This window comes from Saccoglossus kowalevskii, chromosome 8, assembly GCF_978046115.1.
Source record: "Saccoglossus kowalevskii chromosome 8, keSacKowa6.1, whole genome shotgun sequence".
In the NCBI taxonomy this organism is placed as follows: Eukaryota; Metazoa; Hemichordata; class Enteropneusta; family Harrimaniidae; genus Saccoglossus; species Saccoglossus kowalevskii.
Genome location: NC_140648.1, coordinates 15,539,488 through 15,609,011, shown reverse-complemented (window position 1 = coordinate 15,609,011; position 69,524 = coordinate 15,539,488). Strand labels below are relative to the sequence as shown.

At 37.1% G+C, this 69,524-nt stretch overlaps 3 protein-coding genes across 3 annotated transcripts; 1 reads left to right on the top strand and 2 right to left on the bottom strand.

The window, feature by feature from the left end:
- Positions 1–3,689: 3,689 nt before the first annotated feature.
- Positions 3,690–7,483, top strand: LOC146739348 (uncharacterized). The gene is made up of 4 exons (XM_085502924.1): positions 3,690–3,789; positions 5,828–6,015; positions 6,464–6,557; positions 7,336–7,483. The coding sequence occupies exons 1-3, from the start codon at positions 3,717–3,719 to the stop codon at positions 6,518–6,520; spliced, it is 318 nt and encodes a 105-aa protein (XP_085359050.1). The 5' UTR covers positions 3,690–3,716; the 3' UTR covers positions 6,521–6,557; positions 7,336–7,483.
- Positions 7,484–13,920: 6,437 nt separating this feature from the next.
- On the bottom strand, positions 13,921–16,984 carry LOC146739347 (uncharacterized). The gene is made up of 4 exons (XM_085502254.1): positions 16,818–16,984; positions 16,314–16,624; positions 15,856–15,967; positions 13,921–14,136 (listed from the first exon to the last, which is right to left on the bottom strand). The coding sequence occupies exons 1-3, from the start codon at positions 16,894–16,896 to the stop codon at positions 15,887–15,889; spliced, it is 471 nt and encodes a 156-aa protein (XP_085358380.1). The 5' UTR covers positions 16,897–16,984; the 3' UTR covers positions 13,921–14,136; positions 15,856–15,886.
- A 3,322-nt stretch (positions 16,985–20,306) lies between these two features.
- LOC102805155 (atrial natriuretic peptide receptor 3-like) lies at positions 20,307–47,193 on the bottom strand. The gene is made up of 7 exons (XM_085502253.1): positions 46,024–47,193; positions 30,864–31,195; positions 30,526–30,661; positions 29,590–29,684; positions 22,181–22,313; positions 21,124–21,308; positions 20,307–20,964 (listed from the first exon to the last, which is right to left on the bottom strand). Exons 1-7 carry the CDS (start codon positions 46,787–46,789, stop codon positions 20,905–20,907), a joined length of 1,707 nt encoding a protein of 568 aa, XP_085358379.1. The 5' UTR covers positions 46,790–47,193; the 3' UTR covers positions 20,307–20,904.
- Between the last annotated feature and the right edge of the window lie 22,331 nt (positions 47,194–69,524).

Here is a 69,524-nt window from a genome sequence, read left to right as displayed (position 1 = left end):
TAAACTTCTGGTGTATTAAACAATTTAGTTTTTAATTGATTTTAGGCAACTTTGTCTATTTATTATTATTATAGAGCACTGAAAGGCCAATGGCATAGTGACCGAGGGTTAATTAGAATGAAGAGACTATTGTTTTGAAATCTGATAGGTCTTTTGCAATATACATAGTGAACTGCATTGTCACTGTGTAAGGCCTGCTTATCGCAATTGAGAGGGCCACCCACAGAACTCATACTGGATGAGGGGTTCTTTCACTGCTAGAATGGGGTAGACAAGACAATAGTACTGGAAATGAAATACACATACACCAAAATATCGAGTTAAAGCTCCTGGCTTTAATACCTCTCAAAATAATTACAAGAAATGAAGCACAGGAAATACAATGAATAAAGTCACTAAAATGGGGGATTGCTTAGGGAAGTGTGCATTGGTGATAACTCGCAGTTCCAGGATGTAAAAATGGACGACAGTCAATGGCTTCTGCAACACAACAACGGAGAAACACAGGATTCTTGCTTGCAGAGGAACGCTGTTACTCTGGAGGGCACCGCTGGAAGCAGGAGATCGCAGACAGTTCATGCAAGTCTCACAGAATAATGGTTGAAGCCTGTATCACTTGATTCACAATATCGTAGCAACACACACAGGATACTAAGTTGAAATGAAGGATCCCAACTGTCCTCAGTCTGTCTAATTTATAGACATGATTCAGTGACACCACCAGAGTTTCTACATGAGCCAATCAGAATGTGATCTTGCTAGCAGGTGTGTCACGTAAGCAACTCAGTAGATCATAAACATTCTTTGTTATTCAATTAACAGCACACCTGGTAGATTCCAATTCTTCTTCCAAAGTTGTAAACACCCTTTGTTATGTAAATCACAAGCACACATGGTAGATTCCAACTGTCCTTCCAGAGTTGAAAACAAGTATGACCTGTCAAATTACCTTCATGACAGTTATCATACGACAATGTACAGCGTTTCTTCCCATGATTCCATGCACACTTCTATTTGCAGGGTTTGAGGTAATATGACAAAAACATAGAATAAAGGATGCTGACAACCATTAACCACTGTCGAAATAACCAGGCATGCCTGAAATGAATTCAAGCGTGCAACTAATTAGTATGCAGCTAAACTATTTAGAAATTTAAAGATGTTTTAGCAAGGTTTCAAGTTGACAATTTCGAAGTTGGCTACTAGGCATTTTCATATCCTACTAAGGTCTAGTTGGCTGCTGCGTTATTGAGGTTTCATAAATATGTCCCCAAATCTACAGTGAGCCGCATTTGTCGTCGTTCCCGTGTTGTGTGTTTACATGTTCGTAATACGTCTGTAATGTATATTTATACGCCATTTATATGTATATGTATATGTATCAAGGTATAAGTGTTTTTAAAATATATATCAATAAATTCAAAATACATGTATCAGAGGGGGGGTATTAAGGGCCCATTCACTATGTTTATAATGCTTTCATGGTGGTATCATATATAAAATCGGGAGGGAGAACATTCATAAATACATCCACAATATGGCGAAACACATATTGTTTAAGAACATAAAATTGTACCAAGTTGTTTATGACTTGGAATCGACAACAAAATAAACTGGTAACTATTCGGTCATGATGTCTTGGCATCGAAGCGTGGTTCGATCAGTTTCAACAAACAATCGATCTTAATCATTAGTGACTTGAGCAGCTATCACGTAAATATCTTTGATAATATACATTATCATATATATTTTCTATCATCTTACACCAAGTTCTTAAACATTTCTGACGCATAATTTGTATGAAAAACAACTTTCAGATATTGTTTTTGGATGAAAATAAATATAATTAACATCTCCAAAATAACGAATAAATTCATGAAGATTAATATTCAAAGTTTATAATAATTTTTCTTTCAGATTAGGGGTTATACTGGTATATTTGTTAGTGTTTAAGCGTTCCATATCAAGTCATGGTTAGGGAACTATGCCACAAATATATGCCTCATTGATGAAACAAACTGCTACTGATATCAGGCATTTTAGATGTACAGATTTCCTTAGAAGATTAAACTCGACGCAAATTACACACAGAGCTTACACTGGTCAGACTTTTTACTTTTAACATAACGTATACTTGTATAAAGATGTGTTTTCTCCATCATGTAGGAGTCAGCCATGTAATCATTATAGCTTGGCTGGTCAGACACCACACACACTTCTCATATTGCTTGACTTTGTTAACTTACTCAGCAATTGACTCACAGTTCACTAGAACTCCCAATATATATATATATATGCATCTCATATGCATATATCATCTCAGCAATTGAACATTGTTTGAATCATTACATCATGCAGTATCCGCTTTGTTTCATGTCGCATTTTAGTTTCTCTCAAACGATTGTCTCCGACCGAGGATGAAACTATGCAAGTCAAACATGATAAAGAAAATATGTTAGTTTACCGACATCAAACAGTCACACAGCATAACCTATCATTCCCAGTAAAGTGGAATGTGGAAGCTACACCCTGGTGAACATGCATGGCATATTTTCTGTACACCACTTTACAAAATATGTCCCCAGACGGACACTCATATGTGGCCATGGGGTGGGGGTCTTTGTGTGATAGGGTGGCATGTCAATAATAACTGGACTGGACTGGAGTGCAATTTACAGGGAAATTAAAAATTGGAACAGAGGCATGGTTACCTTACCCTAAGGAGATTTTAATTGTTTTAATTTCAATGAAATTGATTTTTTAATTACATTCAAGTTATGTTTATCAGTCAGCTGAGTATGGATTACATGCAATGTGTGAATTAGGGAATTTAATTTAACATTTCATTATATATGATAACCAAAGAACATTTCACTAAATTGGTGAATGTTATTAAAGGCTAAGCCGCATATTATAAATTACGTTTGACAATCTTCGACCGTGAAACAAAATCAAATCAAGAAAACAGACTGCAAAATATCCGACCTTGAAACTAAATTTCATTTTCTTTCCAAAAAATAACTCTGGCAATTACCAACGGCTATGTCACTATGTACATCACTTCATATGTCAATGCCATAGACATTCGAGATGCCAAAATGTGTCAAGTTATTTCTATGAATGAGCTTAATTTGCATATAATACACATATTATGATGATGGTTTAAATTATATTTGTACAAACCATATGTTTTGTTACTATCACTAAATGATTGGAATCCAGTGGTTCTATATTTAATCAAAGAAAGTGAATGTGTCAGCATTTATATTCTTCATGGACTAACTCATGCAGATTCTAACAAGTAAAACTTCACAAAAAATGAAAAATATGAGATATGAATGTGACCTTATGTTAAACATACATTAAACTAATCTAAAACATATCTATGTTGGTTGGCGTATAGTTTAATAATTATATTTTTACAATATAGATAAAATGTTCGATTAAGAGGCCTGACTGCTATCGTAGTTATAATTTTTATTAAGGGGTTCAATTAAAATTGATCAATAAATCATCATTAAAGTGAATGTGAAAATAATAATAATTGATACGGTAATTAAAATAACAATTAAAAATACATCAAATTGTTTAATATACCGGAATATGACTATGATAGTTTAATATACCTCAATTAAATTTTGCATTTCGTATGCTATTAATATGTCACCATAATCCCATTTCTCTTCATTATCGTCTCTGTATTGACACAATCAACAATGCAAACATTGTACCTGTCAACGTTGGTTTTGCTGGTGCTGATGCAACGTGTATCAGCTGGGAGTTTTCCCGGTAAGTGTGATTTATGTTCCTCGTGTTACGCCCTTTCATGTGCCACCAACATTATTTACGTCGCCGAGTTGTAAGTTTACGTACGCATTCGTCAAATTAACAGGAAGGGCAAGTCAATAGCCGTTTAGTAATTTATTGTTGAAACTATTTATAAGCTATTTGCCTTTTGATTTGAATGGTAGTATTTCGGCTCACCCCACGGCCATTCATAACACAAATCAGCTCGCATTTTTAATACACGTTTTTCACATATGCAATGACCATGTTGTGAAGTAGACACATGTACAAATAAAACATAGGTTTTATTTAGGCAAAAAATGCAAAAACAAACATATAAACAACTAAAAAACAATACATTCGTGACTGAATAATGGAAGTTATATAAGTTTAAAAAAAACAAACTATATTGTATTTGGCGGGAATGAATATTTCTGAAGGACAATGTGAATAATACTCACTGTAAAATCAAAATACGAAAGTAAGTACACATAAAGTAATTAAAAAAAATACGCCGTTGTTAAACACATTTTTTAAATTTTATAACAATGACTGTAAATCAAAATGTCAACTAAATGATTTGTAACTATTATTAGTTATTATTATAGGCAAGCAAGTAGAAAGTTTCAGTTTACACCAAAAAGAAGCATATCCCAACAGACAACCTCGTATTTAGTTTTAACTTGAGATATCAATATATTCGTACAAAATTCAAGTAATGATTTGTATTTTGCACATATTGTTCTAGTATATGAATTGTGGGATTTGTACCTGTAGCTGAAAAGTTATATTATTATCTATTGTCAATCTCATTCATTCAACTAAGTTGAGCCCGAGCTCGTCACATTTCGGTGACTTCTTCAATTCTTATCTGTACTGCATTGTATAATCTACCACCCCCATAGTTCTTTGCGTTTCGCGTAATCGTTGACATTCTAAATTTTCATTCACCTTCATCTTCTCCATAATCGATTGACAGCTAATCTACTCGAGCTGAATTCGCATAATACAGAGCTACTTTTGTTTAGGACATCTCAAAACATATATAAATAACCGGGCCACACCTCTATGCACACCAGTAATACTATAATTATTCATACTACAATACAACATTTCAAATACTAGAACATACTAGAACAGAATCGCGTCTACATTATATGGGCCTTGTAATCTGTATACTGTATTTAACATCAACGCGTTCACGCAACGATTCCCATTCACACACACAAGCGCAATACAGTGTGCAGCGGTCATTTCAACATAATACGTAGACAAAAAATAGACGAACATCGAACTCTCTATCCTACATGATGTTAATTTTGCGATGATCGGGAGGACCAGTGATGTGAAGCGTAAAATTCCCGCAGCAAGTCGGCTAGCTCAACGACAGGAAGGTCTTCAAAATTGGTGGAGTAACACATACTCCCCATTTAGTCTGGTGTGAAGTATTTTTTTTTCATTTCTTGCATTTTAGAGCACATTTAACTGGGATTCGTCGACATCGATAAAACGGGCCATCATGTTTGCCTTTGGTGAACTACGTTTATTTACGCGTTGGGCGTCGGTACCGCGAAGTTGGGATTGGCCAGACGACGATTTGTGTTTGTCGTTATGGCGGTAATGACATTTTTCATGTAAACTAAAAATAAATAATTATTTTTCATATAGCTCAGTGTTATTCATTTTCAGTTTTGATTTTAATCGTTTTCACCCCGTAATTTCCCTTATTATTAAATGCCCGTCTCTTTATTTTTTTTGCGAACTCAACATTCTACTCCAATGCATGGTACGGGGCCTTGATGCTCAATAATGCAATACATTATCGCGAATAATCTGTGGCAATGACGTCATAAAACTCGCTGGTATTGACAATGCTCTAATATAATATGGAATAAACTAATACTGGAATAATAGCAATGTGAATCAGTAGATGCTATATAGAGTAATTTGAAAAGCCATCCTTTAAAAAAAACATTTACAGACTACTGATTAGCTTTGAGTGTACTAATATAATTCCCAGCAATTGACCTTATTGTTATAGAATCCGTGCCAGTAATCGAGCCATCCGATGTCACTTGTAAGTGTCATCCTCCATGCGGGAACGAAGACACCTGTACCATTTTTGGCGCATGCGTCATGAGTGGCACAGGGGGATCCCCGCGTAACATGTACCTGGGATGTATGAATGAGCATAAGGTCGAACAACTTTGCAACGAGCCTATGCTAGCGGTAGGTATTTCATTGTTATCATTTCCTTGTATCACGACCCATACTCCATGGCGCCGTTAAGCGTCAGACAAGATTATTATTTCGTCATTAGGTTTTTTTTCTCTGTGAGGTTATTTGTTTTCCCAATATCTCATGTCCAGCTCAGTAACTGGTCATTTCTATCCATTAAATATCTGTATTTCCCTCTGATTCCACGTTTCCTCATTCAAACAGTACTCGTCTCGATAGGTGTAGCACTAATGAGCACATTGTAGCAAAAGACGGTTATTTGAGAGTTTTAGTGTCACATAATATTTTGTCCGACTATTTCATCAAACCCACCATTTTGTCTAACTCATATCCTTTTTATAGGTTTCAGTGTACTGTTTTCGAGTGTATAACGCGCACCAGAAAACCATATATATTCAAATTCTCATGAAATATCATAGTGTGTAATTGATTTCTCTAGGATATCAGTTGTTGTTCTCATGACATGTGCAATGATGTATGGATTCCCGATGAGTGACCTGTCAACTCCTATTTACAGTTCCTTGGAAAACGAGGTATGCGTGAAGAGATTGTTACATTCGCGACGTTTAGAAACCATACATTCATCAATTAACTTCACATGCGTAGTTTTATCGAGCGCCACAAAATATTATTGTCAAAGCATTAACGCTAATTACATTTTGTTCTATATGAACAGAGGATTTATTTCAAATAAATACCTCATACTGATTGATTTCAAGTTTACTGACACTGGAGAATGTATAATGTTGCGATCGTCCATATTTGGCGATCAACCGACTTTACCATCTCAGGGGCAGTACTTCTTGATATCGTTCTATGTTGTTTGGAAGTGGAACGCCGGCCGAAAGGCTACTGAAAAACAGCTAAACTCGAGAACACATCACAAATTCAACTTGATGTGTATTTGTTATAACGCCACGTGCCAGATTCGGGGTTTAGAGTCGATTAAGAATGTATAGTTGCTGTTCATGTTTCATATCTCGAAGTGAAATGAGTCTTTAATTTAATCTTCGGAACAAATTATAGTAACGCATATAGGGGGCGAGTTGTTTTTGATATCATGACATCATACTATATGCTCAGTGATTGAACTTACTTGGCGCATGCATGTTTTAAATAAATCCATGTTTTCCGTGCATTACTCCATTGACAAATACACCTTGATACCAAGGAGACTATCATTAACTTGTCGCCAATTCATAAGTGCATAATTCGGCATGTGGTTTATATCCTCTTTACTCAATGGCGATCTAGTGAAAGCAGTTCAAAGACGTATGTTACGTAATCATTTGAATGTATTGTATTTTGCAGATTGCTGCCATTCTGACAACGCCGCCGACATTGATACAAATAATGTTATCGCACAACACGTGTTGCATGCCTTTTCGACTGAACATATCATTTGCATAACGGAACTGTAACGTAGTAGTAGTCTGAATAAATATTAGATTAACACGCACGTATACGTCTCCTATATCGTTGTAACGGCACACATTGGAATAACTTTTAATATAGTTGCGTTATGTTTGGATTAAAACGCGACCTATACAGGGTTGCGCTTTAATTGGAGTTTAATTAAACTCAATTACAGTGCAATTGAAAATAGAATTGCGTTTAAATTCAAGTTTTTTTTTAATTAATTAAAAGTTGAATATCCTGTGACTTAACATAGAAATGTTTGCAAAGCTTAGGGTTAGTGAAGGGGGAGGTATAAGAGTATAAATTTACCCTTCCTTCCCCATTTACTAACCCTAAGATACACAAACTTGCCTTAATTCCAGTTGCGGTGGCACCGGGGTCAGGAGGCCATCCCTCCGAAAAAAAAAATGGGGGGGGTGGTGGTCGCCCCAAAAAACAAGCTGGAACCCTTTGTGTATTTGTGTCGATGCGACACCATTGAAGCGGAATGCCTATCTTGCCCCTCAAAATGCAAGAAATAGCGGACCCCCTAGTAAGGTGATTTAACATGGTTAATAGATCCCCCAATGCTAAATTTCGTGCCGCAGTCTCTGTGATTCAATTAAATATAAATATAAATTATGAAAATATTGAAGTTTTCATTTGGTAGGTGTAAAGTTAAATGAAAGTCGTCACCACAAATGTGCATAAAATTAATGACACCACAAATGTGCATAAAATTAATACGTTAGTTGTATGTTGGGTTACTTTTGTAAGTGTACAAGATCGGTAGTGTTTCTAAACAAACACGATATAAATTCTGGAATGGCAAGGACACGATAGAGTAGCACGCAGCACACTGATAGGAGACATATGCCACGGAGGTTTGGGTATGATTGATATACATGCAATGCAAAAAGCCATTAATGTTGGGTGGGTAAAACGATACCTATCTCCCAAATTTCACCCTTAGAAATTATTTTTTACCAATTACCTGGAATATGTGGGAGGAGATTTCATTTTTAAATGTAATTTTTCTGTTGACTTACTCAATGTTAAACTCCCATTATTCTATTACACTTTACTAAAACAGTGGAGTGAAGTTGGGCCTAATAAAAACATCTCGCATGAATATGAAATCATATGGAATAACAAAAATATCCTCATTCAAAATAAAAGTATCTTTTACAGAGCGTTTTTTAATGCAGGAATAATTTATATTGCAGATATATTTGACACAAATGGTAAAATTAAAAATTGGGCTAATTTCCAGGCACTAGGGCTCAATTATGTTCAGCTACTTCAGTGGTATGGCATTATCTCTGCACTGCCATTAGACTGGAGGAATAGTCGTGCAATGTGTGTACGTCCAGAGCCTCCTATTAGTCTAGTCACCGGTGAACAAATAATTATACTTGAAAAGACCACCCAAAAGCAATTACGTAAGCTGTTCACCTCCCATATTTTTACAACACCCAAAAGTCAACTCTTTCTTAATACTTTGTGTAATCTGGATAACAAGGATTGGGAATTTCATTATTCCATGCCTTTTTTGGTAACTCTATGCAGCAAACTACGGGAGTTTCAGTGGAAATTAAACCACAATATCCTGTACACAAATGAAATGTTATTCCATATGAATTCACCATTAGTATCGTCAGATTTATGCTCATTTTGTCATGGTACCACCGAGAACCTAGTGCATCTTTTTGTTGAATGCGAGTCTATTAAAGTCCTCTGGACATCAATTTTTAATCTATGGGGAACAGAACTAGGATGCCCAAGAACATTGTCAGCAAAACAGATTATATTAGGAGACAAGGACTTCTCCCCTCCACTAAACCATATAATTATAATTATTAAAAGAAATATCTATACGTGTAAATTAAAAAAGGAACTACCATGCCTTAATCTCATAAAATCTGACATACGTTACACGCAGAAGATAGAGTTAGAAATTTCAAATAGAAGAAATACAATGTCTATTTTCCTGGACAAGTAGGGAGACTTCAATTGTTAATGGGTATTCAGTGTCTATTTTGTATGGGTTATACTAGCTGTGACATTTGTTGTATGTTGACATTGTGCTGTAAAGAATTTCTATTGTATGGAATAAAAGATAGTTAAACCAAAAAAAAAAAAAAAAAAAAATTCTGGAATGACACGCCTTTGCAGCCTCTGGCAGAAAAGGCGATAGTGTTCGGCGACAGTGCTGCTAAATGTCAAATTTAAAGTGGATTGCCACACTCTGTCACCTATATAGTAAATCGTTTTTGTTATTAAACCCAAGTGTGTCAAGCTATATATAATATATTACGTCGAGAAAACGTTCTCGTGTTTTGCTTAGCCCAAACAAACACAAGTAACATTATATAGAATATTCGAAGTTATATAATGAAGATGGTAACAGTCACGGTATAGACAATATTTTTCAATTAGAACTTCAACTTCTTGTGGATAACATAAATCAATGCAGATAGATTGTGTGGGTTCATTGAAAACAAACCAATGCAACATTCGCGGCGCAGATGGAGCTTCAACACCGGTCACCAAAACTGAGACGAAACGAAATCCCTCACGTCAAACAAATTAGTCTGTACAGCAAATTATTGAGAATGAGCTTATTGTAAAAACTATTTATATTACTGGTTTGACGCTGTAGTTTAATTTAATTGTCAATTTTGTTCGTTTTGTTCTCATAGATTTTGTTGTCTAATATTGTCAGTCGTTTGTTTCAATTACCTTACGGTTGGGTACGTCTATTTCCGATGTCCAGTAGAGATTGGTACAGAAAACAGATGAGAAGTAATATTTTATCTATCGCTTATAAACCAATTCTACTGAAATAAATGGGTTATAAATATATTTCAAAAATATCAAATGTTTAAGTCATTGTTATGCCTTAAATAATATTTCAATAACATTAGTTTGAGTGTTACATCGCCCCTATTGTAATTCATGTAGCTGCATGATGGACAGTGTTCTGTCAGCTATTATCCAAGATGGCGGCTATCTTGTATACTGTATATTACTTTTTTCACTTGGAATTTATTTTCAATATTTTTGCTGAAGGGATGTATCAGTGAAAATAAAATCCAGCGAAAATAACCTTTTCTCATATTTTACATTCAACTCATCACAAAATCTTTGAAAATGAACTGAAAAATGACGTTTAGTGTACATTCATAGTCACATGGTGACCTAATATACCCAAATGATCAGTACATTGTGGAATAATGTTGTGTTCTGTAGATTATTTTGATAATAAATATTAGTCACCCATATTACCCATCTTAGTGGTTAATGTTCGTAAAAAGGTTAAAAGCTGATTATTTACAATATTCTTATTAGGAGAGACATCTACAAAAACAGTAAACGACCGCGTAATATTTGTTCAACTGATGTTCAAAACGCTCAAAGAGGTAAAGGGTGCGTTATGTGATATTTGATCTTAATTGTTCTCGGTCACAGATTCTTGTGCCAAACGGTACATTGTCTTTTGAATAGTAGTCACTATTAATACCAGCTAGAGATATACCACTAAAAATGATCTCGGTTTAAAGCATGGTAGTTTACGTCAGAAAAATACAATGTTTCACAGAATTGAAGGGAAATAACTACACACAATAAAAGGGTTGTAATAGTGTATAACACGACGAGCCAGTCAATCACATAAATGTACAAACACAACTCTTACAAATATTGTGTTGTTTTGACTACTATTTATTTAAAGCGGGAAGTCGTCACCTGCGCATGCGTCAGATGGCCATAGCGTGTCATTGTTTACAAACAAGCGTCTACTCACGAGTCTTTGCGTTTTTAGCGTGTGTTGTTATCATCGCTTGGGACTCAATTTCTGCACGTGCGTAGGTGACGATCCTCCCGCTTTAAAACATTGCTCTGACTATGGAATTGATCGGATTGTATATGTAATTATTTAAAATACAGATGTTCCCAGTGATCCATAAACAAAGCTCACGAATGCAGACAAGCGCCCCAACATACTCGGCGTGTGCATTAGAAGAAAAAACTTAACAAATGTTTTGTTTTTCTCGAAAACAAAATTAAGAAAATGTTGCTCAAAACAAGCCAGTTGACGCAGCCATTTCTGGTCTTGGGTGATTTTTTCAGACAGTTTCAAACACTGATTTGCCTAACTAAAACACCCCCAACGTTCTTGAAAAGTAGTGTGATTCAATGTAAAAAAACAACGAATGTGCCTCTCAAAAACGGGTACAAAATCTCAGTTCTGGCGTACTCTTGCATTTGTGGGGGGAATCAACTTTGTTTGGAATTCTCTGATTGGATGGAAGTTTGAATCTTCAAGGTTACGTATCATTTGTTGTTATGTGATAAAAGATGTTTTTTTTTATTCCTGGAATTGTTTGCTTCTCGCATACCGTCAAATTCTTTGTTTTTCTCAATGTCTTAGACCCTGGTCAGAATTTTATAAAACCCTCAGATTTTAGCCATGTCTTGTAGCAGGATGCTTTCAATACAATTAGCCACTCGTGTGTTTTGGGCTACATAAGTGTTATTTAGCTATAGCGCCCTCTAGCATTTGTGGGGAATTATCTTCAGATTCAAATAAACATATACCATTAATTTGACAGGGAAGTGATACTTATAATGAAACAAGCTGTTTTAATTGCTATTGTGATAGAGTCTGAAATTATCTCTCCCAAATGCATTCATTGGGCCTTGGAAACATCAAAATATAGACTTTAGACCTATTGATGAGGGCGTTTTTTTTAAACCGGGGAAGGGATTAGCTCCTGAAGTTATGACCTGTGGTTTTTCCATAAGAGAATGGTTGCATGGTCAGGGTCAACAAAAACTCAGTCCCTTACTTAGTCTGACATGTAGGCGTAGTAGCGCGGTAGGCGTCAGGCTATTCCTTACTATGTTTCACTCAAACTGTTTCTTGACTCCTCATTCCCTTCTCGGGCGATATGTGGCAGGTGTGGCATATTTTGGATGAGTTCTACCATTCAAATCACCCCAGGGAGTGCGGCAATTGTCAATTTATTTTATTTTATTCAAATTCACTGACCTCATACATAAACCTATACATGTTGCCTAGATTTTGGTGATCTTATTGCTCCTGGGATTGGGATATTTACCCTAACACTTGTTTCATAGATCCACACTATAGGTAGGGGAGTCAAGTCTGACATTGGCGGGTGCATTTGTATATGTGGAAATGAGCACTGTGAAAGGCAAACTGATTGGTCAAACTTTCAACATAGATAAAAAGGCAATCCCCGCTCCGCTCACCCAACTATGAATTGAAGGACCACGTTTGATTGTTTTTTTTGTTTCAAATAGATAATAATCAGATCTTTCTCTGAATAATAATTCTCTTCTATTGTGGTTTTAGCCCTCTACAGTTGAGATCCGTTTCTTTATTTCTGCTTTGTTTTTGGCGCAGAGGGCGCTATTACAAAAATCATGGTCACTGATTGGCATGTTCGGTATTCCGAATGGAGTCTGTTGACAGTTTCCAGAGGTATTATGCAACATCATTGTTTTAAAAGGCCACTTGCTGTTCATACGTTGATATTTTTTGCGGGACAGCCAATATGATGTGGTTTTGGGTACTGATCTGTGCCATAGCGTGCAAACAAATGTGGTTTCATTGTTCCTCGGTTTGAATATGCGAACTGACTTCTGATCTCTGTTCATTGTTGTATGGTTAAAATGGTTTCACGCCCGTGGTAAGAACTGTTAAACTTCTGGTGTATAAAATAATTTAGTTTTGAATTGATTTTAGGCAACTTTGTCTATTTATTATTTTTTATAGAGCACCGAAAAGCCTAGGTCATACTGACCGGGGGTTAATTAGAATGAAGACTATTGTTTTGAAATCTGATAGGTCTTTTGCAATATACAGAGTGAACTGCATTGAAGAGCATTTTTCTTGTGTAGCACAAGTGATATATAGAGAAGCCAGAACCAAGCATAGGATAAAGTATGAACTAGTATTGGGATTCTTTTTGGATGGAAAGTCCGAGGCAGCAGGCTTTTGACTAAAAACCACCGCCCATAAATGCTCATAAGAGCTCTTAAAGGCGGTGAGTGGTTCCTGTAAACAATTCTGCAATCCCAAGAGCTATGGCCGAAATCGTGTTCCTGATTGCTCAGATACGAAATCAGGAGATTGAAAATGTGAAAAGTCTTACAATGAAGCACTCTGATTAGTCGAGTAGTCACCAAAAGGCATAGCACAGATCTGCATGGCTTGAAAAAGGGGCGACAAAATACGGTGAGTGGTTCCTGTAAACAATTCTGCAATCCCAAGAGCTATGACCGAAATCGTGTTCCTGATTGCTCAGATACGAAATCAGGAGATTGAAAATGTGAAAAGTCTTACAATGAAGCACTCTGATTGGTCGAGTAGTCACCAAAAGGCATAGCACAGATCTGCATGGCTTGAAAAAGGGCGACAAAATACGCATGAAATTAAACACGGAGAGTAACGTACATCACTCAAATACGTCATCGATATATGAGGTCCTTTATTTCATCATTTATTTACCTGATATGAATATTACAATTGTTTGTCGTTTCAAATAAAATTCGAACTTTATGAGATAAAAGTTCGACTGTAACTACGTTTTCAAATATTAATAAATTAATATCTCGTCCAGTCTCAGGTGTATAGCGCCGCAATCTTCAAAGTTGTAACATATTGGATATATGGATTTGAATACTCTGTGAAGAACAATACATTGAGATTTAAAATATTCGAAGAAGAAATTGTTATGCTTGTCACGGTGTTGTTGTCTGTGAGATGTGCAAGGGTATTTTTATAGAATAAAAAATAAATTCGAGGGGTTTACATAACCCTCGACAAATATTTCATATACATCGCGCCCTTTATTGACGAAACGCGTCAGTGACGATAATGACGCAGTTGCATGAAAGCATTATCGGTATTTTTGACGGACGAATGCCGATAAATACAACATTGACGCTGCTAGAGGGCGCTACTTACAAGAAAGCAATTCTATTATAATACATTGTTATGTATGGTATTATTGAGAACACACATTTTTTTTATGGACAACACACGTCTGTAGATAAGACAGTACTGCACAGCACTATCGGTATTTTTGACGGACGAATGCCGATAAATACAACATTGACGCTGCTAGAGGGCGCTACTTACAAGAAAGCAATTCTATTATAATACATTATTATGTATGGTATTATTGAGAACACACATTTTTTTTATGGACAACACACGTCTGTAGATAAGACAGTACTGCACAATAAACGAATAGTAATATAATACTATGAGGTTATTACGAGGATACTGCAAAGTATGCGCGAAGACAGTAGAGCGGGAGTATCGACCGACGCGCAGCGGAGGTCGATGCGACCGCGTACTGTCTTAGTTCATACTTTGCAGTATTCTCGTAATAAACTTATTATTATACATCTTTTCCTCCCAGGGATACATCATGAGAATGCTGAAATCCAAAAAGTTTAGAACAGATTTAGCGAACTTCTTTGTGTGGAGTCCGGTCAAACCCTGGGGGCAGCCATGTTTTTTTTATTATTATTAGAGGACGTTTACGCGAGTAATCGTTCCATATTTTGAATTCGCGTTTCCTAATATGGTAGTATGAAAATACCCAATGCAATACAGCAAAATTACGGCACGCTGTAACTTATGGCGTTACGGTGACAGATGTATAATAATATTATACCGCAAAGTCAGTACGGTAATCGTATCGACTGACGTGTAACGAATACAAGGAATAAGTTCGAAATTTGTTAGGAAATTTGATGTACATTTTCCAAATAAGAAAGACATTCCAACGTGTTTGTAATACAAACACGTTTCACGATGTCAATTGTATATTTATTTAAGGTATTTCTGCGTTACGGTTACGTGCGTGGATCGTGTCGGACATAGGAAATCTCGACTAGCTTTGAAGGCTAGAGTTACTGGCTGAATCGACCCAACAAACGCACACCAAAAGTTCCTCACACATAATTCAACATTATTACTGTCACACCCTAGAGCAACGATGTCGGGATATCGAGTGTATGACACTCACACTTCTCGACAAACATCTAGGCCCGGCGAAGTAAATGTGTTGTCCGCCAATCGTTACAGTCATTGACGGATTACGTACGTAGTTAATAAGTTTTAAAACTCATGAGAAGGCTACGCTCAGTCGACATATTATAAACTAGAATATATGTGTTTATCACATGGCAGGATATACGCCCAAACTCACGAGTCGTTGACGAACGGATACATGACTTTATATTGGATTAACTAGTTCGTCTACACGCTTCGCACGGTTTCTCTGTAAACTATAAACAATACGGTAACAAAAAGACCACAGAGTGTGTCCATGTATACTACTAGAACGTGGGCGGTAGGGAAATGATAAACATAAGATGAAATAACTCTACCTGACTATTGACCCTCATCGCCACAATTATATTAAGGAGAGTAATCGCTTTTATATGGTATTTCCGGAATCCATATATTATTACAATAATCACCAGTACAGCACGATATATCCTATAAAGTGATCAAAAATGTTAAAACCAATCAATATGTCACAGAAAAAGAAACACTCAACTAACAAATAAATAGTACGTACCAATAATTGAACGCGCATGCGCATAAGCGCAGTTTATTATTCTCGAATATCATTTTCGCGATTGACTTCAATTCGACGTGTCATAAATCAAATATCAAGTATAGAAAAATTGTGACGTGCGTGCCAATAGTTGAATTACTATTCCATAACACCAATACTATTTGATAAGCATACAACTTGAAAACACAGTTTGTATTCTGCGATTTTCCGTAATTCCAACATCCTGTATAGATAAATTGTGACGTCACTGAAAAACAGACTTACCTGAATGTATTGATTATTGCACATATTCTTGGTGGATTGCTCACCGAGGCACCCAAGTAAGTAGTTATATGACCCCCCGTAACTGATGTAACACGAGCCATAGACGGTACAGGTATCCTGGTCATAACAGGGTGGATTGCACTTGCAGATCACCTTAGACGGTTGTATGAATGGGCGGCCACCAGAACCTTCAAAGGATGATTCAAATTCATCCGAATCTTGCGTGCTGCTGCTGTACGGTAGCTCTGACGGTGGCGGTGGTTCATGCGAGGACGAAAGCACTTCATTTTCCCAGTCCCTGGTATCCCTAACTGTGGATGGAAAATATTAATATAAAGTGACTTTTGAATTAGGTGCCACGTTCGACGTATTCAACGTGTATTCCAGGCGAAGTACAAGACGCATTTGTTTTCACAACAATCAAACGCGTTGTGCAACGACCACGAATATCAATGTCGATTTTATTTACGATTAGTACATGACAGAAAAAACATTTCAAGTTACCTTTTTTCAGAAAGTTCCTTTCAGCGGTTAAACACTGTAAAATCGCAAGGAGGGACAGACACACAATATAATACGCCATGGCTTCGTGTTGACAAGATATGAAGAGTGCAATATATTGACGTGTCGTTTTATAGTCGATGAGTACAATGGTAATTATCAAAATTATAAATACAGCTTTTAAATTGCAAATTAATCAGAGTGGAAGAGGGTGTGGTTGTGAAGTGGTTCAGTCGAAACAACTGAACTCTATTCACATCATGTTTGCGGAACTCAAAATATGGATAAGTAAACAAAGTCTTCGTTGAAAAAAGGCGTATAAATAGTCGCTACATGTGAGAAAGTCCCGATACTATTTCCCATATGTAATGTTGTCCATTGCATTAAAGCATGTAGACGATTCCAAACGGAAGCGATGTTAATTAGCCTACAATTAGAGGTCAGGTATAGTGCCCGTAATTAAAACGACGGAAATTGAAAAATTATAATGAGCTCGAGTAATTGGAATTTTAACGAAACTCTGTTGTTTATTTGAAAACACATATTTTCAAAATAAGTCGTCATTTCCACCGACACTCTTTAACCAGATCATTCGGGCATAAGTTTCACCGCAATTTAAGAGTAGGCCCTGGTGTTAGCAATCACAAATTTAAAATACTGGTTCTCTGAATTAGAATGGACGCACGCGTAATGACGCATGCCGACTCAATTAAAATATAAATGAACATAGACAAAAGAAATTAGTGGATTCACCAATAATAGAAAAGAAGAGAACGGGAGGAGACGGTAGAGGATCTCGGTATCTGACCACGCCTTACAAAGATCCCCACAAATTATAGTGTGAAATATTTTAACGTGACCCAATCTCTCATAACCATGCCAACAGAAACGTTGAAACGAAAATAAAATTAATCCAAACAACAATTATTGGCTTCTATGAACCATGCTGCAAGACAAGCGAGGTTGCGGGGGGGGGGGGGCTGAGTAGTAGTGTTTAGAGGGAAGTACATACTACGTACAATGTCTGATGGAACCTGACCTTGTTTAAACTAGAATTGGTGCCATATAGAGTTATGAACTAAACCTTATTTACGACTAGGTAAATTTGATACTCAAGTGCTAGATAGAATCAGTTTGTTTGACATCGTGTATTAGAAACAATGGGAGGGGGGATAACTGTTGGAGTATTGAGGCTTGAGATCACGTGACACAGATACATACGAGCCCCCTCCCCCAAGCGGAGTGAACTCAGTATAAACTTATTATTTAAAACATATTTCTGATATTTATACATTTTTATTTTATTTAACTACAAAATATGTATATCATATTCGCCTACAATTTCAGTGTGTTTTAAAGTTTGCCCTTTGTGTTTGTATTCCCACTGCCATGAGCTACGCCAAATCTATGTATTTTAGCGAGGTCAAATACACGACCTCTCGGCAGAATCACGCAGGAGTTTATGGGGGGGGGGGGTATGTTTACATTGAACTAAAGAAACATGGCTTCTTAAAACACGCGTAGATCTTGCTTCTCGCCACAGTTTACGGCACTCACAACACTGACATGATCGTGAAATACTTTATTTGACATAATCGTTGTGTTTTATTTGTTATTGCAATTTTATTGTTTTACATATATAATTATTGTAAAGTAGCACAACGATGCCATTCAAGCCATTTCAGCCATTTTGAACGTGGAAGAAGCTATACCTCGCTCTAACATAGAATTTTTTTGACGTATTCGACCAGTGTCAATTAACTTAAGGCATTTCGAAAATCGAGAATGTATCGATTATTGCAAACATTGATTAGAGTGGTACGTGTTCGATGTTCGACAACACAAGTAACATTCTGAGGATATCACGTGACATATCATTTGTTTGTAGAGCAGATTGAAACGAGTGACGTCGAATCATATCCTATTATGCTAATTGGGTGTGACGTATACGAAATGCTCATAAATATATTACTATTCTTAGCAATATTTTTGTTTATTATGATTTGTTATCTAGTCAGAAATTCACATATCACAGCGATAAAAACAGTATATCGTAGCACGATTTTATTTTTTGACATACAATTCGAGCAAACAGTGACTGGTGACGTCTTGCGTGTATATCACCACACTAAGCGTCAATATTGTAAATTATATGCATCAGTGACGGCGGCACCGGAAGGGGAGAGGTCGCCCACAAAAAATCGCGGAAACTTGCACCGACGGGCATGTTGAGCAGGACCCCTCCCCAATGCAAAATTTCCAATTTACACATGCGATACACTTACAAATCTCGATTTTTGGAGATTGAAGTAGTAGGCTGTAAATTAAATTTAAATCAGTTCATCAAAAACCTCCACATATGGAACATGAACATGCCAATATTCAAAGCGAGGGGATGTGTTCCTTTATCAAAATCTTATCACGTAAAAATCAGACAAGTGAAGACAGTCCTCGTCATTGTAAATTGCCCTATATATAACACGAGATAGAATTTCACATATGTTCGTTTCAAGGAATACTTGTAGCCATAGATTACATAAAAGAGGTTGGAAGTAGGGAAACATATACATGTACCACAGAAAATTATAAGGTCTATGGTTAAACAACAAAGATAATATATATATATGCGTTTGCTCTACCATGTACATTGTAATGATTTCGCAATTGATTAGCGTAGATTCAACAGAAGAGACACCATCGTGAGCAGCGAACAGTGGCTGCAACAATCAAATCCTCAAAATATTTCATTACCGGTGTGCATAATTATTTAATAACAACATCGAAACAAGAAACATATAATTTCCATTAAAAACAAAACAAAACATGTACGTGTAAACCTTCATGTTGTATCTTTCTTTCATTATCTGTGTTTTAGATAATTTATGTACGATAAACACTTGACGTGAGGCTCTTTTTTAAATATGAGACGTTTGCACATTGGCGGTTTTGTTGCTTTTGTATTATTTGCAATAGAACAGGAAGAAGATAAAGTGCATGTCAAGATCATTGCCACTAATTAACATTCAATTAGCATCAGCAGTATTACGACAAAGGGAATACCTCAATTTCTACAATGTTTTGCAGGGTTTATGTTTACCCTATAATTACAACTACGTCCGGCTATTGTGCGATTACTAGTAAGTCTTAATTAAAACGGCGGAAATTAAAAAAAAATGAAAAGAGAAGTTACAATTTTACAGTAACTCGACTGCTCATTTAAACACAGATATTTTTCAGAACTGTGTTTTAGTTGCAGGGACGTGTCGTGCATTTTCACAAATTTAAAAAAAAATACTGACTCCATATAATTCGGATAAAGGTATACCCGCAATTAAAGTTTTGACCTGGTCTGCAGCACATGTATGAAAAATATATGGGAGTGAAATTCGATCACATTATCGAACAGCACACAGTCAACAGTTTCCGACTGTTAGAAAAATACAAATGTATCATAAAATTGATTTATAAAATTCTGATGTATAAAACATAAAGTTTGAGCATTCACATTATTTATTGAACAAACAAAATACAAATACGTTTTAAAATCAACAAACTATATTGATGTGATTACGACCAAGTGTACAAAGCGTGATGGTTTGAAAAACTAGGCAATTTGCATAATATAACACAGACTCTATACATGTTCAGTACTCAAAGCTGTGAGTTTAGAATTGTTTCTAAGAACTGTATGTTTATTCATATATCCAATAGAATTGGCTTAACCTTTATTAATATGCTAATTGACCTAGATTTTCTACATATCCTACATTTCCGCATGTTAAATTTAAATCTATCGACACAGTTTCCATAAAATTATCATTTTATCGCAAACTCGCATCTTATGTTACTTATCTTTATTGTCAGACGTTATCACTTGGGCGTTGAGTTTGTCAAACTATAAACTATAACATTATGATTTAGTTCAACCAAAATAACGCTGTAGCAATATTTCTATTATCAGATATTACAATCATGGTAATAATCATGTCTGAGTGAATGTGTATATAAATGTTCATAGCCTTATTCACGGCCGCTAGTAAGTATTTCAGCCACTTCCGGGGTCCATTCCATTAAAGCATGTGTAAACAGACTAAAATAAAGTGGTCCACTTTAGGTCGTTGCACATGTCCTCCGCACAGCAGAAGAAGTCCTAGAAAACATAAATGAGTTCTTTTTTTATTGCTATTGCAAGTATTTGGTCACTTCCCAGTCAACCTTTTAACAACGCAAATTATTGAAATAAAATAAAGATTTCCAATGGTAACAATCCGTAAAATAAACATGGAACTATAATTGAAATCCCACTCACCAACATGGGCCGATTACCATCGCATAATTTCCGTGCTTTGCCCGGTGACAAGCATCCTTGGATCAGCTGACCAGATGCACCAATCCTATTGTAGCACTGACCACGTGTTCTGCACGTATCCCCAAATAGTCTACACGGCGGATCACATTTACAATGGATTTGAGGTGCTCGGCCAGGGACCGCTTCTGGAAAGGAAATAAAATGAAAGCTGCAATCTTCTGAAAATAACTTCTGCTTTATCCCTCAAGTAGTGAATTCATATTGTCCTTCGAATTGTGGGATTGTTAGTGATTCTGTAAAAGTTGAGAATTTGTGGGTGTTCACTTTGGTGTTCATATGGGTGTTCACTTCGGTGTTCACTTTGGTGTTCATATAGTTGTTCACCTGTTATTCTGCGATTCTACCAGGCGGATAAACATTGATACATAATGAGGGCGATGTTCCTAAATATGACGTCATTATACTTATTAACGCTATGCTCTACCCCAAGGAGAACGCGTATCATAACGTATCGTGTTAGATAACTTGAGTTGTATAAACAAATCCATACTATTTTTAATACAGCTTACATAATGTATTCTAGTACAGGACTGGGTTATGTGACTTTGTCAGTTATGTGACTCGGTCTCAATCGAAATGATATGGAAATGAACTATTACTCAACCTGTATCATAAGCGTCCAATATTTCAGTGAATAAAACGAATTTCCTTTAATATGTTACATTTGTGGGAATACTGAGACTTTGGATATGCTAGGTGACATTGTGAAATACTATATTTCAACATCTTGATAAAATTAAAGACGAAATTTGGACGAAAACTTACGTATTCTAATATTGTTGTTTCTGCTGCCGCGTGAAATATATGGTGCGACGGGATGCTTCAGAAATGCTTGCGAGGTCTAATCGTGATACCATGACCCTGCGATGCTGTCGAGTTACTATTGAAGCAGTATCAGCAATTATTTTTTTCAAATGGAATACTATTTTTTAACATAATTAAGTTTAGGATCTCGTAGTACTTCCGACGAACTAATAAACCACAGCTATTCACTAACCTGTATCAATGCATAGTTCCCCTTCGAATCCACACTCCGGTACATCGTCAGGTGGTGTTTCCCCGGGCCAGTCGATTTTAACTCCTTCTACCGGCTCAAACACTTTTCGGGTGCCGTAATAGTTTGCAATAACCTGAAATAATAATAGTAATAAGAAATCATCACTTCGTGTAATTCGAACAACGAATGATGCATGCGATATGTACTGTAGAGTATGAGCCCGGGGTTAAAATGAGAAGAAGAACATAATAAGGCGTCAGTGATATAATTGAAAGTGATTTCTGAGCTGTATAGCAACACACTTTATCTGTAAAACGGCCGCCGAAATCTCACTGAGAGCGAGAGGGTCGCGAGACTTAGTTTTGCCCTCTGAATTGTGCTTTTTCAGTTAACGTCGTCGCGTCTACTGTTCTCCTGACCATAGACACAGTGGTATTTGGAGGAACAGAGAAAGCAATGGCGGCAAAGACTGGAACACTATTTGAGAGTATGATGTGATAAAAAAGCAAAACATATTTTATAAAAACTAAATAAGTTGAACCTTTCCCATTCCCTCCAGTAATGTTAAAACTATGGCAACTACCCAATGTTAACAGCAATCAAATAAAAATTACACACTTCCGTATTATACTATTTATACGACTATAAAGTATCCCAAGGACGTAAGATCGCAGGAAGTTTAATTTCAAACATCGTCGGGTTCAACGAGAAAAATTTAGTATATGCTCGGCGGCTTGAGTAGCGGTGCCGGTTACACCCTTGGGAAAGAATTCATCTTTCCCCACGGATCGGCCTCTCTTTGACCGTGTCTGAATGAACGCATTGATGTTATGTGGGTATGCGAAGAACTTCACCGTAACTAACATAATACTGACTGAACATACAACGATATAACTAGGATCGTATTTCATAGCCAAGTTAAATGTGTGTAATGTTATATGTCCATAGCAGTTTAGAGAAAAATCTGCATCTTTCAAAAATTTATATTATAATAATTAGATTTTCTTTTTTTCTACTGTAAACATGTGGGGCTCATTACGAATTGTGGGAGTACCCTATAAACCTGAGGGAATATCAACTAGCTAGGTGTAATGTCCCGTATGTAACTGTTGAATATAAAGCTCAAGTTAGAATGTACATTCAACATATCATGGTATTTTTTCATCTAATATAACTCCAACGATACATTCCGTGTCGCTGTGTCCAAACAGCCTGAGGATTATCAGAGAGCGGTTTTTGAAAACCAGATAGATAAGGAAACTACAAAGTCAGTATATGATATAATCATATATATGCGTGCCATGGTAGAATTCTTGAATTAATCTAAACAATCTCACCAACCATTTTATGAGATTGAAAAATCTAGGTTTAATCTGATGGATCGAATCATTAAATAAATATTATGAAAAAAATAATAACAGAAAAACATGAATTAGTGTATTAGAATTGCATATTGAGAAATGATGTAATTTATTATGCATAGGCAATTTGTTGAAATGTCAAACCATTGGCGACTTCAGACTAGATTAATTTCAGATATGAAACAATACAATTACGGAAAATGAAATCAATCTCGCCTCGTTTCATTATTTCAAGCTATGCGCCATTAAGGTCCGAGTTCATTTTTTTCTCAATCTTCCCAAAAAAAAATATTTTATGCAGGATATACACGATTTGTATTATTGGAACACGAAATTTACAAAATGCTCTGCGTCATTCTTATGAGCTATAGAATTATAAAGTATAGTACACGTCTGGAATTAAATAAATACCATCAACACGCTTGTTAACCACGCTACTGGAACTGTACACTGAACGGCATTGTTTTCACTCGAAACGTCATCTATTGTTGTGTTAAACGAACAATACACAGAGTGAAGCACGTTACGCGATGATAGCGTTTATTAACAATATTTTTTATGTGATTTTTAATTGGAATGATGTTATTTCTACTTTCAAAATTATATTAAATGCTGATATTGTAGACCTTTGTTCAGACCCTTTGACTCAAAAACAGAACATATCATATAGAGCTCTGGAATGCACTTCCCTTACTTCGAAGAATAATATGAGGTTATTACGAGGATACCTCAAAGTATGCACGAAGACAGTACAGCGGATGTATCGATCGACACGCAGAGGAGGTCGATGCGACGGCGTACGTACTGTCTGATTGCATACTAGTACTTTGAGGTATCTTCGTAATAACCTTATTATTATGCATCTTTTCCTTTCAAGGATACATCATGGGAAATCCAAAAAAATAGAACAGAATCAGCCATGTTTGTTTCTATTATTAGAGGACGCGTACGCGCGTAATAATTCCATAGTTGGAATTCGCATTTCCTTATATGGTAGGATGAAAATACCCAGTAATATACCGCAAAATTACGGCACGTGGTAACTTATGGCGGTATGGTGGGATATGTATAATAATTGTTATTATCGCAAATTATTCCATTACATATGGACTAGCACACTATTACGTATAACGAAGTCCGACTTCTGTTTAAATATCCCCTTGTACGTTTGTGCACATAGTCACAAATGCATGCCATATCGCGACGTATTTTCTATGACACTCCTGATTCTTTTCTGTGGAATCGATTAAAACTTCAAACTTAGATGGAGATTTGAGTGGACACGTTTTTGCACGGTTTCTTTTGATTTAATTCAAATTCACTATCGACATTCAACGATTTACATCGTCGCTGTATGATATTGATCTATGTTATTCGAATTACCATTGTGGAAATGAAATTTAAAGTTTAAAAGATTGTGGTATTTGTCTTCGAAAATGAATTATTCAATTGGTAAACTAGTGATTAAATAGATTTATTTTTTATTAAAACATTATACAGAATAAACATTCGACGAAAAATCACCAACTAGGCTTGATCAAATAAGGTAAATGCATTCGAACTCCGATGTTAAGATAATTTCAAACAATTTTGAGGTTCATCATTTAGTCAGAGCCAGAGTCAGAGTTAAAAAAATCACTAGCAGCTTACAGACGCAATGATCCATGAGCGTAAGGGGGTATAGCATTCAACAACGTGATATGCTCTCTGCTAATAGAATTGTTTACATGTAAATACAAAATACAACCGTACTTTGGAAGATAATTTTGAAGATAACTATCCTGGGATTTCAACATGAAATAAATACTAGTATCTGATTGTTCAGGGTCTGCATCGGGCGTAGGTTGGCTGAGCGTTCATACATATTTGCTTGGGCGAAGTAACAACTACCCCTTGAGAAATCAACGTGATGTTCTTGCAGTGACAGTGAGCGTGTATCGTGTTGCTGTAGCAGATGTAGTAAAGGAGATGATTCATCTAAGCTTCATATGTCCACTGTGCAAGTGAGAAAAGTATTGCTGGATTTGCAGAAAGAGCTGCGAGTACTTGTAGTAACACTTAGTGGGCATGCTCGTGACTACAATATAGGGTGTCAATTATTGCATTTAAAATATGTTTTCGATTCAAAAAATGTTTACGTTTGCACAAGGCATCTGAAGCTGAATACAAAAACACTTCAGGTTTGATAATAAGTAAAAATTCAAATTTGACAGTTTTCCTTGTTGCGCACATGTTTATGACAGTGGTGACTAAAAATAGCCCATTACAGAATGGAAAAATAAATATTTACCTATCTACCTAGCACGATTTCTAAGGGCATGTTATCGGAAACACAACATTTATTTTCGTTTGGCGTTAATAGTATAAAGAATAGTCGACATTGACCCGCAATCTCACGTTCAAGTGGGCGTTCTGCCACTTATTTGGACGGTTGAATAAAGTGCAAACACGTGTTAAAACGATGCGATACACTTCACGAATGTGAGAAGCTTTGCATCAAGTAAACATATCGTGCGATATGTTTACTATGTACTGTCATGTCAGGAGGACTTCTTAGTCAGTGTAGGGTGGGATTTCACTTCAAATCAGCCATGTGTTTGTTTGTGCATTGGCTCTGAAACAGACATTGTAGAGTTAATGAATTTCCCAGTAATTTATGATATAAGTGGCCTTGATACCGGAGGTGTTGTGTGAGCGCCAGTTTAAGGATGCTGTACACCTTTTTTGCTTTGAAACACAAAATTCTACTTTTTTGTATTTTTCAATGCTGGACTACAAGGAGCAAACACTCAGTGGGAAAACAAGTGAATTGGATGTTTTTATAGGGTGTAAAAATCAGTTTTTGTTAATTAAAAACAAAAGCACATGTCATTGTTTTGAAAGCCATGTTTTAATTAATCAGCCAAAGACATAATAGACAGATAATTTGCATAATAGTCACCACCCATAGCAAATATAAACAGTCTCGTGCATTCAGTACAAGCTCAGACTAGTAATACGAGTATTAGTAGTCCGAGGTACAAGTTACACGCATTCCATTTACGATCGTCCACAAATTTAATTTCGTTGAATTTCTCGCTCTTCAAGCAGTCGACTATGAAACCGTCTTGGGGTCGACTATGACAGTGACGAAAGAAAACGATTGCAAGGAAATTTGGAGAAGAACGTCGACAGTATGTAAAGCGATTATTATGAAAATTTAATCATGGAAGGTACCTTCCACGATTTAATTGATCAGACCATGGAGGTATAAACAGAAGGTAGATAATTTGAGCACATGGCAGACTTAGTTTTCGTGACCAAATTACGTGTCATGGACTCCGACCACAATGAGTCGGAAGTGAAACACTTGGGCCCGGACTTGGCTACACCATGGCTACACGTAAAGCACGAGTCAAGCAGCTGTAAAAGCGTGTGTGTGAGCATCCTTGTTTTACCTGTTTTATTTTTCTTAATCTTCACATTCTCAATAAATAATTTGACGGATTCAATGAAGTTAGATTTGTCATACATGATATAGAAAGTGAACTGAATGTAAGATACCGGCATTAGTCCCCGCCAGCAGTTGTTCCGGTACTATGTATTACGCATTGAAGATGGAAAAAGAATCATCACACTAATTTTGTCACAACAGTTTTGAGAACTAAAAACGGAAAACACGATTTATGGTGAACAGGTTATTTTACAAATCCACAAAATAATAACGGAGCAAACAAACTGAAAATTCACCGCCCGATCGACAGACAACTTTAAACCTAAGCGATCGCATCTCCCGATTCAGTTCAGCGCTCGCTGTGACTTCTCTCCCCCTCATTGCCATTCAAATCAGATAATACAGATCTTCGTCGAGACATCTCGCGCAGTAAAAAAAAAATCTTGGAAAGAAAACTACATGTAGTTAACTCTGGTGGTGCGTTCAGCCATGCTTATTGGTTCAGCAGCTGAGCAAGAGAATGACCTTCCATGGAGGGCAATGTATGGTAATGAGTCTTCCAGAAAAGGAGTATCTCCTCCCACAATGTATTAATGAATATGTAAATCATGACGTCATTTTGGCGCGGCTTTGTCACGCCGAGAAACAGTGTTTCCTATTGGATTCGGGAGCATAATTTCGTACTTTATAACCAATTGCGACCACGCATATCCACACATCTGTGTGATTATGACAGACAGATACCATGACTATTCATTATGAGTTTGTTTTGATCCATGGGACAAACGGATTTTGAGTTAGCCGACGATACGTTGCTGCTAAGTTGTTATTGCCATTTTCTCGGTTAAACAAAACAGCGATTCACGGCAACTGCAGGCCTTTGATCTCGAGTTTTAGTGGACGCATTATACTAATTTTTCGCACAGACACTCTTCGATATGTTCCCTCTCAAGCCGCGCTGGGATTTTTCTATTTTCCTATTTGTTTCGAAATTACATTCTAATTTCTTAATACCGGAAAGAACCAGATCGCATTGTTTTTTCAAGATAGCTAAATTATTATTTATTCTCCAACTATCATGTAGATATATATCTCAATTAACACGGAATGGTGGTGAGCGTCGTCTGAAAAACTGTTTTGTTGCCAATGTTCCACTAAATTTGTTTATTTATTAGTTCAATTATTTTTTACCGAAAATGGCTTTCTGTGTTTACACAGAGATCACGTGACTATACACGTCCATACACACACTATCTTGTCGATTTCATATCCAGTGTGAAATAAGCTTTCCATCAATATATAGCTTTGTGCTGTTCAGTAAATATTTTATATGGAAAATCAATACCAAAAACGTGTACAGCATCGAATAGCGAAGTATTTATATATCTCGATTATTTGAATGTGTGCGACCGTTGCTGCAATTTAGGCAAATATAAAAGGCTCATTATATAATGAATTAGAAGCGCCCTTTCGCATATTGTCACTCCATTGTTTTCGATTTCAGTGGCAATTACTCCAAGAGCTGCAATTACTGTGTAGAATTGATCGATTGTCAATCTAGACACCGGTCACTTCGACCTAGAACGCGAGTTCATTTCCAGTACGAAAAATAAACAATTTCGTTATTGGAGGCAATGAAATGAAATAGGGACACCACACTGCACTGCCCATAATTAATCGGATGGGCATGTAATATTGCGTACGACACCGTCCTACCGTCTTTGCCCCGTTGTAACACAATAATTAAGCGGCAGTGCGTCGACCTTTGATTCATAAATAACGTTAAGTGCTGGTTAACCCTCGACGCCGTGGGTAGCTATACCGCCCATCGCATTAAAGCCTGCCAATTTGACGATATTTGTCGGATCTGTTTGTTTAATCACTGGCGCGTATCATTTGAGAAAAACCTACACGTAAATTGTATTACCAGTTAATAACCTCCTTACTTAGATTTGCCTACATAGTTGGACTATCAGCTATTGGTAAAGGAATCATAGACCTTCGCCTTAATCTAAATATGATTAAATGATTCGATGCTAGACATTAGCGCAAAAGAAAAAAGGACGTCGCTTCATTAGTTTTCAATTTGATTGAATAATGCTGTTTCCATAGAACCCGGCAGTTTTCTTTCAACACTATAAAATATCTATGATGAATATAATCCTGGAATAATGTATGTTATTGATGATATGCTAGGTCTTTGCTTGGTTCTCGAGAAAGATACAAATAAACTATTATTATTACCAAGGCTGTTAGTTATAAGTCTTTTCATCTTAGCTTAAACTCGTAACGTGTTTTAGGCGCGTTGCGCGGCATTTGAGAGTAGTTGCGTAATATCGCGGTTAATTAAAGCCCTAGTGCATTTCATTAGGCAGAGTTATATTGGGTAATAATATGAACAATAGGAGCATGCTGCCATCAAGTGTTTATATAATTAAAAGCCGACTTCAACAACGTGTCGATGCCCCGGAGCACTACCAGCGACATCAATTCAAAGTTTACGGAGGTGTCACCGATGCCAATAATTGAATTTGCGGGTTTTAGCAATGACAGATATTAGGTCATATACTAACAGGCGCGATTATTGTACACAGACACATATGACTGTTACTTACTGAGAATGTTCCATTTTCTATGTCCGTCATCTCCAAAAGGGAATAATCCGCGTCTCTGTCTCCGTTGTCATCTATTCTCACATCGCCACTGATGCCTGTGTTGTAAAAACAGAAACTGACGGTCACACTCTACCCAGGGCAATACATGGGCATGGATAAAAGCATGGATACAATCCACCGTGTTGTGGCAGCAATGGTAAATGTTTGAATAATTTAGAAAAGTATATGTCGATATGTGGTTGATTGAATCGGTGATTTGCTACATCGATTGGGATTCTTCTCGTGAATGGTAATATTTGGGAAAACGTTGAGAAAGTATGTGGGCATTTTCGTGAGCTATAAACAAGTGCCTCGGGGAATCAAACCATTTTGTATTACGTACTTGACATACAACACACATTTTCGAATAAGCAGTTCTAAAAAATATAAGATGACTCATTTTAAAACGTCTGCCTAAAAAATTGGACGAATCTTCCTGGATGAAATAAACAAATATTGTGTTTCTGTTTGAAGGTATTTATTTATCGAACCTTGTCTGGCATACATGACAAATGACTATCGTAGAGGGCGATTAACAATTAATGCTAATGAAGTATTCACTCGTTCAATAGAAGATATGTGTCATTTTATATTAACATGCGAGTCACGGTATGATATCATTCATTCAACCGTAACTGTCAGAACGGCTGGAATAAAGTTCCGTATTCGAACTATGACAGGTAAACAGGTGCTCGTAAATAAGTTCATAAGAATCATGCAAGCTTAAGAGTCAGATCTGTACGTATTTCCTGCTGACTGTGTCCAAGACTTGAATATAAATGCAAGTTTAATATGCAACAGAGAATTTTAGCGACATGTTTATAACTGTCAAATTACCACGAGGTACATTCGCGGGGAATGAATAGAGAGATATATTATTAAAGCCATGTGACTCACCTTCAAATGTTCTGTTCCACATCTTGTGCGTGATTGTGTGACCGTCGCGCGGCGTGCCGCCTTCCTCCAAAGTCTCGTTGAGCGCTAATGCGTATAAAATAACGGCGTCGTGAAAAGCACCTACAAAACTGTTCACCTACAAATCCAAGACACGTTATGAGAACGAAGTGTTCTGTGTTCACAGTGAAATCATCGTTTGTAATGTCTAGACAATCTCGAAATACACGTGATGAACCGATAGTTGCTATTGTTCAATAGTGTTTAAAAGACATTTATTTTAAATGAGATATATGTTTTTCAAACTAACTTAATAACAGAAATAAAAAGAATGGACTCACATCTTCCCCCTCCTTGTCATAGTCAAATCCGTAATCCTCCAGTGCTCGCTGTTTCACTTCTCTAGCGAAATCTTGGTATTCTTTCGTATCGGGCTTTCTCAAAGTCAAAGTCATCAGCGAACGATAAGCTTCCTTCGCGTCCTCGTCTCTTGCGTCACCTTCTGTTCCATTTTTCCAACCAATATCTCCGAAGTAGGCACTGTCGAATAGTTGTATGTTAAAAAAGGCATATTCAGCACGACCAGTTTTCTTATTTATCTTCGTCATCCCCAGGTCGTGGGCGGCTAACATGATTTTTCTGACGGCTGCTCCGGATGCGCACATTACCACAACTAGCGTAAATGAGAAAACGTAGTTTACATGAAACAATTTCAATTAAAACTTTGACAAAATCTAATTCATATAAGTTAACAGGAGTTTATAGATCAAGGTCGTGCAATAACTGACACTGGAAATGTCATTATTCATTTTTCCTCAAGAAGTATTAATCTGTTCCTTGAAATGACACAAACACTGATTCCATGGAATAGAACAAAAAAAATGTACCAAATTTGTCACTCTGGGTGAGTGCAAATCAAGTTTGCTGGCTTTAATATTCTGCTTTATTTTGATTTATTTTGTCGATTTCAACAAAAATAAAAAAAAACGTTCCGGTTGGGTGGAACACTCTCCTAATTTTTATAGGATTGAGTATATCCAGGCAGATTATTTCATTTTTTAGAAATGCGTGTAGACTAATATAAGATAAGATTTCTGATATGTTTAATCCCCCCCCCTCCAAAAAAAATATCGTAGTTCGTTCATTGTGCTGCGACTCGGACCGTTCACTGCAGCAATGACTGCGCGAAAATATGATTGACTGTTAGTAGGTAACTCGACTGAAAGCAATTTCACTCAGCGGTTAATCACTTTGTTTAATAACTTAATAAGTCGACTCCAATGAATGTTACCGGTAAATCGATGCGTCGGAAAATCGCTACAGTGTGTGCACTCAGACGTTGGATTAGCGATAAATTCCCTTAATACATTAAACGAACGTCTTTTAATAATGGCTAATTGTGCGTAATACACCAACTAATAGGTAATGTTCTGTAACAGAAGAGGCTAAGGTCAAATAGAGGGCAAATTACTAAAGGGATTATCATAAAGTATACAAAAGTACAATAATAGTATAACATATGATCCGTTGTGTTCAGAATACATCGATACGCGATTTGCTCTGCTTGTCCAAATAGTTTTTAAAATTGATTAACGTTGTTAGTTGAGATAATTGAATAACCATGGTAACAAATGTCTAGCGCTAATATTCTTAACCAATACTTGAATAACAGAAAATATACCATTGTCGTAACGTGGAGGCGGCAATAAATATAGCCTGGCCATTATTGTGTGCGACGGTAGATTTGATTACAAAGCGCAAAGCAACAACTTCGCCGGCTGTGAGTATAAGCGCCGGTCTTCTTAATTAGCGCTCTTTTGGTTGTAATTGAACAGTGTGGCAGGAGACGTTACTAGAAAAATTAGATACACATTGTAAAACAACAACGAAACGCCTACTGTGAAGCACTAAATCCGTCGCGCAGAGCATGTTCGCAGAAATTGTTGCGTAAGAAGCTCAATTTGGATATAATTAAACTATGTTGTGGTTTGAGTTGGGGGCAATGCGACTAAAACAGTAATTGAAATTCAGCACACTATTTTTTTTTAAAACACGTTGCTTGCATAAAACTGACCAGACACAGTCAATTTACCAGACTATTGAACAACTAGGAAAAGTGAAAAAAAAATACTTCTTATCGCCAGCATAAATGCGTAATTATTTTGTTTTACAGAAAAAGTAATTTTTCACCTTTGATTAAGTAACGGGTCATAGAATGCAGATAGGGGCATGGCAAACACACCTTTGCAAAGCGTGAAGTCTGGCGATTCTAAAAATATATACTAGTACTTTCCTGGGTCTATTTGTAGTCATTTGGTCACAATTAGAAGATGAAAACAAGTAAGGAAATAACAGTCTCGCTACCTTAACACAGTGTTTTATTTATTTATTTGTTGTCATTCAGTATCATGTGAGACAATCGGGGCATTTTGTAAGCGTAACCCCAAACGAATACGACGCGTTTTAACGCTAGTTTGAATATCACTATACGGCAATCGTTTGACAAATATTTTATGAGTCAGAAACAAGACATCTGTATTTAACGATGACGTAAACTGTCAGTGATGTTATTGAGTTCAGTGTATAGACTTCCGGTTAAAAGAAATAAAAAAAAAATATTTGCTGAATTTTATATTGGTGATTCATCTCTCAAGTTGAATATGTAAAACATCTCATACTGTTAGATAATTTCAGGTTCCGACACTTTTGATGAGGAAAGGATAGATATTCCGCCCTCAAGTTGAATGTGTATGATTTCACCCTTCAATTTGAATATGTATGAAGTCTTACACTGTTTTATAATTTCACTGGAACATGTGTCGACACGTCTAATTAGGGAAGAATATATATTCAAATCATGATTACGAGAGAGACCAGACAGCCGACCATAAATACCAGCCATATTCCAGACGATATTCTGTATTATATATTAAATTATGAATTTACCCATTTTACCTGCGATCGCCGTTATAATGTAACGAGATATTCGATATATAAAATGACGTACTCACATGACCTCGCCAAATCCCGGTTATATAAAAGTAACTAAATGAGCGAACTGAATGATCGTACTGGCCTTCAGATGTAAATCCACCGTAATGTGTTCTTTTTTTTTCTATTTCGTTAAATATAAAAGTGTTCTTTTAAAAAAACAGATGTCGGGAGCTTGGAACACATTGAATACTTCTCTAATCTTACGAAACAATCGTCTCATTTAAATCGATAATCGTCGACGGTTGCCATTTGTGGCAAGCGGCGATAGATGCAATTCAAATGTTATTAACACTCTAATCGCCAGTCGTACATGTGTGTAGGCTTGCTGGCGTCATATCATGACTCACGTACTATTGACGTTTGCCACATGTTTGTACCCAAGACTCCCAACTAAATCATGTCATTAAAAATCCCACTTACCAGAAATCAATAGCGAATCCCCAATTAACAGAGTGAAACCTGATTTAGCCTTCTCATATTATTAAGAATAGGAGACCTATTCCATGTATACGATTACACTTGTGTTTTTTTTATCTAACTTATAATACATTAAAACGCCACCGCCGTCACGCAGCACGGCACAGTCGTCACGCAGCACGCCACCGTCCAAGTAGCGCCATAGGCGTCAATCAGCGCAGCACCCTCGTTGCGCAGCGCGCTGCCGCCGTCGGGTAGCGCGCTGCGGTTCTCACGCAGCGCGCGTTAGAATTGTAAACGAGTATTTTCACACACTTTTCATGGGTCTCATATCAAACACAGCGCGGCACTTTAATGCCTCGAAAGACTAAGGTTTATCTTTCGTTTATCTAGCTGAAATAGCATTACAGATTATCGGTAAATTAAATTAGACTAATTTAATGTCAAGTCAGTACAATAACTAAATTAAAGGCTTTACATAGATTTCTTTCTCTCAAAATGTTGATAGCAAATCAGGAGAGTAATTTAATTTTTCCAGTTTAGTCCGTCTCGAAATAAGGATGAACGGATAGCGAATGTTTCATTGTCAACCTGAGAGAACTATATTGGCGATTACGTCATATTAATAATTTGACAACCACCATATTTGTTGGACAGTACAATTTTATTAGCATGCACATTTTGATACGATAGGAATGTAACCCGGATGAGAACTATCACGTGACAATCAAGGTAATATACACAACAATGTAAAGATATTTCAATAAATTGATACTTGGTGCCACTTTATGTTCTTACACCTTTCTCCAAAAACGTAGCTCAGAGCAAGCATTATTATTTTTCGAAACTTGGTTTTTCAGCACTCGCCTCTTTGTCCTTACAAAATAGCAAAACACATTGTGACCTTTAGCCAGACAGCGTGCGAAACTACATTAGACAGGCGACATACTGTGCGCAGCTGAAGACTACACTGGTAATAGGTTCTTTAGAATTTGATAAAAAATAACACAAATTGACCGTGAAATAAATACGAACATTCTGTTGAGTGTTATGATCACCATCTTCTTAAGACATCGCCGTTGCTACGGCGATTTGATGGCTTTGCAAACGCCGAATACTATATGAAAAATACTGATTTCAATAGCCCAATGCGCGTTTTCCCGAATGTAATGAAAACAAACTTCCCGACGTCGACATATTCATATTTACCTCAAAGTGAAAATAGAAGGGATTAGGTAAAATATAATCAACAATGAAAACCAACGAGACGTTGTAGACGGGGAATTTCAGATGACTGCACATCGGAGATACTTTTCATCGCGACTCGTCAACTGGGTAAAACCGTTATGTGCTGGTGCAGTTCTCTTCCAGAACTACCAAACTACCGTGTGTATTTCGATGCATAATGTGGTTGTCATTTTATTCTGGTCGCGTACGTAGATATTCTAACTATATACCGAGCAACATACTGGACACCTTGAAGTATCGAATATGGCCATGATATCATGTTATTCGACCGTGACTAGAAATTAAATCTGTATTAATTTATTATCCTTCTTAATCAATCAATCAATAACGTGATAAACGCGTTGCGAGCAATAATTGTCACTTCGCAATATGATCACGTAAATTGGCAGTAATTAAGAACGATTTCTCACTGGGATATCTAACTGTTACATAATACCTAAATTGTACAATTGAATCGCAAATTAAAAATTCGAAAATTGTGACACAGTATTAAACAAATTTAAAATAGTTTATGTCATCGTGCATTGAATATTAAAATATACAAAGAATCAATACATATATGTATGTGTGTGTGTGTGTGCTTAGGTCACTCACAAGCAGCTTCACTGGTAAAGAACAAATAATACGACGAAATAATTGCACTAGTAGGTTGGAGTGGGCTCCACACATACTACGCGATACTTAAAAGTAACACACCGACGCGGATAGATCAAAGCAATTGAAGGTGTGAATGGTCCAAATAATTAGTTCAAGGGTTTAGTATCTGGAGGTATGTATAACGAACTCCATCGATAAAATTACTGCGCACGAAAATGTCACATGATTGATTCCAATCACCTAATGATTAGTCATCGCATTGTGATTAATTCTTTAAATCCAAATTCAGAGAGCACAGATGCTCCTTCAGCGAATTTGCGATGGGTGATATTTCGCACCACCTCGTTAAAGTGGCGATCAAAGCTGGTACATGTGTGAATTTATGTATTTTTTTTAATGACATAAATACCCGCATCGCTAGGTGCAACCTCGCATACTAGTACGACGCGTACATTCCAATACATAATAGCTACGCCATGTACCCTTGAGTGCATGAAAATCTTATAATCAGTATAATTGAATGGATGGGATAAAAACGAGAAGTACGTATATAATTATAGTCGATTCGAGCTCGATTCAAGCCTTATATCGCATCGCATTAAGTGGAAATGCTTACTGATACCACGGGTAACCAACGAACGTACAAGTAAGCAAATAAATACAATTCAATTATCGTAATGATAATAAATAAAGTAAAACCCGTGATTTGTAAAAAAAACAGGTTTATCTGTGTTTTCACATCGTCAATGAGGTGGTCGTTACATGTTAACGAGTTCGCTGATCAGTTTGCCATTACTTCCTTAGGAGGTAGTATTTACGACACTGTCCCGACCATAAACTGGCGATAAATCTCAATTAATCTGGCAATGAAGCGGTTAATTGGCGGTATCAACGAAATTACTGAACTGCATCGTCAACAATCGATATCTCCCCAACACACTCCTGTTGTGTGTTGATTACACAAGCAATATTTACCATTTATTCATATACGAATATTTTATTGAGATATAGTTGCTAAGCGTCACTTAAGTTGTATCGGTTTCCCGCCAGAATAAAGTGTATGTTACAGCCGACTTCGCCCCTCTGTTCAGTCCAACCACCATTTATTTCATTCGTAACTCCATCTTGTCGGCCATTTTCAAACAAATTTTAAGAATGAAATTTGGGTAGCTTTTTTCTCAATAAGTGTACGCCAGGGGGATTTCCAAGACATTATAGTAACCCCTGTATCTCATGACCTTTGTTGTTTTGGTTGTTAATTGCATGTTTACGTGCAAAGCAGTTCCCCTAAATCTAATACTGAGTGTTAGAAAGTCGGGGCCGACTGCTGAGTAAACAGACGGCTACGCGAATCGTCTCATTGATAGAGCCGAACACTCTAACCACCGTATCATCGCTCAGATCAGTAGCTCATATATATAACATGCTGGCGAAATAGCAGTTATATCTAGTTTCTAATGGGAAATTATTTCCTCCAATACAACGTAACTGAATAAAACATTATATATGCGTTATATGCGTATTTGATTTCAATATATTACCCTGCGTATCGCTGATAAGGTTAAAGCCGGGAAGTCGTCACCTGCGCATGCGGCAAACGATCTTAGCATGGCGTTGTTTACATAAAGCGTCTACCCATGCGCCCTTGCGTTTTAGCGTGCGCTGTTGAGTACTAGTAGTCGATTAGGACTCAATTCACGCGCATGCGCAGGTGACGACCACTCCGCTTCATTCCAACGTTGCGTAAGTAAACAATGAGTACAACTCACTAAACGTATTATCAGTAAAACCTAGAGTAATTCCAACATACATGACGTCCATTCTACACACGTACTATTCTTTATTTAATTAAGCAGGACTGCGTACAAGTTTTGAGTTACTTTAACAACCAGCGCACAATTCCACTGCAATTATCGTAAGTAGTTCGAAACCTCGTTCAACTGAAGGATGTTCATCCGGGCAAACTGTAATCTTTTCAATTTGTGTATTTACCGAGGAAAAAAAAACATTCGCAAAGTCCGTAGTTACGAGTGCCGCTACGTATTTTTCCTAATGTGTTTGTTCTTTTCAGTAAGACTAAATGGCGACTTTGTATCTAGTTGTCACGTGATCCAGCATTTACGATTGGTCTAATTAGTCTCTCTTTGCAACAATAGAGAAAACATGCGTCATTACACTACAGGTAATGCAATTATAACTATGTGTCCGTCATGTCCCTGTCTGACCGTCTACATGCATGTATGTCTGTGTGTGTGTGTGTGTGTGTGTGTGTGTGTGTCTGTGTGTCTGTCTGTGTGTCTGTCTGTCTGTCTGTCTGTCTGTCTGTCTGTCTGTCTGTCTGTGTGTCCGTGTGTGTGTCAGTCTGCTTGCACCCGAGGTATGTTATTCATTTTTCGATGTCCTCCGAGCTTGCCCCAAAGACAATGCCTAATTTCTCACAAATTTCTTTTAAGGTACGGTCGAATATTGTCGGAAATTCTATCATATACCTCCCTAAAGTAGTAGATTTGAACTTGGCTGACGATTTGAATCCAAATAATATAAGATTATTTCACGGTCAAGTACCCAACGGTTGAGTTGCGCGCAAGGGATTGTGGTAGAAATTGGATGGAACGCAGATATACTTGTAGTTCACAGCACAGTCCCTCAAGGGACTGTGTTCACAGCATGTTTATAACGTTCTAAAAACATTCCTGGTTAAACTAAATTCAAACCAGGCTGTGTTACAATGTTAGGCAGATTTAAAAATATATACATGTATATAAATAAAACAACATGTTTAGGCAGATAAGCTTTTGTTTCATCATTCTTTTATCAGACATGACGGTACGTGTGCGCAGATCACGTGTTTCCTTTAATGTAAATTATTTTTCTAACTATAAGTATGAACAGCCGGTCATTGCACCTGTTTGGTAACTAATGTACGCAGTGCAAACAGTAAGACGGATAAGTGGATCGGCGTTTTTCCACTACGTACTAAGTATTGACACTTCACACCCGATGGCCATTTTGCGTAATGAAAGAGCACCATTGTCGAAGTCTCAATCGCGTTGTATGAGATTCAACGTAGTGATTATATCCAACCTCGTGAGATGCATTTTAAAGCGAAGCAGAAGAGGCATGGACGATTTATTTAGTCCGATTAAAACTACAATCGCATATATCATCGTGGTAAATTCAACATATGGTGGGTCAGACATGGGTACAAAATCGCTGGTTTCAATTACAAAACAAACAAAGCTTGGAAGAAGGGTTTAAGTGTAAAGTTTATGCGTTATTCGAAGTACTTCGCTACACAGAAGTGTAAATACCGCAGTGTTTACACTGAAATGTTGTACTATATGAGCGATACAATCACACTTCAGATGCTCATCCGATCTCGAAACAATAGCGAAGAACTCAATGCTGAAGGTCAAGAAGTTTAGAATCACCCGAAGATTGGTCCTTTAATGTCATATCTTTATTTATTCGACGTCAATGATACAACGAATCTCAGTGAACAGAAACCGCGAATTCTCTCGGGACGATGAGCCCATTCCACTACTGCCAGTGGAACATTCTTTTTATTGAATGTAAAACACGAGTACACTGCGGCGATTATAGGAATTCACCAAGCGTCGCAACAATTTACACCACACATTCTCGACACTGGGACTAATTATTTGAAAACTTTTATGTTTAACATAATCTGGTCAAGTTCATTGGCTCAGTGAAATTCGCTGCCGTACAACTACCTGTATTTTATTACAGGAACATCTGTTGGGTATCGCTACTGTTTTTCTAACCTCTGTAGGCAATACTGAGTTTGTACTTCAGCGTGAACGATGCCGTTTCAATTTGCATAACCATAGCTGTTTGCCAGCCGCCCATTGTTTGCGTCTTTAAATGTGCGTATATTTTGTTTTATCTCGATCGCTTGTTACGAATCCGACAAAGTCGTAGGTGAAGGTTTATACTGTTTATAGCATGACTTATATCATTAGTTTTATTTACCCGTGACGTTTTTGGCCCATTTAGGATAATTACTATAATTACTATTTATCAACTGTCCAGACCAGCTAAACCCCCAAACTCGTACTGACGCATTACTGGTGGGAACACTTGAGACACTTGCCTGAGCTTGCTATCCATGCAGATATTTGATATCGCTCATTTCCAATGCGTTGGGATCAATTGTTCAGAACAACAGCTACCCTGTACACATGACAATTGCACCAACTACGGGCGGGTATGTTTAGCTTACTTCGCCGATCAGGCGTGACCCGCGACCCACCCCCACCCCCAGCGTTCGTAAACCTGTTCGTTCGTAAGTAAACCTGTTTTGTAAGGTTGCTACCGAATTAATTCGTTATTTATCGCCTAGTCATTTATAAAAGACGCTTGATACTTAAACTGGTTATTATACTTACGGCTTTGTGAGTCTGCGACGTCGCATAAATAACGTCGAGAACATTGCCACCAGTGCGAGCACCGCCTATAAGGTGATTTATTTCGAACAATTAAATGTGCAGTCGAACCATTATTATTTTCACTGGGGAAGATTCTAATTAAAATTTAGTGAAAATAGTGCTCAATGAGACTTACCACAGTCGACAAATAATCGTCCCTGCACCAATCTAAAAGCAATGTGTTGTATTAGTTAACATGGAATTGATGTCTAATTGTACATAATTAACTTGAAACCACGTTGTCCCGAACGATCGTATTGGAAAACGTTGAGTATATGTAACAATTTCTACAGTAGACTGTATTGAAAAACTACAATGTAACTGAGGTATTTGATTTGACCGTAACGAGCACTGTATTCCCTTATTCAAACACCGGCGTTGATTGGAATCAATGAGGCTGAACAAAGCTAACTGACTCCCTGTTTCGAACAAAATCCTCTTGCATGACAGTGGCGATTTGAAATAGAAGTTCACTCTATTTTATCAGTATGTATATTTCATTATGCAATAAAATCGGTTTAATGAATATAGAAGACAAACATTTATTAGACGGGCTTGCATGTCCTATTTCATCAACGTATTTGATCGTATTTATGTTGACACATATTTAATATATTATTTTAAAAAGTCAAACTCTGTTCCGCACGCTGGGCATGACATGAACATGAGCTATGCTAGCTGAAGGTGCCAATAACCGTCGTACTTTTATAAACATCGCGCCCACTGCTTGTAGAGGTGAACAGTACTAATATTATTACTTCACATTCACTGTAACCACCAATTGTAACTACGCCAAATGGTCATTCCGTCCCGTTCAGGTGTTAGCGGTAGTAATAATATTAGTTTTTCAGAGAGTACGAGTAATTATATGCATGAGTGTATAACAAATTGTATGTGTACCCGGTAAAATTATCGCGCTGTAGATATACTCAACAGTATGATTATTCAGAACGTGTCACGAAAACTTTGTTTTCATCTACACGGGTGAATTGAACCTACTTCGCAACAACAGCGTCACAAATTACGATGGAGCAAACTCCGACTAATTTACAGTAACATTTTGTTGGCAATCTGAATGTTTCTATTAACGAATATTAAATACGCAAATATACATTCTTGAATATTTTATTTTTTTCATTCGTGTTTTTTTTCCTAATTATTGTGTTAGACGTAACCAATCAGGACGAAGTATTATTTAATAGTGTCTAAATGGTGGATGCCACTAGATACCCGTACCGTGCGTTTGTCTTCATTTAGCACCCATAGGCAGTTTGTATGTAAACACTTTACTGTTAGCACTTTAAAAAATCGACGTATTGACCCCCTTTTCAAAAGATGTTTTAAAAATCGGATTTCTTAGAGTACACTCAATTAATGACACAAGCCGGTGTTGCCATGGTATTCATGACACCTATATGAATCGCGAATAATGGGTCGCATACACTGCAATTAAGTGTATGTACGAAATGAACTCGTCCAATAAGACCACGTTTGACAGTACGCACGCTGATAACACGCACTGTATCGTGTTAAACCTTTTAAAATCGTATGCATCTTGATTTGTGTAGTGCATTTATTCAACAATGTTTGAATAAATCAACATTTGTTCTATCCTATCACTCTCATCTCCACACCGTTGTACTACCTTGTCAACTAAAATATGTTTCCTTGCATGCTTCTCGTAGCTTAAAGGGTAAAAGTAATCTTATGTTTAAAAGATAGTAGTATCAGGGGGAAATCTTCTTTCTCGGGGTTCTCCACACTTGTCAGGGAGGAACTCGTCTCGTCTTTCTATCTTGTCCCCTTGAGGTACGGGATCGGGGAAGTCACTTTAACTTTACAGGTAAATAAGGCACACACAACGAAATACGTTTCAGCTCTCGTCTTAGTCGATCTTTTGGAGCACTCTATAAGACACAGCGCCCTGGGGAAAAGATCCCCAAGACTCTCGCAAGGCTGACCCAAGACTAGCCCAAGACTGGACTGCCTCAAGGCTCGCCCCTGGACTCTCTCGGACTCTCTCTCAGACTGGACTGGACTCGACTCGACTCGACTGCGTCTGTCGTGGAGTATTCACCAAGACCAACTCAAACTCTCTTTATTCATTTTCAAAACTCTAACCAATTACAAAACAGTAAAAAGACTCTAGGGCGTAACCTTCAATCATAAAGCCAATCACACTAAGTACTGAATACGTCATATCTTTTGACTAGACGTTCACTACATTAATAACTACGGATGTCAGAATAGCGACGGTATCTTGTAATTAGTTCCAAATCACTGAGCCAAGTTCCGTCCAAAACTTCAAATAGGCCTACACGATGACAGACATAACACAGCAATTCAGCTAATAATCAGTTAATTAAGTCGGTCAACAGATACGCAAAAACAAATTCATGACACATCCCTTCACCCAAACTGAGATATGCCTCTCGGCATAAAACGTTCATAAATCAAAGATACCGTCATCTACTCATCGCTACGGGTTAAATACAATACTAATAATAAAAGGTATAAATCAAAAAGAGTAAAACACACTAATTAAGTACAATGATTATAAAGTCTAAATACAATGGTTATAAAGTCACAAATATCAACGGTTATGAATCAAAAACAAAGGAAAGGCTACGTTATACCAATCGACTCACTTTTCTCAAAACGGTTCGCTGAGGTAACCCATCGCTGCACTGTCTCCGTTACTGAGGTTACAAACTCTATATCAAAAGGTCAAAAAACTAAGGCGTGGCGGTGTAACCAAGCGATCAGCCAATCGCTGCAGTCCACAGCGTGATCACGTGATTACCAGGGATGCGTCTCTCGGTTAAAGCATAGCAAAGCGGTAACTAATAAACAATGAATAAAAAAAGCTATTAATCAAACTCCTGTCATATACAGTTATAAACTTCAACTGAACTCAAAAGTCGTTAATCTAAACAAAAGTCATACGGCGTGGTAACGGAATGCAAAGACAAAGTCGCTTTCATAACACATTACTTCTCTGGCACTAAAGACGGGGAAAAGGCTAAAACGATAAACACTACTAAGTTACATAGAAACCTGTCAATCATGAACAAAAGCTTGCGATATCAAACAATACGTATATAAGCGCACCAAACTCCCATCTCAAAAAAACATTAAAAACGTTACAAAGGCGCTCTCAACTCAAAAAGCGTCAGAAGTATTCCGGAAACAACACATAAACAAAAACAACTCTTAAAACGTCGGTATCTCTGTACTCGACAAATCTCAAAACTCTTAAAAAAACACGTGGGGGCATCATTCCTCCCATCATATTCCGTACTCATAAACTCATTAAAACACCATGAAACTTCACAAAACTCAAAACACTGTGTTGCAAATACTCGTCCACTGAAGCGCGCTTAAATCGTTATAAAGGACCTCGCACGTCACTAAATATCATTTCAAAACAAAGATCTGGGCGATTACATACATACAATTCGACATCACAAAAAAAAAAACGGTAAAAACAATAGAAAAAACCAGCAATACATTACATTACTGAGCAATAGTGTTAGGGTTCTGGAAAAGAGTTCAACGTCCTGAGTTACACAGTGTCAGTTACAGTGTCCAACGAGCGGTTCTCTAAGCAAATAGCTAAAGTCAAAGTCTATAAGCGTCTTTTCTCTTGTCGCGTTAGTCCGGGTCGTTCTTTCATCTCCTTCTTGTCTTTAATGTCGCTCAATTCTTAATTATACAGTCCTATCCGGTACTCGTCCTTCATAAGGGGTTCAGAAGTCTTCATCTCTTCAGCGTTGTACATCGGTGTCGTTCGGGTAAAGTCGTTAGTCGTCAAGCGCAGTTTCCGAGTCGTCTCTGCCATCGCTGCTAGTTCGGTTCACAAGAAAGACACACCTTCGCCATTTCACTTCTCTTCACAGGATGTCAATGTGTGTTAAACACCTGCCCGGATTCTCCACCACGTATCAGGGGGAAATCTTCTTTCTCGGGGTTCTCCACACTTGTCAGGGAGGAACTCGTCTCGTCTTTCTATCTCGTCCCCTTGAGGTACGGGATCGGGGAAGTCACTTTAACTTTACAGGTAAATAAGGCACACACAACGAAATACGTTTCAGCTCTCGTCTTAGTCGATCTTTTGGAGCACTCTATAAGACACAGCGCCCTGGGGAAAAGATCCCCAAGACTCTCGCAAGGCTGACCCAAGACTAGCCCAAGACTGGACTGCCTCAAGGCTCGTCCCTGGACTCTCTCGGACTCTCTCTCAGACTGGACTGGACTCGACTCGACTCGACTGCGTCTGTCGTGGAGTATTCGCCAAGACCAACTCAAACTCTCTTTATTCATTTTCAAAACTCTAACCAATTACAAAGCAGTAAAAAGACTCTAGGGCGTAACCTTCAATCATAAAGCCAATCACACTAAGTACTGAATACGTCATATCTTTTGACTAGACGTTCACTACATTAATAACTACGGATGTCAGAATAGCGACGGTATCTTGTAATTAGTTCCAAATCACCGAGCCAAGTTCCGTCCAAAACTTCAAATAGGCCTACACGATGACAGACATAACACAGCAATTCAGCTAATAATCAGTTAATTAAGTCGGTCAACAGATACGCAAAAACAAATTCATGACAGTAGTATCGCATTTGACAGTATGTAATACTATAACTATCACGGCTTAATGGAACACATTGATCATATAGTAGGTTAGTAATGTCATATTTCTCCGGGAATTACTTGATAACAGTTAAAAGGCGTTGATCGTCGATCCGCGTCGTGTTCTACGTGGATTCCGTGCAAGATACACAACGCGATACACGAAACTCGGGCGCGCGCTCAGCAGCTACGATCACTGCCCGTTAATAATCTCATCACCACTGCTCAGAAAACCAATTCATCATAATTACGTTTTTTTTAATGATAATATCAATAACCATATTTGACAATAGTTAATTAATGTTGTCACTAATTAAATACTACACATGATCATGTTTAGTGTTTAATGATATTCATTAATTACTTCCTTATCTCGGCTAATGTCGATTTCCCAAAACATGCATAAATAATAATTAGACGATTATAAAAACCATTCGTGTGTTTATGATAACGAGGACTCATTAAAAATGTCATCGGTACTTTTTGTGATAGGTAATTATTAACTACAACATTCAGAAAATATATGGGGGTCGTATATATAGGTCTTACGTTTACTACTAGAGTGACGCGATTGTCTGCTAATAAATATAACCACTTTTTCTTCTGTTGACAGATCAGAAGCCACTCGTATACCCAATACGCTCGTTACATTGTAAAATCGTGTCTTTGAGAGTGGTAGATACGTGCGTGCTTCTCCCCTGGGTGCAATTGTTGAACCACTTACGTCGACGGTACTTAGTGCTTGGTCGCATTTCTCACTGACGCAAATTAGCCAACGTTTTAAATGCCACCTCGTTGAGAAAATAGCCGATCCGCGTAATTTTGAAATATTGTTTAACAGCACGCGTCGGCACTTTCGGACGTATGCGCCGTCATTCATGTTGTGCCAAGTAAGAAAAATGTGGCTCTAGGTGGGGACGGCAGTATCACGAACAGATAAACGCCCGTGCTCAATCATAACAATGCGAGACCAGAGTCAACATTTACGTTTTGCTTTGGAGACAATACGTTTTTTGTCGGGTCAGAAAATAACACGAATATGTTTGTACTCTTTAAAAATAGCCCTTCATTTCGTTTCACGCGTAGCCATGATGAGTATTTAAATGCTTCATTTTGGGAAATGCTTAGCGATATATATATAATTTAATTCACTTACTTCTACCATGTGGCATAACGATTTCTTGTAGGATTTGGCGATAGTTGGGATTAAGGTCCTCCTCAAATTTTTGGTACCCAGGGTAGCCCTTGCCAGGATCGTACCAACCAGCTCCCTGAAACAAATGAAACAGGGCACCGCCGAACAGCCAGCAGTCTCTGTACGGGGAAACGTCTTTATCACTGTGAATAATTGCGGTTCTACTCCACTCGAACGTACGCAATATTTCCATCATAAACTCGGCCATTTTTAAAAAGGGACCGTGAGCTCGTGTCAGTGTGCGGAAATCAGCTATGTCTTTCTTCGCAAATTCCTTTGCTTTAGCACCAGTCGTCAAAAAAGGTATGGCCCAGTGAGCGGCGAATCTGGCGACGGCTACGGCGGCATAGTCACACGCTGGTCCGAGAAATACGTCCACCTGTTTTTCCGTGATGAACTCTACGGCACGAATCGCAGCAACGGCGTTAGAACATCCAGAGTCCACTTTCCTAATTGTCATGGTCACATTCCGTCCACCGAAAAAATGTTCCGCCATCATCAACTTTTCAACAGCGATGTCGATCGCGGGACATGCCATTTCGAACCTGTACGGATAGTGTCGTATTTCCGGCGGTGTGTCAGTGTCCTTAGGAAGAATGACGGCGATTTGTATTTCGATTACATCTTCGCCCCAAACGTTGCTCTCCAGCGATACGTCGTTTGATTTCGCGGTTAGGGACAAGACAAAAATGAAAAGACAAACACAAAAAAGTGCGTGTGTACGCATCGTGTTTTTCAGCGTGTACGACAAACAGAAAACAACTCAATAGCCTTAGTATTTTAAATAAGAACACCGATTGAATTAGCGAGGCAATCGTACGTGACTTAACGTTATGTATAAACAGCCCAAGTTAGCTTTTCTTCGCAGAACGTACAGTGTCGTGGCATCTCCCTGCCTGGGCACACCTTGATTCCTTCACCCGCAATGGTCAACGCAGAGTTGAGTATCCGTCATGGTGAAAATCTGCGAGTATGTAATCCCAAGTAGCAAACGACTTCGAAACGAGTTCACGTTCTCACGCAGTGCACTGTAGAGTTTCCGACTCACCTTGTGATCTGTGCCCACACACTTTGTACTCCGCTGCTTTGGTGTTTAACCCATGAAGATTAAATCGATGAATCACTCAAGAATTGCAGTTCGAGCATGCGCACTACGATTAACAACCAAAGACTAAAAGAATGTGCTACTACGTTTGCTACTCGAGTCTGGCATAAACTCGTATAGTCGGGATTTGATTTGAACTGTCATTCCAGCATACCACAGGTCCAAACAAAAAAGGTCCAATCGAATTCCACCAATTCGAGGATCAATATTGAATGAACAATATACATGTATATCACCTCGATTTGCCGTTTTTGAACCGCACATAAGCTAAATACCGCCCACAGGCGAGGATTACGAAATGCATACGTAAAATAAGATGGGTACATTATTTCTGCATCGTTCTCTCCATTCTCCCATCAGCGGTGGTTTAAAAAACACAACACGTTACAATGCCTTTTTGCATTACCGATAGTCGGCATTGTGACCTGGCGCTGAAGGAGCTCGTTGATTGGGCGGGGGGTAACAACTCGTGTTTTGTGTTGTCAATATCACACAATATATATTCCGTAAGACTCTCATGGAAAAGTTGTGGGTACGTGCATCTACAGAGTAGGTCAATGTGTGAGGTCGTAGACAACTGGAATCATATACCTTGCTTGCGTTCACTTCAATACATCTAACAATAACATAGTATACGATATCCATATTTCGTGTTCGTTTATGCGTATACCGTTTTAAAATAGGCTGGATATAATGATTGTAAAACATCCCAAGACCTGAAAGTATGTCCATGCTATTGTTCCACCTCGAGTCGAAAATTTATTAGATTGGAATAAATCCTCAAAAAATTCTCGATATCCCGTATATTTATTATATATTATTGCCTGCTATCATCAAGCATATACTTGATTATCAAGGATGGTAAAACTGTGCATATTTCAGAAAAGACTAACTTCCCCGCTCGTTCAACTTTACGAAAATACAGGAATTATGTTGAACGCTCGTATCATTGCAATACATGTGTGTTTGTCCTATAATACATTACCTGTTGACACGTTATATTAAGTTATCGGAGAAATATAACATGTTATTTAAAGTCACTTAACGCTCGAGAGTGCGTATAAATGACCCACATGCATATATATATATATAATTGGTTAAAGCAGAAGTGAAATTCTGAAGAGCGCCATCATCAACTTCAAGAAGTTAAACTTTTGTTTTTTTAAAACATGTAGAAAATTGTTAAAACATTATGTATTCTACTACCTGACGTGCGTGTAAAGTGTGAACCCATGACCACAGTGTATTTAATGTACCAAAAGAACGCCGAGCGTCCTTTATTTGAGGCCAGCGTACTCACAATGTCACACTCTTTTGAGATATTACATAACATGAGACGCGAAAATATGTGTGATTTTGCCGATGAGTAAACCACGGTTACTAGAACTAGTAACTGTGAGTTAACGCAAGAGCCCGTGCACATTTCTAAACATATAAAAAGTCAGTTTATGCAATGAAAACTGAATGTCGGTCATTTGACCACGGGTGGTATAAGGTGACTGTAACGTCAGCGGAAACATTCTCGCACCAATTTTACACCGCGTTGTATACAGTACATTGACACTGCTGCATACCATTACCAAGAATTCTTGTACCTTGTCTAAGATTCCTTACAGCTTCCGTGGTTGTCAAGTTATTGTCATGATGAAAAAACAAACCTTGGAACAAAACCTGTCAATACCGTTTTATTTCCAACGCCGGTCACATGAAATTCAGACCTATCTGACAATTAGGTATACCGTATACAGTCAGCGAGTCAAATAATATTAAATAAAACAAATAACATATTAGTTAAACAAGGCCATGACGGATCACGTGTTGATTTTATGATTGGTTATCCAATGAGAGGTCGGGGGACAATAACACTCCCTCGAAGTCGTAACATTTAAGCATTAGATTGGAGTGGCAGTGACGTCATAACTGCATATGAGTGTGTATTTAATACCGCCCTGTATAGATATTACCATAACAACATATATATGCAAGCTAAATAACAACATTGAACAGCGTCAACAAATATATTGGCTTTAATCATTGTCAAAGACCTCTTGTTTCTGTCATAGTTGGTACAGACTGCGTTATTAATATTTTACATGTCCATGTTAGCGGGTCGCGTGTGTAGACTTACGTCTTTTTACGAAAGGTTTTTGTTTTCAGTGTTATGTTGTATATGTAAACTTTACTTGAAAAGCTGAGTTTAGTCAACTATTAAATACCGTGCGCGTGTCGATTATGCATAAAACTCTGTATTCCTATTGGTCGATTAACACCACGTGGAACCCGGTTGACCTGACGATTACTGCACAGTTGCACAGTAATTGGCGTAAACACACGAACCAAGGAAAACAGTATGAATCAACAATATCCAATATTTCGCCTCATTTAGACGGACCGTATAAAACACATTTTAATCAAAACAATGGATGCATATGTCGTTTTTCGATGTTCTACTACGTGACAACCACAAGTCGCGTTATAACAAAATTTTGATTTCATTATCTTACAATATACTCCTTTTCTCATCTAATATAGCCTGTGTAATATTCATTATTGTTTGAATAACAGAGCTCGAGTTAGAAAAAAGGGCATCAGAAAAATTGCTGTTACAGTGTCACGTCGATGCTTGATTAATGTCGATGCCGAGTTTTAACCGGCGCGAGGTGGGTCAATTAACGAGGTACTGACAGAGTCGAGTACTTCGCAAAAACGCATTAAACATATAACATGTGGCTTCAACAAAGGCGGCAATGTTTCAATTAAACGATACGAGGTTTAATGTGTGTTTACAGAATGACGTTGTCAGATCAACACTAGCTAACGAACACAATAAACGGATTATAATAAAACTGTCCAAAGACCAGGAAGGTCGTCTTTTATCCCGGCGACGAATATACATACACTGCGTCACGTCAATCGTGAAAGTTGCGGTAGATTGTTTAGTTTTACTCAGTTTCAGAACTACGTCGGAATAATGAGGTGTATCGCGCGTGAATTGAGAACACACTGGCAATTAATGTTAGTGTAAATTTCATAAAATTACGGGTGGCGCTGATATACAGCGAACATTAGAATTGCGTTCAGTGGAAGCCGAATGCTGGCGATGTCATCATTTGCGATGTATCGCACAGTAGGTACACTTTTAACAACTAGTAACGAAGAAATGTCAGCAAGCTCAAGTAGGTGTGGCGCTACGTGACAACTCATATTTGTTCGTCTCTGCGAGCATTTCAAAACCGCTTGGTCGTTAGGTTGCCTTGTATACTCATTGCGTAAATCACTTTCTAACAAGTTGAAACTGTGTTTGTCGGCGGATTTTCGTTGATACGACGCGCGACCTGTAAATATAATATATCTTTCATAGAAACACACGTTGCTTATTCCGCAACATACGCACACACTGTATCGTTCGTTTTTTCTGAGTGCGAATCAAATTCAGGGTAAAACGTAAAATATAACACTACCCACTTGTGTAGTAATTTCACGATTGCAAATTAGGTAGTTCGTACACAGTAATACACAAAGTGCGGGTTCACTATGTACCATCTGCAAAACAATTTGGCAAAAGATTATTGCAACAACCCACCGAAATATATTTTATTATTATGTGTAATTAATTTTTATACACAACTATATTGTTGTATCTGATAAACCAATCTCTGTTAATCTCTCTTCTATACAACGACAAAGCGCTGAAATTATATTATATTGTCTTAAATTACTAAAATTATCAACTTATGTTTGTTTATGTCAGAAGGTCGTCATTTGAAATAGAAAACAGAACGTAAAAGATAGAGATTACGTACGGTGAATCAGAAGAATATAAATAACGCCCTCAAGTGGCTACCCATAACATTGCGGTTCCTCTCTTCCGAGCAGGAACATCGAAACACGCCACCAACGTACGCCACCAACTAAACCACTCGATGAATGAGTTGATTCATAACGCATAGTGGACCTTAGTCGAAAGTGGCCGCTGAGACACCATTGATTACGAGTAAGTCATAATACTTGTTTCTATCCTTCGAATAGTGTTATATTCGCTCATGTCACCACGTTTACTGTTCCATATACCGTGGTTATTTAGCTCAAGGGAACAGTGGACGGGTAACGGAAACAAATGCAACAGTATTAGAGAGAAAAAAACAAGTCTCGTGGTTTTTACAATGACAAACCTTGGTAATAAGCTAGTACTAGTACACCCTGACCACTTACGTCTTTAAATTATGTTCTATGTGTGGCCTTAATCATTCCCATATATTCTTGAAGCACTATATACTACAGAAATATACTTTAGACAATATAATTTAGACATATTGTATTCAGAACGAAATATCCAAGCACTCAGTCTAGTCATTTATAAGATAACAAGAATATTCATATATTCAAGTAATCGACAATGAATCAATTAAATCAGACAGTCATTGGTCCGTCCAAAGTACATAAATATCGCCACGGTCATGAAATTAACAGTCGTCCATCTATATACTAGTAAAACAGTGACACAATTAAATATTCACTGAATTAAAAAAATGGAGATACTTTTAAAAATGAATCAAATCTGATATACCTAAATCTACAAACAATATATTAGAGAAATTTGGCAAGATAAACAAATCTGACTAAGGCCAGCTAACGGATACTTCACCCAAACATAGTGATATCCCTGGTTGTTTTGTATCGCTAGGATAATAAAAAAGCTATATTTTGTCACTGTTATAAGAAGACGAATGATTTGAGTATTTTACCAATTTAGTTAGCCTAAATATTTCTAACATTGATAGGCGATTTTAATAAAGTTTTACACAATATAAATATCAAGACAGGTGACCTAAACGCAGAGATGTCATACCATGAATTGATTAAAAGCATTGATAATCTCAAAACCGGTAAAACATCTGGTTTTGACAGTGTTTGTCCTAATATTCCTAGTTACCTCCCAGTAGAATTTAAAAATTTGTTATTCGTTCACTAAAATACTAAACGATGGTTATTTTCTTCATGAAGGGACTACATTTGCAATTGTGAGTTGTCCGTTACATAAAACAAGGTAGTAAGGATGGAGCTAAAATTATCGTGGTATATCTTCATTGTCAACTATTACAGAAATATTCATTTCTATTTGATATAATAGAATCAATAAGTTAATTTATTGAAAATCTATTGTAATAAGTTAGCCAAAATTAATATCAGGCGCAAAGCTTTTAGTATTATTTAAATATTGCACTAGAATGCAAAGGCAAATCTTCGTACACCTAATGATTTGATGGGTTACTTTCTAAATATGGATATCTTTCTAAAAAAATTGGGTAAAAGCTTCACAGGCAAATGTTCACTTGTTCATATCGGCGTTTCCACCTATTTGTTCCCGATGACCTGGCAGATTATTAGTTATAGGTTTACAGCGCCTTTTAAACTAAAAAATAAATATTGCAACAAGTGGATATTGTCAGTCAACAAATAACATTGAGGCCATCGGAGATCATCTTTATAACACGCCCATTGTGTCTGGCCCCAAAAAGTCGTTCTGTACAAAACCCTTGATTTAATAGTTTAGTCGAATGAGTTGGGAAATACAGGGGTGAATATCGATCATAGTAAAATTACAATCGTCTCTCCTGCTATATAGTCTAGTTGAAACATTAATTAAACGCACAGATCGAAGTATGAAGTAGAAAAGCAGATTCTGTAGTCACTCTTAATCTCAAGTTCAACTGGACATATCATTGGTATATAATCACTAAATTTAGGATTGTTAATGGAAAGTACATCATTAATATCTCAGAATGATAAACTGAATAGTTTGGCTTATGTGTACTGTTTGTTTTTAACTAATTCCTGTAAAAAATCAGCTTCATCCAAAAAAAAATCTGACAGCAAGGGAGCACACTTTGTTTTCATTGGAATGTCAATACAATGTTGAAAAATATATCCTCCAAACTCGAAAATTGTGTTCAAGTTGAATATGTCAATTGTAACTAACCACTATGTATTGTTGTTAGATTAAAAATACAGTAAGGTAAAACAATACAATTTTTTATTGAAGCTCACACTTTTGTTTCGCCTTTCATGAACTAGGTGTGCAGTAAATCTCGGTATAATATGGAACCGATAGTTATGCAAGAAAATGTGCCAAGCGCATGGGTTATATAGACGTTAATATATAGGTAATCACGTGATCACTGGGGATATTTAAATTTATTTTATTTTGCAAATTCACAGTTCCCTTTTAAGGAGGAGCATTCACTACTAACATTCATTTTACAAATGTTATTGGACTACTGGTCTAGTAAAAATGTAGTACCGCTCCTTTAAAAACATGATTTAGCGCCTGGTTGTCGTCGCTGTTCTGTCATCTTATTGTATAGTAGATTATACTCCTTTCTTTCTGTTGACGCGAGGATATCACCCGGAAATCAACTGATGTCAACATATTGTAATATAATATCTAACAATTGAGATATCTCCAAAATAAATGTATACTGGAACTATGCGATAAAAACTATCTTGCTACCTAAAATTACGTAACCCTTCGGACTTCTCCTATTATACCACACTGCATCACCCAACGCTGCTCCGTTTATGACCTAATTTAACTACCACGTGTGAAAAATAATCACACGCGTTGATAAATGATTCTATCCATTACATTTCGGTAGCATCTGCATCTCGTTATGTACATGACTCCAATTGGAATGTTGTGGTGTTCGTGTTATCGATCTCGTCATACGTATACGGCTCACATATTGCCCACCAGCCACTCTTTTCGGGTGTAGCATAGTAATGACCTTTGAATTGATATACTCTGAAAAGTTTAGAAAATGCATATCATCTTTAACCAGATTTATTGTTTGTATGCATTGAAACTGACGTACACAAACGGTGCATGCCACATTCGAGGCATCGTTGATGAATAATAATGCAAATGCAATGAATTAGTAGTCATGAGATAGATTCCAAATTTACCGTTTGTCAGCCTTGAAAGCATTACTACTTATGATATGTGATGTATGGAATGCAAATTTCCATCCCGGGTAAGTTTGTAATGAAGTAAAATCACTTCATATCTGGAGAATTAGTATGATCTAAACCTAAACGACACTTACATTATACGAAATCAAATAGTTGGATATCAAACAATCAACGATTATTTATATTTCACCGGATGATGACGAACGCCTTGGGGCGATACAACTCAGGGATATTACACGCAAGACAAACGAGTACTAGTCTAATACACAGCATGGTTTACGAATTCTACTACTTCTAATTCACTCGTAAGTTCAGTGATTTTATTAATCTATTTGTCGTGAAAACAGATTATTTTTCACAGTTTATAGTCAGTAGACAGATTATCACAGTCCGACATCATGGTTCTCATAATTATTGTTCTCGTATCTCCTCATAAATAGCCAGTATTATCAGTTACCCCATGATGCTGCTGTTTTGCGTTGCCTATACAGATTTATTTATACACTGACTACATGATCATCTATATGCCATGTCACATGTACTCAGAGAACATTCAAATACAAGTAAAATAAATAAGTTTGATTTTTACTACAATGATTTCTAAACTGTACATTTCGATGAATTGTAAGGTTAAAAAACAGCACCGACATCGAAATAATAACAGAAAACATCGAGAAAAACATTCTGTATTTGTTTAAATTTACTGGAAAGCGTTCTTTTACCGCATACATGTAATGTAAACAATCCAAGCGATGAATTCACGATTCAAATAATCCATGCAGCAATATGTGGCCGCCATATTGCTTTTTGAGTATGACGTACGAGAACTTCGAACAGATAGATGGATAGATGCGCACGCCGAGTGACTGTGAGAAACAGAGCGCATCTCGGCTAGAAGGAATTCTGTTTCAACACTGTCGTTGTGTATTTTGGAACGCATTGCGGCGCTATGAACTTTGGTTTTTGACGTTTATCCTCTAAAATCGAAGCTATTGGTTTCATATTTTTTTGTTTACAAAATGTTATTCAAAATTGTGTTTTAATTTCCCGTGACAATTGTGTTATGATAGCGATTTCGCGTTCGCACATTCGGTAAACACGCCGTTGCACTTTTGTTTACAATCAGCAACTTGCATATTTAGGGCGGAAATTATAAACATTTATTTCAGGAATTAGACAACGACTGCAGCGATTGGCTGATTGCATGTTTACTCTGCCATGACTTAAAGAATTGATATTTAAGATAAAAAGTTTGTAACCTCTTGTAAGAGAGAAGGAGAAGAGGAAAGAAATGGGTGAATAAAGTTGGACTAACTGTAACGAACTGATGTTTATTTCTTTGGGTCGAGTCTGGTATCTCTACGTCAAGTCAAGTAAGACCAAGTTCCTTGAACAAGAAGCTCCTGTTCGTAACAATAGATTAAGAATTGGTCTTCAGTTTTTTGTGATGGTATTTTAGTCATTTCTGATATAGTTTGTGTCATTAACATTTGTTATTTTCAGATATTAGGATTTCTATTGACACAGAAGAACTATGGTTCCTCCCATAAACTTGCGTAACACGTCCACATGGCAACTCAAATAACAGTCGATAAAACTACACCATTTATCACACAACCGTAACTATCACCAATCGGTTTTCGCGCTGATGAGTTTTTAATAAACATTAATATTATTAGAAACTCATCAGCGCGACAACCGTGACAATAATGATCTGTTTTTCCAGTGATTTAGCTCGCTAAACCGTACGTAACTCCGGTGACAGTCATTTAATTGAGGTCGAACGAGGACACAATTACTTTGCTAAATGACGTCACTGTATTAGAACTTCCCTCAGAAAGTGGAACAGATAGAAAGCCACGAAATGGTCGTTTGCTTCTATTAGTATTTTGCTATGGACTTCTCGGTATGTACTGTTGCTATTTTCCCTGCATCCTACATTGCCTAGAACGCTATTTTGTGCAATTCTCTCATAAATCTGTGAGCAGTATACGCAAGCATCTGAAGTAGACGACATTTTCGCTTTACAGAGTATACAGCAAGTTATCGGGAATATCTTTTCCAGTGACGTCATATTGTTCTCGTTCGGCCTGAAGAAAATGGCTGCCACCAGAGTTACGTGGCCCGAAGCATTAAATCATGGGAAAAAGAACATCAAACTAATGTTTTTTTGTCACGGTTTTGGTTTTGGTGAGAGTTTAATATCATATTATGGATTGGCGTCAGCCTGATGGTGTGATACGAGAAAATAATCCCCTTTTTATATGTGGTGTCATTTGACGTTGCACGTGTGTGTTACGCAAGTCTATCGGGGGAAACCTAGCTCTTTTGTAGCGATAAAAATAATAATGTCCTAAAATAACAAATTTAATGACACAGAATATAACAGAAAATTACTAAAATACTATGACAAAGACTGAAGACTGACACAAGAAGAGCTATGAGCCCATAGCTACATTATCAGTGGAGTCGACTGACTAGTGCAGTTGTTAGCATAATCAATTCCATATAATAAAATTGTCATATACATAACGTCAAAATATATAGTTAGCGTCACTTAAGTATATTATATGTTGCGATCCTATGGCCCCAATCTGTTAGGCACAGAATGGCATTTTATTTGACCGATTGGTTCTATGTAGCTCCTATGAAGCATAACGTGTCTTTACCTTACCTTCAGCGGCCTTGAAATATGTGTATAGCACGAGTGAGTTTGAGTAGGGTTTGTATTGTGGACAGACATTATTTTGTAAATTGTATTGTGGTGAGCCGACTTGTCGCTTCGAGTAGTTGCTGTCTATGTGAATTAGATACCTGTGTTATACGTCGAACGAGTAATAAGGTATACAAAGGCCACTTGACGAGGTTCATCTGATCTAATCAAATATGTAGTTCATGAAGTTCTTAGGTCAATTATCGCTAACGGCGCGTTTCTCGACATAGAACACTTCCATTCACCAAAGGCTATAGCGTAATCGTTTGGGTAAGTGCTTACGGTAACATAGTGACAACATTAATGCAACTAAAACACGACACAACTGTCGTGACAACCATAACATGCCATAAAAAGCTTCACATTGTTGATTCACCGTATATAGTTATCAACAAAACACCCATTCTTAATCAATTACCGTCACCTGTCGCGTGACCTTTTCCCCCCAATGACCATTTGTCAACTCCCACTTTAGTTGACGATGAAGCGTGTATATTTCGGAAAGCCATTGATGTACGTTTCATAGAGGAACGACTCTTCACCTGTGTCGAGTTATTATTAAATTATTTTCTGGCATATTATTGATAGTATTATTTGCCTTATTTTTTCACAGTTAGTTAAATAATTTGGTGCATCTAGGCGATTGCTTTAATGTGGCAACATAAAAAAACTGTCATAATGGTGGATCGCGTATTTGAAATGTGTGGATATATGTCTGCACTATAACTGTCGTGACTTTGATTTCAACCTTGCGCTAATTGCATAGTTCACTTTTTGTAGTGCTAATGGAACTCAATTAGAAGCAGTTGTTGTGTAGGTTCCGGTATCACACTATTCAACTTTGCTCATTACTTCGGAGACGGTAAACACAATTACACGTGTTAAATAATTAGCATTTAATTAGCATATCTATGTACGGTCACTGGGTTCATAATGCGAAGAAGATGTCGTTTTTATTTTCAATTTAAGAAATATATATTTGCGAATGCACTTTATAGACAATATTTGCTTAAAATATTGAAAGTGTAAAACAATGCACGCTTCGCCCCGGCTGCACGTATTCTGTAATATAATATGTGAAATTAGTTCTGCGCAAAATGCGTAGTCACAAAGTACCCGCTAGCTTGTATCAAAGCGGGAGGATCGTCACCTGCGCACATGCGGGAATTGAGTCCCAAGCGACGATAACAACACATGCTAAAAACGCAAAGGCTCAATGGGTAGACGCTTGTTTGTAAACAATGACACGCTATGGCCATCTGACGCATGCGCAGGCGACGACTCCCCTCTTTAATTATTACAATCATCGAGCGTCGTGTAGCATGTTCTGATCTGGTTGTGCAATCTTCCTTTTCATGACTTCGAAAAAGGCACCCCGGTTAAGTCTAATCTCACATAGAATGAATATGCATCATAGACCACATGTTGCGCATAAGCCAATAACACCGCCAGTCGAACAATGGACATGCACGGCACGTTAACACAAAACGAGTAACTATTGGTCATTGCGAGACATACAGGCGCCAATATGTTCGAATCTTATTAATTACTAGACAATTTTCCATCAGAAATTGACAATCAATTCTATTATAGGGAGCGTGCTACTGTAATGTTCCATTATGACGACCACCACTGTGATATTCAATGCGACATTTAAAGAAATGTTTGCAGCAATTTGATGTGTTTTTTTTATGTAAAAGGTTGCACTATTTTATTATTTAGCCTGTGCAAATATAATGTAGTAATAATCGAAAAAGAACACCCATGATCACAGTAATTGTCGTCGATGTTGTTGTTGTTAAACGCGAAGTCAATAAAAGAAACATTTAATGAGTCCATAACTGAATAGACGAGTGTTTTGTGGAAACGTTCCGGAGATTAGGCATTTTAAGCGAGGATCCAATCAAGGCGACGATGTGAAGAAATATAAATAATTGTGTTTTTGGTCAATCATTATCGTGTTTTCGCTAAAGTTGGGATAGAGTCTGCAGGCATTGGTTCAGTGAAACCATGGAAGGTGAAACCGTACAAACATCGCGGTGTTATACAATACGCATACGTTCTTTGGAATAGAAGAGTTTTTATATTTTACATGTAAATCAGTCATAATGACGAAAAAATGACGTAGCAACGTTGATTCGTAGACACTTTTCAAAGACAAAAAAAGGCGCACCATTCATTCAATTCATTCATAAACATCTCCTGCATTAGATTGGCATAAATAGTTGCGTCATCACATCACAAAATTTGCCTGTCTCATCGGTCTTTAAACGCCGCATATTCTTTACAATTTACCTTGCATTTCACAGACAGTTTTAAAAGTCATCAAATAATGTGTATATGCCCAGAATACGTGGCGATACAACTCGTCTAAATTGTAATTGAATGTTTTGGTGTTTAGACTTCTGGCAGTCACACCGCGTGTCGCATCGATAGCGAACGATGTGATAACAGAGAAATCAATTATATCTCGTCAATCAACAATGAAATACCGTACTCGACCGCGTTAGCGCCCAGGGGCCTCAACTCAGAAAATCACGATTTTTTAGGGTTGGGCGCTTACCCGAGCACCCCCCTCGAAAAAGAGTACAAATGAAAAATTTTATTCATCAAGTGACAGATTACGTCTTTGAGGGAAATCAAATTACGAAATTAGTTTAGTCGTCATAGATTTTCACAATGAAGGAACAGAAATGATCACAAAAAATATGCACATTTTATTACAATATTAATTACGTACCACCAGAATTTACGAAATTAAAAATATTTGAGTCTGTTGGAACACAGTCGAAGTCAAAATTGTCATATTATCTCAACTGACGAAGGTTGCAGCGGCGTCCTTTGACCTAATGGGTCAAGTTGGTTATTAACCAATCACAATGCTGTGTTGTACTGACGCAATTCTTCGGAAATTCCCGAAGACTTTCCGGTAACGCAATGCGGAAGTGAATTATCGATGTCGAAGTACGATCTGTTGGAATTGATTTCAGCGAATAAACGACATAGTTTTTCCAAAAAACTAGTAACTAGCCATTTTTGAGAGGTAAACTGAATATGGCATGAAATATTTACCGCATTTTACTTGTATTAACAGGTCATTGTCGAAGCGTAGGTTACGCACGGTTACCGTGTTCTCCGTATTCACAACATGTTCACAGCGATCGATATCCACGCTGTATCATATAAAAACGATTACCAAGATTCGTTAAGCAAGACCAAGTTTTAAATTAGTTGCATTTTGAAGGGGTGGGCGCTTTGCCGAATGTGACCCCAAATATAAAAATTGCGCAAAAGTGGGGGGTGGGCGCTTGCCCGGGCATGGGCGCTAACGCGGTCGAGTACGGTACTACTATACAGTAAGATTGTTTCACGTTGAACGTGACTAAGATTATCGTGACCAAATCTGGATTAGCTTCCTGGCAGTCTGTTCAAATATTGTTCGATTTATTCATTTTTGTCGCCAACATAAATATGTTATCGATGTGTCTATGATTGTCGTTGGAATATGGATTTTTCTCCGTCAAAGTCTTCAATTGCTACGAAGACATCTAAGTCGACAAAATCGGCCAGAACACGGACAATGTGAAATAAGAATCAGTTTAATAACTGCCGCCAGACGAGTATGAAATTTCTTTTCACGTGCATTTTGGGCTATATATAGAATTTGATTCAAACTCTGAAACTCGCAGACATTTTTGTTCACATGGATACGTTACGATTGTAACACTATTAATAATTCGTATAGACCCCGCCACAGAAATTCTACGATGACAATAACGATAACCGGGAGGCGTGTTATAGTGACACGTCGAAACGCAGCAACGGTTTGAGCAAATGACATCAGCTGCAAATATGTCAAATATATATTAAATATGGCTTTTCAGTGGACTGAATTTGAAAATAAAGATTGTAAGACCCGAGGTTTAACAGAATTAACAATACATGGTTCATTTAATTTGCAACGCATCAACTTACTTCTAGCCTGGGGTAAAACCATCGTTTTCAGCAGCTCGGAGTAATCGTGGTCCGCTTCTGTCGGGTAATATTCACTGAACGTCTCGTAACGTTTTTCGTCTGGGTACTCGATTCCAGCAGCTGTCATGGCTGCAAGGAGCGCAGCGTTGAAAAACCAACAATTCCGGAAAGGACAGGTACCGTCGTCTTGGTGGACTACTGCTGCAATTCCACAAACGCCTCCGCCATATTGATGTGAGGAGGTTGAGCCCTCGTGATCATTTCATATTCCTTTTGTGTCTTGTGTCCGAAGGTTTGGGCTTTCGCCCCCGTTGTTAATATCGGGATTTGCCAATGTGAGGCGAATCTTGCAACGGGCGCAGCGGCGTATTCACAAGCGGGTCCAAAGAATGCCTCCACACCGAGTCCCTTAATATTTCCCATGAGTTCCACAGCTCGTATCATCGAGGCATGATTTGAACACTCAGAATCGACGTAGGCCACGGATATATTGAGACCTAGCTCGAGCCATTCCATTAGAGCGCGTCCGTTCCATTACAGAGCGTTCCATTAGAGAGCGGTCACGTGACGTGTGATCACCTGACAAGTGCTGGATACACGCTCTAACGGAAAATACCGTTAGGTTTAGCGAATTTACGAACCGTTACGAAAGAGTTTGCTCGTTCGAAGACCGTTATTGTAAAAGCGACAGCCTTGGTCGATACACTGTTCATTTACACAATCTTTCCTGGCACCTTACGCACTCACATTGTTAGCGGCGGAGTGAAACACGCCCATGTCATGCCATTAACCGATTACTGACGTCTATGTATTTCATGTCTTTGGCATGAAAGCTATAAAATATATAAAATACAATGCCTTGCTATCGTTTGAACATTTCAAATATTTAATTAGTCTAGCGTGTTTTTTTTTCATTCCATTGGAGACGAGTCGCTCTTCATTTCATTACAGGACGGTATGACCCAAACCACTCTCTAACGTCGCTCTATTTACTTGAATTGATATGGGAGCTATTAAATATATTTAATACAATATATTCAAACAGTTTTGAACATTTCAGTTATTTAATTGGCCAAGCGATCGCATCATTCCATTACAGACGAGTCGCTCTTCATTCCATTACAGGACGGTATGACCCAAACCACCCTCTAACGTCGCTCTATTTACTTGAATTGACATGGGAGCTATTAAATATAATTATTAAAATATATTCAAACAGTTTTGAACATTTCAATTATTTAATTGGCCAAGCGATCGTGTCATTCCATTAGAGACAAGTCGCTCTTCATTCCATTACAGAGCGTATAACCAAAACCACCCTCTAAACTCGCTCTATTTACTCGATTTGACATGGGAGCTATTAAATATAATTAATACAATATATTCAAACAGTTTTGAACATTTCAATTATTTAATTGGCCAAGCTATCTTGTCATTCCATTAGAGACAAGTCGCTCTTCATTCCATTACAGGACGGTATGACCCAAACCACCCTCTAACCTCGCTCTATTTACTTGAATTGATATGGGAGCTATTAAATATATTTTATACAATATATTCAAACAGTTTTGAACATTTCAGTTATTTAATTGGCCAAGCGATCGTGTCATTCCATTACAGACGAGTCGCTCTTCGTTCCATTACAGGAAGATACGACCCAAACCACCCTCTAACCTCGCTCTATTTACTTGAATTGATATGGGAGCTATTAAATATATTTAATACAATATATTCAAACAGTTTTGAACATTTCAATTATTTAATTGGCCAAGCGATCGTGTCATTCCATTACAGACGAGTCGCTCTTCATTCCATTACAGGACGGTATGACCCAAACCACCCTCTAACCTCGCTCTATTTACTTGAATTGATATGGGAGCTATTAAATATATTTAATACAATATATTCAAACAGTTTTGAATGTTTCAATTATTTAATTGGTCAAGCTATCTTGTCATTCCGTTATAGACGAGTCGCTCTTCATTCCATTACAGGACGGTATTACCCAAACCACCCATAACTTCATCCTATTGATTTGAAATGTGAGCTATAATATATATTTATTATCATGTATTCAAACAGTTTCCAACATTTCAATAATTTGATTAGCCATATTCACGTATTATGTGCTCATCCCGTTACCTATATTATTCCACAAACCATCGATTTAAATTGATAAGTATAAACAGAATATGGTAAACACATTGTTAATGCTTGAAGTAAACATGCTTATTTATCAGATAAAAAACATGTTATTTAATGAAGTCATGAAACACACAAATTCATAGTAATATTTCCTTTAATTCAAAGTTAGTTAAAGCGGGGGTCGTCACCTGCGCACGCGCGGGAATTGAGTCCAAAGCGAGGATCATAACACACTCTAAACACGAAAGATAACTGATTTCCGGAGGGTGTAAAAAGTGAATGCCTACTTAGGGTAGTTTGCTACCACTAAAAATACTCAGAAATCCAGCTAGAGGGATTGGGTTACTGTAATGTTAAAGATTCTGAAATAAAAATATAGGGTCACCGACTTTTTCTAAGAAAGGGCATCAAATATTGATGAAAAATGCATGTTAGAATAATTTTTTGTTGTTTTTTGTTAGATTAGTTTACAATGTTGGAATGTTATAAGATGGCGGCTCTTTAGATACATTTAGTAGATAACTATGTAGCATGTTATTATATAGTGGTTAGATAGCGAGAAATTTTACTTCAAATGTGACTTTATGCAGCACTCTTACATTACTCTTAGTTGGCTTTATTTACTTAGAGGGCCAGTTATATAGTAGATATGATTTGTGCATGATATGTACTTTGAAGTCAAGCCAAACAATATAATGCTCCCTAAAGAAAGACCTCTTCAACTGTAGCAAGCAAGCAAGTTACAGTTTTTTATATCACTTTTCATTCTCTATATATTCAACTTTTCATCACTATTATGTAGTCCGTTATATTGATTCTCCAGCAAAAAACTGTGGGTAAAGTGTGACATTATATCATTGTTTCCTAAATTATTAAAAGTTGATGGTAATAAAGCTATATACTCATATAAACTAAATACATGTAACTAAATACATGTAAATATAAATCATGACAGCAACTTCAACTGTCATAAACGAAAACCACTATGTGTATATCTCCCAGATCAAATATAATTACACGTTCATCTTTTCACTACGCGTAACTATGAGTCCCAAAACCCATGCGTTTTCAATCTTGTGTTAAACCGTTCTAAACTGTCAGAGATGCACAATTCGAAATGTGATTAACAGTAATGAAGTTAATAATTCTACCAAAGATACGATACAACAGAGTAAGGAAAATTATTGTACCATACATATATAGTTCCAGAGTTCAACTTTTACTCATGCTTGTTAAGTGGTTCTTGAAATACATATGGAGCAACTACTAATTGCTTATTAATATACGTAATTAAATTACTGACGTACATTAATAATTAATTAGTTCCACATTGCATTTATTGACCAAAATTTCTTTGACAACCACCTAATAAATGTCGAATTAACTGTTAACTGAACTTCCAGTTACGGAAAACATAACACATTAAACAAAATAAAAAATCTATGTCACCCGTAACTCGAAGTTACAATGCCTGTGTGGCACCAGTAGTTACTAAATTATAATAATGGTCAGCATTATATAAGATATTGAATGCTCTTCCTAATAATGCATGTAATACAAATAAATTGATGAAACCTATGTATTGTTTTACTATCATACCTGTACATGTTCATGTTACTGATACATCTCTAATAATCAGAAGATACATGCACTGTAATTTACATATCAAGTATAGTTCTCTGCATCATATATCTCATATTGCTGTCATCTCATTTTTACAGGCGACTTGTGTGGCATCCAAATAATAACACATGGTAGTTTTTTTATTTTCATGACTCGTTCATACAGGATCGCATTGAATACATGGAGAAAGGGTAACACTATCGAGTATAGTATTTGCAACAAAGAAATAGCTATTGCATAACATAAACTAGTGTTGGTGTTTCATGTTCCCATACACGATCTTGCAATTCTGTTGCAGGTAATATTTCTGTTCATAAGATTTTGTAGCCTAGTGTGTTGCTATGATAAGTTCGAGCACATGGACATTGCTATGTTATCACATTGAATAGCATTCTTAAATGTGTTTTATGACGAACTTTCTTTAATTATAAAATAACAGCCAAATATGTCAAAGAGCATACATGGACAACACTTAGGTATTGTGCTATGTTGTGTATTTCCGGTGTTAATTACAGTTTATACATTAAGATGTGGCTCTCAATAGTATGAGATGGATATATACATAGTACAGATGATAAGTATCAACTGCCGATACATTATACATGTACATCTATTTAGCTTTACATTTATCACTGCTTGTAGCGTAATGATTTAACATTTCTTTACATGAGAAGTTGAGATATATGCTGGATCACTTCTCCTTCATGACTTATCTCTTCATGGGTGTACCTACATCCAATAATAAAAATGTTGTGGTTATGTATATAATATTGGAAGAATTTTCGATGAATCTACTGCGGAATATGTATAAATTACCTATCTTTAATTCACAAAAACTGATGCCCATATATGGTCCTTTAGGTTAGGTTAAGTTAAAGTTCGCAAACATAGCATGTCAACACAAAACGCTACTACCACCACAACTGAAAAAGAGAACGTTTTCACTTGCAAGCTCTTGTGATGAAACATGTATTTAAGTATGGTACACCGGCACTAGATATTATACTTCACTGTTGAATGTGTGATGAAATTACTAAGTCTTACTAATACTTGATGAGCGGTGCGTGTTCCAATATAGTATTTCATTTCATATAGCTATTCATGTGAGAGTATCCTGTACCAAAAATGCATGATTGTATAAAGTAAAATGACTACCATGTATTATATATGAATATCACATAGAAGATTGTTACAACAAGATCAGCTAGCTGTGCACTAGCATGTATTTAGTTTTTATTGTTTGAACCAGTATATTTTGTTATTATAATATGTTATTGATTGCTTATTATATATTTATGCTAATAGTCATGATTTCTACAAAAAACATGCCTGTGACTGTGAAATGCCAAACCACACATTTACCGTTTTGTGTTTGTGTTCCACTGAAATAGACAATTATTGATTTTTGGTTGAAAATGATTATTCGTATCCGAGAAAATTTGAGATATTTCTCTTGTTGTAGCCATGCCCACCGATCCTGAAACAGTCGACTGTTTTCGGCTTTCCGACTCTAGCCGAATTAAAAATGCTCCATCAAACACCAAAATATGAGAGGAAGCTATGCTCTTGTACTATACTTTTATAATACTGCGTCATTTAATAATAATATTAACGATATATATTTTTCGGTCTGCGTTTTTTTTAAACGTTATATTTTTGGCGTAATGGTGTGAGAGTTTACGCGTTTTCAAACGATCCGAAGTTGTAACATCAGTATACGAAAACCCTAAAATCAATGAGAAAAAGTTGGAATGGACATTCTCTTTATATTCTCGTCATACCATAGACCCCCACGCGAAACAATTGCCCCCATTTATAAAAGAACAACTTGGACAAATATTTTGGGATTCTGGATAACATTTTGAAGAGACCATATAGTCTGGAAGCTAAGGCCAAGAATTTGGAGTTTAACTGCACCCCACGTCAAACATTGTGGAAACAGACTTTTCTTATGCAAGATGTTCTGACTTTTTCAAAAATGCTAGTTTCCAGAACAAAGATTTTATTTTTTTCAAATCTGATTGCCATGTTCATAGTTGTATTGTCTTATTTATAACATGTTATAATTATAGAAAATAAAATGATAACCTTCAGAATAAATAGTGTTGTGAATTTGTTATTCACGATACTTCAAGACCATAAGCCCCATATATTACAGATTCCGAAAAAGAATCAGGAAACAAAATCTACAAATCATGGATATCGTTTCGTGATGCAACGAAATGAAACAAGCTAAATAAATTTTGCTTGGGAAGGGAGATAGCTATACCAAAACCTAAACATACATCGTTCTCAAATGTTTAAAAACGGGAAAACGAGGTAATACAATGTGTTATTCGTTATTTTGGCAGACAAAAGTGGTCATATCAATGAACTTCATTTTCCTGTCAGTCTAAATCTGAAGCCAGTGTGCCGAACAACAATAATATACCAGGCCAGGAGAATATAAATTTACATCAAGCAGATTATCTTGAAATCTCACTGTTTACGTTACCATGCATTACATGTTGTAGATTTGACAAAATAATATAATTCAGCGTGCCTATGTAATTTTCATACACAGTTTTAAAAGCCGTGTAAAATAATTCAGCTAGAGTACAAATCCGGTTTCTCTCTTCTCGCATGTCAGTCAATGAAATTACGTTTATTTTAACCAATCGAAGCTGTTCATTACTGACCAATCACCACACCACGTTTAATTATTTCTAAGCAATCAAATCATTTCTATTATGCACACTGAATAACATAAATAATGGCCGCCTCTTTTCAAACACAATATCCTTCGTCTTGAAAAAGAAGAAGTATTGCATCAACATGGCACGTACGGCATCATAAGAAACCACAGCCATATATTATGCCTTAACTTGCAAACTGACTATTGTAGTAATTAGAATACTGTAAACGCTTCCTATCATACATCATCGTAAGTCCTTTATACGAGTAGAGTATCAGTGGCATCTTACAAAGAAATTGTATAGCTTGAAAATTTGCGTAGAATGAAAGAAAACAGTTACTGTATAATTTATTTGGCAAGTGTTGGCCACACTTCATAAGGGCCATTACATTATTGGCATGAGATCATCGTCACAGATATTGAATTCGTTGCTAAAATTATCGCTGTTATGTTTTATGAACGTTACGTCGCCAGAGGGCGCTCATACATTGTTTGGGCTGAAAATGTACCCAAACAGAATTTATGTTAATTACCAACGACAAAGGATCACTTGCGAGTCACGAGACGCGGTCACTGACCTCTACCGGATTTCATCAATACGCAACACACAACATAAGAAATCATAACACGTACCAAAGTCACTGAAATTCACTCATTCGAATGTTGTCCTGTTCTTGGAAGCATACAATTGTGTGGTACGCCAAAAAAATGAATGAAACGCGCCGAATTTGACGTGTTAATAACTGAGAACAATGGCCTGCTTTGGTGTCATGGGACGCGACCATCCACTTCTACCAGACATCATCAATGCATCAGAAACAAATTTGCATAGCGTTGCAACTATTTGTAATACTTGTGTATGAACTGACTTATTTCGTACTTGTGTTGCACATATGGAGCATGTCTCGTTTTGAAAATGAAAACTATCGAAGCCTGCCTTTTTAATGCAAATCTGCGTTAATCAACGGAACAAAACCCACATTGTCTGTACTTAGACATATAAATAAACACACTGCATATACATATATGCATGTATAAAATCCAAGATGTAAGATGAATCAAAAACACTTTCCTAGTGTCTTTGGGTAAATGTACGATTCCTCAATTGAGGCTCACTAAACGTAGATGAATGAGATGAATGAGCACGTCATTTAAACGCCGTAAGTAGTGTGAAATTAAGTGTGAAGCGTACTGAAGTGCGCCTTAGCTGGCTGCCTACACATTGTGCTCCTGAATTCTGAAGTTTTTCTCAGTGCTCAGCCATCCTATAGTCTCATTTATTATCATTATTACTTCGTGAATATCCAGTGACTTCACCCATTCTCATCAGATTTTGGATTATCGCATTTCTGCTGTGTTTTATGGACTAAAAAACCTCTGGTTTTTTCTCACTCTGACTTTGACTTTCTGCACAGTACACTGCCTATTGTTCTTCACCACATCTGCTGATAGCCTTTTGTTCTCTGCAAGGATTGCATTGTTATGTTAATTTTTGTAACATGCCATACAGCAGAGCACTCTTACATAACTTCAAGTACCTCCTTTCCTTCCACCACGGAAGGCTGCCATTGCCAGTCTGGAATACCATCCGATCTTTCAGGATTCTAGCCAGACTACCAACACAGAGAGGCACAAAAGCTGGTATTAAGAAAAAAAAAACACCTCATCTGCACCAAATCTCCATTCCACTATTACACCAAGAATTACCACACCTGTCGCTGACCAATGCATACCTATCACTAGGACGTTGAGTGGAAACCCCGGAAAACACTAAACCTGTCGAAAAACACTAAACCTGTCGAAAAACACTAAACCTGACAATAAAAACACTAAACCCGAGGTAAAGGGTGTATTATGGGTGTACCATAATCGTCCAGTGAATATTTGATTAAAAGAAAGCGAAAACATGAAACAGAACCCACGACGGGTTTAGTGTTTTTTCAACAGGTTTAGTTTTTTTCAACAGGTTTAGTCTTTTTCAATAGGTTTAGTGTTTTTCAACTGGTTTAGTGTTTTCCGGGGTTTCCACTCAACGTCACTAGGAAGTGTATACTTTTGCTTTCAACCTGGAATATCCGATCTCTCTGTAATAAAGCACCTAAAGTAGGTGACTATATCACTGTAACGCAGAAAATATGACACCAGGCAGATGTGAAGTCACCATGCGTTCCTTTAATTTCCAATATGAGCAACTATAAAAGTTAACACAACTGAAACCGAAAGTGAATTCATAAACGTGGAAAGTAGATGGGGAAGTA

Excerpts from the sequence above, each read along its gene's own strand:
- LOC146739348 (XM_085502924.1), top strand. The coding sequence starts at position 3,717 with ATGCAAACATTGTACCTGTCAACGTTGGTTTTGCTGGTGCTGATGCAA. Across the intron at positions 3,790-5,827 it reads ATCAGCTGGGAGTTTTCCCG|AATCCGTGCCAGTAATCGAG; the intron begins GTAAGTGTGATT and ends TTATTGTTATAG. Across the intron at positions 6,016-6,463 it reads GCAACGAGCCTATGCTAGCG|GATATCAGTTGTTGTTCTCA; the intron begins GTAGGTATTTCA and ends TGATTTCTCTAG.
- LOC146739347 (XM_085502254.1), bottom strand. The coding sequence starts at position 16,896 with ATGGCGTATTATATTGTGTGTCTGTCCCTCCTTGCGATTTTACAGTGT. Across the intron at positions 16,625-16,817 it reads AAGGAACTTTCTGAAAAAAG|TTAGGGATACCAGGGACTGG; the intron begins GTAACTTGAAAT and ends TTCCATCCACAG. Across the intron at positions 15,968-16,313 it reads GCAATAATCAATACATTCAG|GATATATCGTGCTGTACTGG; the intron begins GTAAGTCTGTTT and ends ATCACTTTATAG.
- LOC102805155 (XM_085502253.1), bottom strand. The coding sequence starts at position 46,789 with ATGCGTACACACGCACTTTTTTGTGTTTGTCTTTTCATTTTTGTCTTG. Across the intron at positions 30,662-30,863 it reads ATGACAAGGAGGGGGAAGAT|GTGAACAGTTTTGTAGGTGC; the intron begins GTGAGTCCATTC and ends TTGGATTTGTAG. Across the intron at positions 20,965-21,123 it reads ATGGTAATCGGCCCATGTTG|GACTTCTTCTGCTGTGCGGA; the intron begins GTGAGTGGGATT and ends TATGTTTTCTAG.